We start from the raw sequence: 72,089 nt of genomic DNA, 5'->3' as shown, positions 1-72,089 counted from the left end.
CTTCCCTCACTAAGGGAACTTTCCACAGTCAGATGGTCACCCCCATCAGTCCTCTATAAAAGTACCTGCCTGTCTCCTGCTCGAGGAGATTGGTATCTCAGAGCCATGCTCTGTGCCTTTCTCCCCATGAGAAGTCTAAGGATTTTTCATGGTTTCCCTTCCCTTCCCTTTCCCTTCCTCAGCCCCGAAATAAACTACCACCTTATTCTAACTGCTTTTGTGTGCAAGAGGGTGTAATTCTTTAAAGAGGAATTCCTAAGGACCCCAAACCCCTATCCCTTCCCAAACCCCTTACCCCATCTCCCCATGACATTTTGTTAGCAGAAATTGTTCCCATCTAGTTTTCCCTTCCCTTCCCTTCCCTTCCCTTGTTTTCCTAATAACTATTCCCTTCTCTATGTTAAAGTTCCTTCTCAACCACCCCCTCTCAATATCCAATTGTTTCTTGGTTGAGTTTCATGTATTATTTCTACACCAAATTGTGTGTGTGTGTGTGTGTGTGTGTGTGTATATGTTTAACTCTCTGTTGTCAGTTTCAGATAAGGGTAAGGTTCATCTGGTGGCCACTCTCCCCATCCCTTCCTCCATGGTTGTAAACTCTCCTTACTCAACTGAATTATAAGAAAAAAAACAAGTACCTCTTCCTTTTCCCTCCTTTCTACATTGATGTATTCTTTCTCTTTCCCCTCTTCAAACCCTCAGAATAGAACCAATCCATATCCCCACAGACCTCAGTTTTTTCTCATGTAGCTCTCTCAATACCCTGTGAAGACATTAAAGTTTTGAAGGGACCCTTGTTTCTTCTCTATGTATTAGAATGTTAGCACTACATCATTATATATCTCCTTCTAATTGCTCAAATAAATTTTCCTTTTTTCTAAATTTCTTTTTTTTAAATAAAAGTATTTTATTATTTTCCAGTTACATGTAGAGATAGTTTTCAACATTTGTTTTTATAAGATTTCCAATTTCAAAAATTTTCTCCCCCCCCCTCCCCTAGACAGCAGCTAATGATATAGGTTATATATTGTGATGAAATAATGAGATTTAGCAGATACTCAAAAACCCACCTGGAGATTAATCTAGACTGATTGAATCAAGTGAGAGTGATTAACTGCTGATTAGCCTACTTCAAGTTAACTGGATTGTAATCACACCTTGAGAACACCTTCAGAACCAATGGATTTGGATGATGCCAACCAATCAGCTTGAAGCAGTGTGTAAGGACTGCCTCTGTTCCAGACCCATAAAAGCTTCCACAATCAGTTTGTTGGAGAGAGTTCCTGATTGAAGCAAGCTTGTGGCAGAGGACTTGAGGAAGAACCAGACCAGGCTGGAACTCTAGGCTAAATAGGCTTTTTTCTTAACTTTCTGAACTCCATGGGAATATCTGTATGCTTTAATAAATGTTTAATGCCCAAGGACTGGTGCTAAAGCTTCTAATTTAAGGCGACCACAATTTAGATGTTAAACATCACAGTTTGGTGACCACGAAGGGACTGCTGAACCCCTCAACCTTCTGATCTTCACATTAGGTAAGAAATTTTATGTTTGTAAGTATGTTAATGCTTCATTTTTGTGGACTTTCTGTTTTGATTTATCTTTACCTGCTTTTGCCTTTAACTAATAAGTTTATAAAGCATTGGTATTATGAAAGAGAAAATAAAGGGGTTGAAGAAAAACAAGAGAAACTTTATCATCATCATATTTCAAGAATCTACTTATATTGCCATAAACTGGGACTTATATTGCCGAAATGCAGAAGTAGACAGCAAGATATTAATATGAAATGTGGAGATTTTAGATATTGAAATAAAAAATGCTCTAAATTCACTCAGAGAAATAATGTCAGTTCAAATGTTACATAAAGGTTTCCTTTTTATGCCATTGTATCTACATTTTGAAATTAATAGTATGAGTTTGTTTTCATAGAGATTTTCATGCTTTTAAGATTGTGTTTTGTTTTTCCAACTGATTATTTGATCTAATCATATAAAGTTCAGAAATAGGATTAATGTTATTATGTGTGTGTATGTATGTATGTATGTATGTATGTATGTATATATATATATATATATATATATATATATATATATATATATATATATATATATATATATATAAAACCTATATCAGATTACCTGCTGTCTAGGGGAGGGAGGGAGAAAAATCTGAAATGGGAAAGTTTGTATAAACAAAAGTTGAGAACTATCTTTACATGTAATGGCAAAATAAATAAATAAATTAAAAAATCATATAAAGTATTTCCTTGGTAAATTGATTACTATGACAAGTGTAAATTAATTCTAGAAATACTATTTTTGCAAAAAAAGTATTATTTGGAATCATTGTACATTGTAACTTATATTCTGACTCAAAGTAAATTCACAGTTTTTGTGATCATTTCACATTTTTTGCTATCATTATTATCCTCAAATTTTTAAATACATATGAGACTTGGATTATGGGAATTTACCATTTAAGACATTAATTGCCTTTACCCATGAGAGGAATACATATAAGAGCAGGCATTGAACTCTCACAGAAGAGGAGACACTTATGAAGTCCAGGTACTGCACAGATGGCTGGAAGTTTTCATCCCACCCATCTCATTCTACACCTGGCTTCTATTCCCCTACAATATTCCTGATGCCATGGACGTCTCAATCCCATGCATCTGATTAAGCCTGACTCAGTTTCCTCCAATATGTTCGGTGGCATGGACGTATATCCCATCCACCTATTTTAATCCTGGCATACCGCATGTGCTATATATATTGCTCAATGGTAATCCCCATAATTATCTCAGATGTCATGATAAATAGGGTGTTGGATTTGGCCTTGACATCTCTTACCAATTAGATTTTAAAATGTCTCATAATGGCACGAGGATAATTAGGTAGATGATACAAAAGGTGATGAAATGAAGATTTAAAAAAATTCTTGTCTTCTCAATTCATGTTTTTAAGAACTTTCATTGTTTGATTTGATTACTGGCAAAGCTATTTTTTACTGTTTCATCAAGGAACACCCAAAGAAACAAAGGGGAGAATGTGATGAAATAATGAGATTTAGCAGATACTCAAAGACCCACCTGGTGATTAATCTAGACTGACTGAATCAAGTGAGGGTGATTAACTGTTGATTAGCCTACTTCAAGTTAACTGGATTGTAATCACACCTTGAGAACACCTTCAGAACCAATGGATTTGGATGATGCCAACCAATCAGCTTGAAGCAGTGTGTAAGGACTGCCTCTGTTCCAGACCTATAAAAAGCTTCCACAATCAGTTTGTTGGAGAGAGTTCCTGATTGAAGCAGGCTTGTGGCAGAGGACTTGAGGAAGAACCAGACCAGGCTGGAACTCTAGGCTAAATAGGCTTTTTTCTTAACTTCCTGAACTCCATGGGAATATCTGTATGCTTTAATAAATGTTTAATGCCCAAGGACTGGTGCTAAAGTTTCTAATTTAAGGTGGCCACAATTTAGATGTTAAACATCACAATATATATATATATATATATATATATATATATATATATATATATATATATATAAATAACATCAAACATATTTCTGCATTAGTTATGTTATAAGAGAAGAATCAGAGCGAAAAAGGAAAACCCTCAAAAAAGAAAACAAAAACAAAAGAAATAGTATGGTTTAATCAGCATCCATACTCCACGGTTCTTTTTTTTTTCTCTGGATTTGGAGATCCTTTTCCATCATGAGTCCTTTGGAACCTAAATTTCTTTTGACTATTGCATTTGTATTTCAGGGTTCCTACTCAGCTCTGGTCTTTGTTTTCAGGAATGCTTGAAACCATTCTATAAAAATTTGCTTTTTTCTCCCTATAGGATTATACACATCTTTGTAGGGTAAAATATTCTGGGTTATACAAGCTTCTCTCATTTGCCTTTTGGAATATTGTATCCTAAGATCTCTCCTTGTTAGTAGGAGTTGCCAGGTCTTGTGTCATCTTCACTGTATTTTCTTGCAGCTTGAGCTACTTCTTCCAGAATGTTTTTTTTTTTTTTGATACAGAAATTCTGGATTTTGGTGTTAGCATTCCTGGGACATTTTCCTTTTATGGTTCCCTCCAGGAAGCTATTAGCTGATTCCTAATATCTTTACTTTTCCCCCTGGTTCTAAGAGATCTAGGCGGTTTTCATTTATAATTTCTTGAAATATAATATCCAGTTTTTGGCAAAAAATTTAGTTTTAATGAAATCTAATGATTTTACCTTGTTCTTTACCTCCTTTTGGCCTGTCTCTTAGGTCAGTTGTTTTGGGAATTAGCAGTCTTACATTTTCTTCTATTTTTTCATTCTTTGGATTTTGTTCTAATATTTCTTGCTGTACTGGTTGGTTTTGGTTACGTTTATTTCAGTTTTCAGGGAGCCAATTTCTTGGACAAGATTTACCACTTTCAATTCTAAGTTACTTATTCTTACAATTCTTCCTCCAGAGTGGGGGTTCTTAACTCTTTTTGCGTCCAGGACTACTTTCTACCCCACACCACCCCTCCTTTTGGAAGTCAGTCTGGAGAAGCCTGTGGAAGTCTTCTCAGAATAATGTTTTTAAATGAGTATAATAAAATCCACAGGATTACAAAGGAAACCAATTGTACTTAGTTGCAGTTATCAAAATGTTTTAAAAAGCAAGCTTATGGACTTCTGGTTAAGAACCTCCAGATCTTATTTCTTGCTCAATTTCTTTACTATATGTATATTCATATAGTACTTGGGGAAAATCCATTTTTCCCACTGTGGAATCTCTCCCCTGGAGTTGTACTCCTTTTTCTTTTGGGAGATATCTAGATTTGCAATACTTTCTGATACTGACCACATAGGAAGTAAGCATCATAGGCAAGATTTGAACCCAGGTCTTTGGCCAACAGAGCCAATGCTCTTTTCATTGTGCCATGCTGCTCTAGGACGTCATCAATGTGTATTTTCCCCTTAGTGATCCAAAATAAAACCGAATCACATCTGCTGTCCATGCCTGTAGGATTCTTACTTATAACATCCCACCAATTTCCAACAGGGGTCCCCTCAACATGCTGGAAGGCTTTTTTACTTTTTCTTGACATCACAAGCATATTACTTCAGCGCTCCAGCTGTCCACCTGCCATTATCACATGACCAGTCCATCTTTTTTGATAATATGTTTCTGTAATTATCTCTTATGCTTCTGATTTTAATAGATAAGCAAATGAAACATTTCTTGAGTTCTTGCTTTGGGCACAGTACTGGGGATACAAATAGAAAAGAAAATCCCCACTCTCCAGGATCTCATCTTCTACCATTAGACAACACTTATAAAAGGTTTCAACAGCAAGTAGGGTGGAAAGGCCCCAGGATCCTTCGGATCCAGCATCAAAGCAGATGGTAATGCCTCTTTTATAATGTCATTTCCACTGATACCATGATATCAGTTTCTGATGTTGAACTATTTAATGGTGCCAAGGACTTTCTTGCATCATCAGGAGCTGTGGCTTCATCCCCCGCAGAAGCAGTTGCCAGGTTGCATCTCCACAGGGGTTGCTTCCTAGGATGATGTCTGCAAGGGCTGGGATAGAAGAAGGACTAGTGTTCTGTGTGGTGCCATCATTCTCAAGGCTCTTGGATTTACCTGTCTGTCAAGGGAAGCTGGGCAGTCATTGGCATTGGTGGTAGCCATGAAGATGGGCCCCTTCTTCACAGTGATTGCCCACTCCCTCCAGTGATGGTTGCAGGGAGTGGTGGTTGTGGGGAGTATCGCTATTCTCAAGGCTCTTTTATTTGGGGTCCTAGGTTATCTCCATCAGGGTCTGTGGAGAGTTGGTGGTTTGACTTACCTGGTACACACCACCTTCTGTCTCTCCCTCAGGGGGCACTGCCATTTCCTCATTTGCTATATGTTACAGCCTGTGTTCCTCTCTATTTTGTTCTGTTTGACATTAATTTTGAATTCTTTGGAAACTGTTGTATTCCATAACTCATGGCCAACACTAGGAAGAATATTTGTATTTAAATTATTGCCCTTTGTTTCTTTAATCATAAAATGCAGGAGAGGCATAAAAATGGGAAATGAATGCTTGCCAGACAGTCATAATTGTGATGAAGGAAATCCAGCAGAGTCCAAGATGAAGAAGTCTTTGCTGTGGATGGTGGTGTCCTCCAGATGGTCTTGTCTGTGATGACAGTGTTCTGCCTGTTCATTAAACCTTGGAACATTTTGTAGCCTCCTAGAAAAGACTTGCAACCCCTCAAAAAAGTTTGGCAAGACCATCCACATAGGAAAGATCAAGCGGATGAAAAATGTCTATTTGCCATATTATGAATATAGGTGGATGGGCAGCCTACAAAATTTATCCATTAGTATGTGTAGCTTGGCTAGACAGTACAAATGAACCACATATTAATCCCAGAATTAAACAGGGAGAGAAGAGTGGGCTATATTGCCTTAAGGAAATGGCAAATGTTCTCTAATGATCTCAATTTTATTCCAAAGGTTGAAATTTAATAGGAATAAACTTCATAAATTAGGGAGGTGAGGCTGCATAGCAATTCATCTGAAAAAAGGGGAGAGGTTAGTGAATAACTCAATATGAATCAACACTATGATGCTACTATGTGGATGACCCATGATTTCATTGGTGTGAGAAAAAAGGTGAGATTTGAACTCAGGTTTTCCTGATTCTCCAATGACTCTGGAGGAGAGAATAAGTTTGATGATTTTGCACAGCTATACCTCACTTAAATCCAATTTACTTCCAAGTCAAGACATCACCCTCCTGATGTCATTGATCCTCTTTGAGAATGAAGGATGAGCAATGACCTCAACCCATGGCACCATACTGCTTTTCTTTTTCTTTTTTTTTTTTTGCCGGGCAATGAAGGTTAAGTGACTTGCCCAGGGTCACACAGCTAGTAAGTGTCAAGTGTCTGAGGCTGGATTTGAACTCAGGTCCTTCTGAATCCAGGGCCGGTACTTTATCCACTGTGCCACCTAGCTGCCCTATACTGCTTTTCTATAACAGTGTGATATGGTAGCTGGGCAGTCTGGGACAAGGAAAGTGATAGCATCTTTGTCCTTTGACCTGGTCAGATCCTATCTGGAATATTCTGTTTGGTTCATTTTAGAAAAGGCATTGCTAAATTGGAGAATGGTGAAAAACTTTGGGATCATGCTGTACTCTGTTTTAGGCATAAACTTTCCAGAAATGATTCTATTAAGTTAACATTAATCAAAATCCAAGTCTTTCTTACTCAGGGAGAGAGATGTCCAAACTAGCAAAGCTCCCTTCTGGCTCTCAGACATATCATGATTCCAAGAAAATTCGAGGTAAAGTTTATAAGCATCCTGAGTAAGGGAAAGGTCATATGTTAAAGTAGTTTGATGTCAACATTCTTGAATGCCATTTAGTCTTCTGTTGGAATTATTTCTTCTTTGTCCACTCCCCTCAAAAACTGAAAGGGCTTCTTCCCGATGATCAATATCCTCTTCCTTTCTGGATGAAAACAAGGGTGATGCCCTTAGCTGAGTCAGCGCCAATTGATTCAGGGATGGAGAAGGCAATGGTCTTAACTAGACGAGAAATACTTTGTGTACTAAGTTTAGTCATCACCTTTAGTGTATTTTCTGAGACCTTCAATTTTTATTCTTGACCTTCTACACACTGCCCTAAAGGAAAAAAGTCTGGGAAGGATTTTGGGCTAAAGAAATATTTCTTTCTTAACATTTTCTACTGGACTAAAAAGAAGGGCCTGAAATAGGCTTTCAATGCTATATGAGAATAAGTCAAAAGAATTGAGGATGTTTATCCTGGAGAAGAGAAGACTCAAGCTGGACACAATAGCCGACTTTAAGTATTTGAAAGAGTCATGTACAATAGGGTAATTCCTTGCTCTGTTTGGCCCCAGAGAATAGAACCAGGAGCAGTGGGAGGCAAAAAGGAAAGTATAGGTTTGATGTCATGGAAAACTTCTGACAAGGTGAACTGTCCAAGAATGGGCTGGGCTGCCCTCAGGAAGTGGTGGTTAGAGAATTTGAATTTATAGCTCACTGACTCTTATACTTGCTATTGTGTGTAACCCTGTGAAAAGAATTTACCCTCCTTGAGCCTCTTCTGTTTTCTTGTCTTTAAAATGAGGGAGTCTAGCTCAGTGGCCTTTGAGGTCCATTCTTGCTCCCAATTCTAGGCTCCCATGATTCACATCACTGGAGGACTTCAAATGAGAATCAGATGACTTGGGGATGTTAGAGAGGAGATTCCTATTTAGTAAGAAGTTGGACTATATCCCCCTGAACTATTTTCCAACTCTGAGATTCTGTTAATAATAATAATGTCTATTAAAGAGATATGGGTATTTCAAAATTTATTATTAATGTCTTAAGGCAGGAGAGAAATGTGAGTTACTGGTATTATAATTGATCAGAATAAATCTGAACATGAATCCTTATTATTAACACCTTATCCTGTCTCACCATCCATAGGACTCCATTGGGGCTCTTCTTCCATGGTAGAATTCTTCCAAACATCCTTATTTCTGACAGGGGCAGTATCATCACACAAGTTAACAACCTTGGGGCCTTCCTTAACTCTTCTCTTTCCTTCATTTCCCATATCTGGTCAAATGGCTGAGGCTTATTGATCCTACTTGCACAATATCTTCTTTCCATTCACATAGTCACCTGCTATTGCAGACCCTTATCATCTCACACCTGAACTGTTTCAATAGCTGCTGGTGGGTCTGCCTACCATAAGGCTCTCCCCACTCCAGTCCATCATCCATTCAGCTGCCAAAGGGATCCCCCTAAAGGGCAGGTCTGACTATGTCAGGTCCTCCTGCTCAATAAACTCCAGTGGCTTCTTATCGTCTCTAAGATCAAACACAAACTACTCTTTTTTTGTGGGGCAGTGAGGGTTAAGTGACTTGCTCAGGGTCACATGGCTAGTAAGTGTTAAGTGTCTGAGGTCATGTTTGAACTCAGGTCCTCCTGAATCCAGGGCCAGTGCTTTATCCACTGCAGTGCCACCTAGCTGCCCCCACAAACTACTCTCTTTTCCAGTTATGGCCATTCACAGCCTACTTTTCCAAGCTTATTATACATTTCTCCCCTTTCTCTATGTTACAGTCACGCTGGCCTTATTGCTAACTTTGACACATGACAGTCCATCTCCTTCCTCCATGCCTTTGCACAAGTTATGCCTCTTGACTGGAATGCACTCCCTCCTCACCTCTTCCTCTTAAAATCTCTAGCTCCCTTTAAAACAGCTCAAATTCTACCTTTTTGGATGTCCCAACTGCTAGGGTCTCTCACTGTCTCCCAATTACCTTGTATGAACTTTGTATACATTTTGTATTGACTTACATGTGTACACAATGTCTCCCCAAACAGAACATAGACTCCTTGAGATCAGGGCCTGTCTCCCTTTTGTCTTTGTCCCACCAGTGCCTGACATCTAGGAGCAGTATGTAATAAAAGCTTATTGATTTGGTTGCTTGCCTAAGGATAACAACGGGGTGGCATATTTCATCAGCCTAGAGAGGCTGATGCTCAGCTAGTCTGTGAAGCTCCTGGGGTCCAGACCTGGGTAGGGAGGCGGTTGAGCGGAGGTGTCAGTGGCAGTGTTCCCAGAGCAGGCAAGGCCTATCCCCAGGAGGCTAGGCTGCTTGAGCTCAGGCCGAGGAATGAAACAAAAAGAGGAGCTTCTTCCTTCTGTGATTCTGGTGCCCATGCCCCACTGCCTCCAAGAGAGGCCCCTTCGCTTAGTCCCCTAGGTATATGGGAGACACTAGAAGTGATTGAGCCTTGGGCTCTGGCTTCCTGACCCACTTCATCCTCCTAGAACCTGACTTTGTTGACCTCTGCTGTTGGCCCGAGAGTTTTCCTTTGACTACTTCTTTTTTCGTTGTTGAGGCAATTGGGGTTAAGTGACTTGCCCAGGGTCACACAGCTAGTAAGTGTCAAGTGGCTGAGGCTGGATTTGAACTCAGGTCCTCCTGACTCCAGGGCTGATGCTCTATCCATTTGCAGCGCCACCTAGCTGCCCCCCTTGACTACTTCTTTAGTCATTTCTTTGTTTCTTTTATGTTTCTTTATTTTTTTGTGGTTGGTCTCCCTATCATGTTCAGGCTGGAAGTGCAATGGCCATTTGTGGTCAGATCTCATTACTGATCAGCTCTGAGCTTTTCTGGGCCCTATACATACCCCCTCAACTGATAGATGATATATTCCTCCTAGAACTAGAATTGAAATATCCTCAAGGCCATCTAGCCCAGACCCCTTATTTGACAGAAGAAGAAACTGAGGCCCAGGTAGGGGAGGGGACTTGGCCAAAGTCATTTAAATGATCCTAGATCTAGAGCTAGTAGGTACCTCAGTGGCCACTTAATCCAACTCCCTTACTTTATAGAGGCCATAATCTCTTTGATAACTATTTCCATAATCTGCATGAGAGGACACAAGCTAGGACGGTGGCTTTTAAAAAAAAATTTTTTTTTTGGTGAGGCAATTGGGCTTAAGTGACTTGCCCAGGGTTACACAGCTAGTGTCAAGTGTCTGAGACTGGCTTTGAACTCAGGTCCTCCTGAATCCAGGGCCAGTGCTTTATCCACTGCACCACCTAGCTGCCCCTTCATCGAACAATCTTGCTGTTGCTATGTACAATGTTCTCTTGGTTCTGTTCACTTCACTATACATCAGTTCATATAAGTCTTTCCAGTTCTTTCTGAAATCATCCTGCTTGTCATTTCTTATAGCACAATAATATTACATTCCAGTCATATACCACAGCTTGTTTAGCCATTCTTCAATTCATGGGCATTCCTTTGATTCCAATTCTTAGTCACTGCAAAAAGAGCTGCTAGAAATATTTTTTAAAGAAATATTTTTGTACAAATAAATTCTTTTCTTTTTTTGGGGATGTCTTTGGGATATCAACCTAGAAGTGGATCAAAGGGATGCACAGTTTTATAGCCCTTTGAGCATAGTTAATGGTGGCTTTTTGAATGGAGTGAAGGAAATGTATGTAAGAGATATGGAAACAGGAATAACAAGGGTTTGGCAACTGATTGGATGTGTGAGGTGAGTGACAATGAAGAATTAGGGATGACTCTGGGGTAGCCATCTTGGATAACTAGATGGATGGTGCTATGCTTGACAGAAATAGGGAAGTTCAGAAGAGGAGAGGACTTGAGAGCAAAAGATAATGAGTTGGGGGCAGCTAGGTGGCGCAGTGGATAGAGCACCGACCTTGGATTCAGGAGGATCTGAGTTCAAATCCGGCCTCAGACACTTAACACTTACTAGCTGTATGACCCTGGGCAAGTCACTTAACCCCAATTGTCTCACCAAAAACAAAAACAAAAACAAAAACAAAAACAAAAACAGATAATGAGTTCTGGGGGCAGCTAGGTGGCGCAGTGGATAGAGCACCAGCCCTGGATTCAGGAGGACCTGAGTTCAAATCTGGCCTCAGATACTTGACACTTACTGTATGACCCTGGGCAAGTCACTTAACCCTCATTGCCTCACCAAAAAAAAAAAAAAAAAGATAATGAGTTCTACTTTAGACAGCTTGAGTTAGAGATATCTATAGGAAATTTCGGTGGAAATGTCCAATAAGTAGTTTGTGATGAGAGACTGAGGTCTAGCAGGCAGAGTGGTGTTGAACACATGAGTCTTGGAGTCATTTTCATCTTGTTGTTTGATGAGTGTAGGGGAACTGGGTAGATCACCAAATGAGAGAGTACAAATAGGAGGCAGGACAAGGGTGATGATTCTGCAAAAGTGACTGAGAAAAAGTAGCCAGAGAGGTAGGAGGAGAACAGGAGAAGAGCAGCATCATAAAAACTCATGGAGGAGAGAGTATCCAGGAGAAGAGAGTGGTCAACAACAAAAAATGCTTCAGAGAAGTTGAGAAAAAAGAATTGAGGAAAGACAGATTATTGTCATTATTGGTTACTTTGTAAGAATAGTTTCAATTTCTTGATTAGATTGAAAGACAGATTGCAGAGTCCAGAAGTGAGAGGTAAGAAAATGGAAATGATAAGCGTAGACAAGTTTTTCTAGGATTTTGTGAAATGGAAGAGAGACACAGGTTGGCAGCTTGTGGGCATGGTAGAATTAAGTGAAGGTTTTTTTTGAAGTATGGGGAAATCTGGACATGTTTGTGAGCAGAAAGAAAGGACCAAGTGATTAAGGAAAGATCAACAATTAGGAAAAGATAGGGTACATTCGACTCTAGAAGGGGCAAGCTTCAAGAGATGCAAAGGGATCAAAAATACAAGTAGATTGGGGGAAGCTAGGTGGCACAGTGGATAGAGCACCAGCCCTGGATTCAGGAGGACCTGAGTTCAAATCCGGCCTCAGACACTTGACACTTACTGTGTGACCTTGGGCAAGTCACTTAACCCTTATTGTCCCAAACAAAAAAAATTGTGGGGCAGATAGGTGGTGTAGTGGATAGAGCACTGACCCTGGATTCAGGAGGACCTGAGTTCAAATCCAGTCTCAGACACTTGACACTTACTAGCTGTGTGACCCTGGGCAAGTCACTTAACCCTTATTGCCCCACAAAAAAAAGAATACAAATAGAGGGCTTGGGTGTGCAAGGAGAAAGGTCATCTCTTCTAAGATTGGATCAAAGGAAGAGAGAATGGGGGATGATGTCAGGGACATGCTGGCAAATGTTTAACAACTGACTCTAAAAAATGTATGCATGACACATTTTAAAGTTCAAAAGGCATTATTACTCTTATTTCCTCCACCATTTTCTTAAATCTAGATACATATAGTTTGATTTGTAGCATTTGCTGATTTCTGAGGCATAAATGCTCACACTGAAAACTTAACAATCAGCCTTTAGGAACTGCTATGAGCTCACTCCAGCCCTGGATGATGCTTATGGGATGTGTAGTATAGATGGGGAGAAGAAGGAGCGCCCAAGAGATGACCTTAATTATTTCAGTAGAGTAGATGATGGGGTCTTCTACTGAGAAAGTGGGGTTGGCTGTAGTGTGATAATAGGGTGAGTGGAGAGAGAAGAGCTCTGGAAAAGAACTGAAGGAAGAGGAGAGTCAATCAGGGAAGAGTAAAAGGTATAGCACTGGATGGAAAGGACCCAGTTGGGTTACATAACATCCATACGTTGACCTGATTAGCCAAATTGTGTGCCTTCCTCCATCTTCATTTAGCAGCATGTGCGTAGGAGCTGAGAAAGCAAATGGTGGCAATAATCTAGGGTTGGGGTTTGGAAGAATGCTTTGGTGGTGTTTTCATATCTGGGGCGATGAATCACACAGTTCCGGAGGGTTCAGATAAACAATGCCTTTAATAAAAACATTCAACGACTCCTAGGTAAAAAGTAATCCACAAGGTGGTTAAAAAACAAACAGAAAAACCCCCCACCAGTCCAGGGAAGTAAAAGACAGTAAAGCCTTCAGCAAGGAAATTAAAAGCAGTCAGCAAGGAGGTTTCCTGAGGACTCTGAAGCATCTCTACCAACTGCCTAAAACTGTTTTTGTCTATTTCTTGCCTAAAGAGTCCAAATATGGGTCCCAGATCAATTCGTCTGGAGGAGAGTAAACTTAAACTGGTCCCCCTGCCCCGTTCTTCTCCATAGTGTCTTGCCTTCCAACAGCCCTCATCGTTATTGGAGGAGTATGGGGTTAAGACATCCTCCCTAGTTCCCCTAGGGTCCTGGCCCACAACTAGAGGGATGGGCAGCAATAGGGCTGGAGAACAGTTTGGCAATAATTATATTTAAGTTCTTACACAATAAACTCCAAAGCCAACCTAAATATAAAAGGTCACATCATTAAAAATGCCAAACAAACAAACAGAAAAAACCTAGAGAACTGAAGAAGGTGCCTTTTTACCACTTGGGCTGTGGGGGGACAATTAATATAGAAACAAGAGAGATCAAAAAAGACAAACCAGACCAGTTTTATTGCACAAAATCAAAAGCTTTTACACCAACAAAATGAATCTAAATTAAGAAGTGTAACAGTTGAGTGTGAAAAAATCTTGGCCTCAAATATCTCTGATATAAGCCTGCTATCCAAGCTATTTCAAGGATTGACATAAATAAATGGAAAAGACCTCGTCCCTGATTATAGTTCGTAGAATCACAGATCAAGAGTTGAAAGGTGCTTCCAAAGTCATCCAGTCCAGTCTTCTTCATCTTTAGATGAAGAAACAGACCAAAGGAAGTTCACACAGGTGGTAAGCACTAGAGTTGTCAAAAGATACAAACAAGCAAGTTTCAGAAGAAGCAATGCCAGAGATCAAATACCATTATCATATGCCATTATTACAAATAACATGAGAAATGCACATTCATATGTCTCTGACGTTTCATGAGAGATGGAAATAGTAAAAAATGGAGAGGTTATGAAAAGAGGGAAGGCAACAAGCATTTATTCAGTGCTTACTGCATACCAGGCACTGGGTGTACTAACATATGGGAGCTGTCCAAACATTCTGAAAAGCAATTTGGATGCTTACTTAGCTTAGAATTAGTTAACTGAAAAGAATAAGTGTGAAAAATTCAGAGAGGCCCAGGAAGATTTATATGAACTAATGCATCATCTTGGCAGCTAAGGGGTACCACAGTGCACATAGAGCTGGGTCTGGAGTCAGAAAGACCTGAGTTCTAATCTTACTTCAGATAATTATTACTGTGTGACCCCAGATAAGTCAGTTCGCCTCTGTTTGCCTCAGTTTCCTCAGCTATAAAATGGGGATCACGAGAGCACCCACTTTCCAGGGTTGTTGAGGATCAAATGATATCATATTTGTGAAAAGTGCTTAGCACAGGGCCAGCTAGGTGGTGCTGCAGTGGATAAAGCACCAGCCCTGGATTCAGGAGGACCGTAGTTCAAATCCAGCCTCAAGACACTTGACACTTACTAGCTGTTTGACCCTGGGCAAGTCACTTAACCCTCATCGCCCCACAAAAACAAACAAAAGTGCTTAATAAATGCTTATTTCCTCCTTCCTCCCTTCATGAAGTTAGGAGAAAGTTAGGAGAAAAGTATACATGATGATTTTTCCCCTTCCTTATACAATACATATAACAACATATACATATACATGCATGTGTTTTATGCATTTCGGAGTTTCTAAACCTTTTCTGTGTGGTCTTCTAGCCTTCGCCTGTAGTTTGTAGCTTCAGCAAAACTTTCAGAAAATTCCCATTTCATTTCTTATGCCAAATTGCTATATATCAAAATCGGGAAAGGGAAAGTCGCGATGTGGAAGGGATGACTGTATTACCTTTTCTCATTCAAATCTCACTGGCTCTTTGACTTACAGGGACTGCCTCGTATTTCCAGCACTTAGCATAGTGCCTGACACACAATAACCACTTAAATGCACAATGACTTGTTGATTTCTTGTCCTGGAGAGTTGTTATTAAGAGGTTAAGCACATTGCTGTGAGGGTCATACAGGCGGTATGGACCAGAGCTGGGATTTGAAAGCCAGGTCTTACTGATTCCCGAGGACAACTCTCTACTCTGGCATGTCACCTCTTATGGGTCTTGGAGGAGCTAATGTATGGGGAAATTAGCAGGATCAAGAGAACAATCAACACAGTTATTCTTTTTTTTTTTTTTTTTTTGCGGGGCAATGGGGGTTAAGTGACTTGCCCAGGGTCACACAGCTAGTAAGTGTCAAGTGTCTGAGGCTGGATTTGAACTCAGATACTCCTGAATCCAGAGCCGGTGCTTTATCCACTGCACCACCTAGCTGCTCCAACACAGTTATTCTAAGAATGGAAATGAAAAAATATTAAAAGGTAGTCAGCAATGATTAATTGTATTTTTCCTGATTTTTTTCTGAAGGATTTATGATTAAGTTGTTTGTTCTTTCAATGTATTTTAAAGTAGTTTTCATTGTTCGTTATCCTGAACTTGACAAACATACAAAAGAGAACTTAAAAATAAGATTCTATATGAAAATATGAATCTTTATTAGGAATCATTTGTTCATTTATTTATTTATTTTTTTGCAGGGCTTTTTTTTTTTTTTTGCGGGGCAATGGGGGTTAAGTGACTTGCCCAGGGTCACACAGCTAGTAAGTGTCAAGTGTCTGAGGTTGGATTTGAACTCAGGTCCTCCTGAATCCAGAGCTAGTGCTTTATCTGCTGCACCACCTAGCTGCCCCCGAGGAATCACTTGTTTTAAGAAAATATATTAGAAGCAGGTGGTAGTGCAGTAGAGAGAAAATAGGACCTGGAGGAAGGAAGACTTGAATTCAAATACAGCCTAAGACACTTACTAGTAGTGTGTGTGTGTGTGTGTGTGTGTGTGTGTATCAGCATTTAACTGTACCTTTCCTTTAGTCCCTTTGTAGAATGTTGACATTGCTTTTCCTTGGAGTATCTAGTTTGGCCTTGGCTTCCAATGCAGATGCTGATGGCAACCACTGAAGTTCTGGAGACACTGCTAGGATGAGCATAGGAGGTGGCTAAGGATTGGAAATCAATTGAGGAATGACTGAAGAAGCTGCGGTACATGATTGTAGTGCAGTGGTATTGTGTTATAGGAAATGACAAACAGGATGATATCAGAAAAACCTGGAAAGACTCATATGAACCGATGTATAGTGAAGTTAGCAGAACTGGGAGGACATTGTGCATAGTGACAGCAGTATTATTAGCTGAGCAATTGTGAATGACTTAACTACTCTCATCAATACAATGATCCAAGACAATCCCAAGGGACTAATGACCAAGCATGTTATCCACCCCCATAGAAAGAACTGATAAAAAGAGCACTTGTGGATTGTACATATATCAGATTGGTTGATGTCTTGTGGAGGGGGGAGGAAAGGGAGGGAGGGAGAAAAATTTGGAACTCTAAATCTTATGAAAATGAATGTTGAAAACTACCCTTACATGTAATTGGAAAAAATAAAATAAATGTTTGTTGTTGGAAAAACTAAAAAAAAAATGTTCATGTGAAGTCCAAAGTCTTCAGACCTTTCAAAGTTCACAAGGTCACTCTCTGGTTAAGGAGGGGGGAGTAAATATAGGCTCTTTTCTTCCCTCTCCCCAATTACCCCTCAGAGCTTGGCCAGAACTACTTGAACAATTAGAATGGCTCACCAATGGAATTCTAGATTCTCACCAGGCTTGCTCTTTTATTTCAGAACCACAGGGTATGACTGACTCTTCAATCAATCCCTATCCAGTTTCTGTGCAATATCATTTCATTTTATTCAATGTCTGGAAACATTTTGCTCCTTCCAAATTGGTTTAGGATTTTGTACAACTACTTTAAAGTCTTTGATTGATTTATTGAACCAATAGATGTGCTTTCACCTAATAAAAGTATCAGGGTGTAGAATTTCTTGTTGGTGATTATAAGTCCGGTGAGGTAATTTATTGATTGATTCATTTGATACACTTATACAAGGAATGTCAAGTTAGTGAGAACTTTATAATATAGAACATAGACTGTCAGAACTGGAAAGAACTTTAGATTATACTTATGCTTACTTTTTTTTGGAAGGGCAATGAGGGTTAAGTGATTTGCCCAGGGTCACACAGCTAGTAAGTGTCAAGTGTCTGAGGCCAGATTTGAACTCAGGTCCTCCTGAATCCAGGGCTGGTGTTTTATCCACTGTACCACCTAGCTGACCACATCAGAACTTTAGATTACAAAACATAGTGCTTTAGAGTAGTATGCAATTTGAGAACCAAGAACATGTACTGTGGGAGCTGGAAAGAATCTTTGAACATGCAGCACATAATGCTTGAGCTGGAAAAGAAGCACCAAACAAGATAAATAATAAAAGATCAGGAAATGACTTTAGACCTGAGGACACAAAATGCCAGACCTGGAAATAAGTTTAGTACATAGAAAATAGGGTGTCAAAGTGAGAAGGGTCATCAGAAGAGAGAACATAGAATCTCAAAGCTGTAAGAATTATAATATCAGACTTCTTGCCAAAATGGTTGCTTGAATAGGAATCAGGTTGCCCATCTGCTCCCACCAACTCCAGAAAACCCCAGAGGTTTGTAGCAGATCAAATAATGATCAAGAAATCTTTTTTTTTGCAGGCAAATGAGGGTTAAGTGACTTGCCCAGGGTCACACAGCTAGTAAGTGTCAAGTGTCTGAGGCTGGATTTGAACTCAGGTCCTCCTAAATCTAGGGCGAGTACTTTATCCACTGCGCCACCTAGCTGCCCCACTTTTTTCTTCCTTAAAATTTTTCTTTCTTTAAAAAATTATTTTCCCCAATTACATGTAAAAACAATTTTTAACATACATTTGAAAAACTTTGAGTACCAAAACATCTCCCTTCCTCCCTCCCCCCTCCACTGAGAAGGCAAACAATTCAATAAAGGTTATATGTGTGTAGTCATGCAAAACATTTCCATATTAGTCACATTGTGAAAGACAACATAGACAAAAAAAACCCTAAAGAAAAAATAAAGAAAAATATGTCTCAATCTGTATTCAGACACCATCAGTTCTTTCTCTGGAGATGGATAACATTTTCATCATAATTTCTTCAGAGTTTTCCTGGATCATTGTATTGCTGAGAATAGCCAAGTCATTCCCAGTTGATCATCTTACAATATTGTTATTACTTTGTACACGGTACATTTTACTTTGTATCAGCTCATGTAAGTCTTTTCAAGCTTTTTTTCTGAGAGTATCCTCCTCATCATTTCTCATATCACAATAGTATTCTACCATAACCACATACCACAATTTGTTCAACCACTCCCCAATTGATGGGCATCCCCTCAATTTCTAATTCTTTGCCACCAGAAAAGAGCTGCTGTAAGTATTTTTGTACTTATCGGTCCCTTTCCTTTTCCTTTTTTTTTCTCTTTTTGGATGCAGACCTAGTAGTGATATTGCTAAGTCAAAGAGTATGCATGTGTTGTTTTGTTTTTGTTTTTGGCAGGGCAATGAGGGTTAAGTGGCTTGCCTAGGGCCACACAGCTAGTAAGTGTCAAGTGTCTGAGGCTGGATTTGAGCTAAGGTCCTCCTGAATCCAGGGCCGGTGCTTTATCCACTGCACCACCTAGCTGGCCCAAGAGTATGCATGTTTTTATAGCCCTTTGGGCATAGTTCCAAAGTGTTCTACAGAATTGTTGAATCAGTTCACAACTCCGCCAATGGTGCATTAATGTCTCCTTTTCCTCACAAGCCCTCCAATATTATCATTTTTCTCTTCTGACCTATTAGGCAATCTAATGAGATGATCAAGAAATCTAATTGGGATGACAGTGACTTCTTCCACCCCAGAATGGAATAAGCCCAGGTGTGATAGGAAAGGAGCAGCATTACCAGAGTTGGAGCATGTGTAACCTGAAGGGCTATATGTCAGGAAGCAGCAGGAGCAGAGGCCTCCCCTGAGAAAGCTCCAGCATGGGAACTTCAGAGGGCCAGGGGAATGAAGGGGCAGGTCGATGGCACAGTGGATAGAACACTGGACCTGAAGTTGGGAGGACCTGAGTTCAAATATCACCTCAGTCACTTACTAGCTATGTGACCCTGGGTAAGTCACTTAACCCCAATGTCCTTAAACATCCAGATCCATCTCCAGTCATCCTGATGTATGTCTTGCTACTGGACCCAGATGGCTCTGGAGGAGAGAGTGAGGTTGGTGACTTTGCAAAGCCCTCCCTCACTTAAATCCAAATTACTGTAAGTCATGATATCACCTCCATGTCAGGGTCCTCTTTGAGAATGATGGACAAAACAAAAACAGCATGGACCTGGCTGGCATAGTGCTACAGGACTCATACTAGTATGTAATAGGTCCTGGGGCTTGTAGATAACTAACACTCTCCACTATAATGCCAGAAAGGAAGCTGAAGTTCTAGCACTTCATACCTCAAAGATTCAGGGGGCCTAATTCCAGGAGATAGAAGTCAGTGCTGGACACCAAGGTATTCAAGGTAAGAGCAAGCAGGGCCAATTGTCCCACCCCAAAGGGCAGTCAGGGAAGGGCCTGGTCCCAGTACAAAGCCCAATTAAAAAACCAAAGAGACTGGAGAAACGAGTAAATTAGAGAAAACATTAACTAGCTTAAAAATATATTGTTGGGGCAGCTAGGTGGTGCTGAATGGATAAAGCACCCGCCCTGGATTCAGGGAGACCTGAGTTCAAATCCAGCCTCAGATACTTACTTGACACTTACTAGCTGTGTGACACTGGGCAAGTCACTTAACCCTCATTGCCCCGCAAAATATAGACATACATATACACACATATATACATATATATAGTCATTCTCATTCCATAACAATTGTAAGATGAAGTTCAAAGCAAAAATAATGAATCTTCCACAAGGACTAAAAGAAATGATTCAGGAGATTAAAAAAGGAAATAAAAGTTCTCAATGAAAGAATTGCTTAGAGGAGAAAATGGCAACTTATATCAATATAATTCCCCCAAATTATAATAGAATAAGCATAAATCAGTCTCCATGAGAGAGCAAGAAATATTAAAATAGAATCAAAAGACTGAAAAAAATAGAACAAAATGTAATAGATCTGATATCAAAAAATAACTGCCCTTGAAAACAGGTTATGGAGAGATAATTTAAGAATCATCAGAGAGGATCAAATGAGATAATAATTGTAAAGTACTTAACACAGTGCTTGGCACACAGTAAGTGCTATATAAATGTTAGCTATTATTAGGTCAAAGGATCTGAACAGGCAATTTTTGGAAGAAGAAATCAGAGCCATCAATAACCACATGAAATGCTCTAAATCACTATTGATTAGAGACATGCAAATGAAAAGAACTCTGTGCTCCCACCTCACACCTATCAGATTGACTAATATTACAAAAAAGGAAAATGACAGATGCTGGAGGAGATGGGGAAAAATAAGGCCACTAATTCACTCTTGATGGTGCTGTGAACTGATCCAGCCCTTCTGGAAAATAATTTGGAGCCATGCCCCAAAGGCTATAAAATTGCATAACCCTTGACCCAGAAATACCACGACTAGGTATGTATCTCAAAATGATCAAAGGAAAAGGAAAAGAACCTATATGTACAACAATATTGATAGCAGCTCTTTTTGTGGTGATAGACCTGGAAATTGGAGGGAGGCCTATCAGTTGGGGAATGGTTGAGAAAGTTATGGTATATGATTGTGATGGAATACTATTGTGCTATTAGAAAGGATGAGGGGGATGGTTTCAGAAAAATCCTGGGAAGACTTGCGTGAACTTACTAATGAAGTGAGCAGAGTGAAACCAGGAAAACATTGTACAACAGTAATAGCAATATCGCAACAATGACCAACTGTGAAAGACTTAGCTACTCCAAGCAATGCAATGCTTGAAGACAATTACAAAGGACCTATGATGAAAAAATGGTATCCATTTCCAGAGAGAGAACTGATGAACACAGGGCAGATTGAAACATCTAAACATTTTCTCTTTTTCTTGCTTTTTTGTTTGTTTTTGCAATGTGGCTAATATGGAAATGAGTTTTGCATGATTTCCCATGTAGAATTGCTCATGACCCATATTGCTCAATGGGTCAGGGAGGGTGAAAGGAAGAGAGAATTTGGAACTCAAAATTTTTAGGGGGCAGCTAGGTGGTGCAGTGGATAAAGCACCGGCCCTGGATTCAGGAGGACCTGAGTTCAAATCTGGACTCAGGCACTTGACACTTACTAGCTGTGTGACTCTGGGCAAGTCACTTAACCCTCATTGCCCTGCAAAACAACAACAACAAAATAAAAACAAACAAAAAAGAAATAATAAATGAAAATTGTTCAGATCTATTAATACTAGAGGGTAAAATAAAAATATAAACAATCCACTGATTACCTCCTGAAAAAAAATCCCCAAAGGACAAGTCCCAGGGATTTCATAGCCAAAATCCAAATGTGTCTGTCTCATAAAGGAAAAAGACTGTAAACATTCAGAAAGACACAATTCAAGTACCAAGGAACTATCACCAGGATCACAAAAGACCTCACAACTTCCACAAAAAAATGAGAGGAGGTCTTGAAACGCACTATTCCCAAAGGCAAAAAATAGGCTTATAATACAGCATAATTTCCTCTTAAATGTTGAGTATAATTCTCTTAGTGGAAAAGGGGATTTTAAAGCATTTTTTTTTTTGGTGAGGCAATTGGGGTTAAGGGACTTGCCCAGGGTCACACAGCTAGTAAGTGTCAAGTGTCTGAGGCCAGATTTGAACTCAGGTCCTCCTGAATCCAGGGCCGGTGCTCTATTCACTGTGCCACCTAGCTGCCCCTGAAGCATTATTGATGAAAAAGACCATAGATGCATAGGAACTTTGAAATATAAACACAACAGTTTGGAAAAAACTACAAAGATAAATTGATTTCAGTAATTGGAAGGGACTACATGGTGATGCAGCATTAACATTTTAATGCAAGGGGAGAGGAAACAAACGTCCCTTCAGAATATTAATGTCTTCAAAGTATTCTGTAAGGAAAACCAGAGGTCTTGGAGGTAGAGGAGCCGCCAGAGTCTGTTCTTAGGGTCTGAAGAAGGGAAAAAGATGAGAGGGGGAAGGGAGTAAGAATTAATTAAGCAACCACTGTGTACCAAGACCTATGCTGTGCTTTGCAAATATCATCTCAGTGGATCCTCACAATAATCCTGGGAGATAGGTAATATTATTCATTATATTTTACAATAGAAAAAAAACTGAGGCAGACGGAGGTTAAGTGACTTACTTGAGATCATGGAGCTAGTGAGTATTCGAGGCCTGATTTGAACTCAGATCTTCCTGAATCTATCCACAGTGATGCCTAGCTGCCTGCTAAAATTGAGGAAAGAGGAAGAAGCAGGGAGGGAACTTTGTATTTCTCATAACTGGGGTACATGAGAATATACAAATATTGAGGAAGAGAATTTTAGAACTTCAATGAACCTTAGAAAAAGAATGTCAGACCAAGAAAGATCCTTACATTATACAACATGGTATGTTAGAATGTGATGAGGGGCAGCTAGGTAGCACAGTGGATAGAGCACCCGGCCCTGGATTCAGGAGGACCTGAGTTCAAATCTGGACTCAGGCACTTGACACTTACTAGCTGTGTGACCCTGGGCAAGTCACTTAACCCTCATTGCCCTGCTTAAAAAAAAAGATAGTCCATAGAATGTCAAAACTTGAAAGATTCTTAGACTATAGAATACAGAATGTTAGAGTGGGGAGATGCATTAGAAAAGGGAATATAGAATACTATAGCTTAAATAGAAATCAGAACAGAGAACTTAGAACATCAGTGCTGAACAGAACCTTAGAACATACAAAATAAAACACGAAAACTGGAAAGATCCTTTGAATATATTATAAGAATGGTTGATTAGAAGGCATCTTAGAACAGAGGGTGCCAGAGTTGGAGGAACAATATATTGAATATATTGTTAGCATGGAGATTAAAGAATGTTGGAAGTGGTAAAAATGACAGAACATAAAACATGGAGTGCAAAGATACAATAGGACAGAGAGCACAGAATGTTAGAGCTGGAAGAGACTATAGGAAAGAAGGAATATAGTATATAAGTGCAAAGAAGAAGGAAGAACCTGAGATTGTACAATGTAAAATGTCAGAGTTGGAAGATACCTTAGAACAAAAAAAATTCAGAGCTTAAAGTGACCTGAAAACATGTAATATCAAAGGTAGAAGAGACTTTAAAGAGAATGCGGAAAATCCAAGAACCTTAAAAAAATAAAAATATTATTAGAGCCAGAAAGTAGAATGGCAAGTCAGGAAAGAGTATTAAAACATAGATCGTAATAATAATAGCCACCATTTATGCTTTGTTGTTGCTGTTTAGTCATTTTTAGTCATATTTGATTCTTGGTGACCCCTTTTGGGGTTTTCTTGGCAAAGATACTCAAGTGGTTTTCCATCTCCTTTTCCAGCTCATTTTATAGATGAGAAAACTGAAGTAAACAGGGTTAAGTAACTTGTTTAGGGTCACATAGCTAATAAGTGTCTGAGGTCGGATTTGAACTCAGGTGTTCCTGACTCCAGGCCCAGAACTCTATTTACTGTACCACCTAGCTACATTTATGGAGCATTTATTATATTCTTCTTCTTTGTTTTTATTTTATTTATTTATTTACTTTGTGGTTTTTTTTTTAACAAAAAAACCACTTCCATATTAGTCATGTTGTGAAAGAAAACACAGACAAAAAAAAAACTCAAGAAAAATAAAGTAAAAAAAATATGATTCAACCTGTATTCAGACACCATGAGCTCTTTTTCTGGAGATGGATGTCATTTTTCATCATAAGTCCTTTAGAGAGTTGCCTTGGATCATTGTATTGCTGAGAATAGCTAATAATCTTACAATATTGCTGTTACTTTGTACACAGTACATTTCACTTTGCATCCTCTCATGTAAGTCCTTCTAGGTTTTTCTGAGAGTATCATTTCTTAAAGCACAATAGTATTCCATCATAATCATATACCGCAATTTGTTCAGTCTCAGACACTTGACACTTACTAGCTGTGTGGCCCTGGACAAGTCATTTAACCTTCATTGCCCCACAAAAAATAATAAATTAAAAATAAAAAAAAAATCTGAGAACAGAGAGTGTAAAATGTTTGAGGATCACATGAAAGAGATGAAAAGAACACTAGATGATACAAAACAGAATAATCACCCTGGAAAGAACCCATGAAGAGTTGGACATGATGTTAGAACAGAGAAAAATATCAGTGCTTTAGAGAATCTTGGAACATAGAAGATAGACTCTCTGAGTGGAAAGGGACCTTTGAAAAGAGAACATGGAATGACAAAGCTGGAAAAAATAATATAGAACATAAAATGATAGAGTGAGCATGTGCATTGGAACAGAGAGCGTTCAGGGTTAACAGCTGGGAAGGGCCTTAGAATCCCCCAAATAAAACTTTAGAGTGGGAATGAGACATAACAGAGAACATAGAATGTTAGAAGTAAAAAGGGCTGTAGATTATACAAAGATTATACTGACAAAGAATGTTAAGGGGGAATAGGAACTTAGAACGAAGAAAGAAAATAAACTGTGAGAACTGGAGAGAAAAACCTTCAAACGTGGAATGTGACATTGGAAAATGACTATAGTATTGAGAACAAAATGTCAGATAGGAAAAGTATATTAGAACATAGAAGATAGAATATTTGAGAGGCAGAGAACTTTAAAAAATAGAACCCAGAGAATGTAAGAAATGGGAGAGAAAACCCTATTGAAAAGAGAATTTAGAATGGCAGAGTGGGGTTGAACTGTGGAACTTATAAAATGGTATTGTAACATAGGTAACTATTTTAGCAGCTATTCACACCGGCAGGTTGAGCCCCTAGAACATGGCTGCTGTAACCTCTCAGGATCTGGGAATAAACATGAGGGGTTGGGGGTGGTGTCTTCCTTTTTTTTTTTTTTTGCAGGGCAATAAGGGTTAAGTGACTTGCCCAGATCACAGTTAGTAAGTGTTTGAGGTCAGATTTGAACTCAGGTCCTCTTGAATCCAGGGCTGGTGCTCTATCCACTGTGCCACCTAGCTGCCCCCAGGGAGTGGTGTCTTCCTAATGTGATTTAGCTTCTAAGCCTGCCGTGGTTATCAATTTATCTCCATTACACCAAGTATTTACACTGAATGGAAGAAGTAGATGGGATATGAGGGGATAGAATACAGAACAGCAGGTGTGGAGCAAGGCTGTCAAACTCCAATAGAAACAGGGGTCACTAAATCCTACATAAAGATCCTTGGGAGCCATGTATTGACTCAGTTTTCAAATGTAACTTACCTATGTTTCCTTGTGTTTTCATTTATTTTGTTCAATATTTTCCAGTTTCATTTTATTTTAGTTCAGGCTACATGTGAGACCATCTGTATGTTTGACACGTGTGTGTGTGTGTGTGTGTGTGTGTGTGTGTGTGTGTGTGTAAGAACATTTGAATATAGAATGTCAGATCAGGGAGGGATCTTAGAACTTAGAATTGAAAAGAACTACATTATATATTGTTTTTATTTATTTATTTATTTATTGCAGGGCAATGAGGGTTAAGTGACTTGCCCAGGATCACACAGCTAGTAAGTGTCAAGTGTCAAGTGTCTGAGGCTGGATTTGAACTCAGGTCCTCCTGAATCCAGGGCCAGTGCTTTATCCACTGCACTACCTAGCTGCCCTATGTTACATATTGTTCCTCCAACTCTAGCACCCTCTGTTCTAAGATGCCTTCTAATCAACCATTCTTATAATATATTCAAAGGATCTCTCCATTTTTCTTTGCACTTTCCATTTGTCTTATTTTGTATGTTCTAAGGTTCTGTTCAGCACTGATGTTCTAAGTTCTCTGTTCTGAAGATAGAAATTTAGAGGCAGAAGGACCATAGAATATACACTGCTAGATCTGGGAGGAACCTTAGAATACAGAGTGTTGTACTAGAAGGAACCTTAGAACATTGAATGCCTGATCTCAAGAAATCATGAAAAAGGAAAGCTGGAGATAAGGAACTTGGAACATAGAACAATAGAGCTGAGTGGCACTCTAGAAAATAAAGAATGTCAGAGCTGGGAGAGGTTTTTGAATCGACAATGTCAGTGCTTGGAAGGACCCTAGAATTTACCATATCTGATCTTCGAGGGACCTTATTGCATGGAATTTCAGAGGTGGAAAGTACCTGAAATTTTTAGTCTTAAAGAGCTGCCTAAAGCAGATTATGTGACTTACACAGGACCACAAGGCAGTGAGTGCGTCAGTAGCAGAACTGGAACTCAGGCCTACTTGGCTTCAAGGCTGGCTCTTTCTCCATTATGCCATGTTACTTTAAAAAATATCGAATAGCATTTGAAAGCTGGGAGAAAGCTTAGCTTAGAAAATAGAATGTCACAGCTAGGGAGGACCTTAGAAAATAGTCAGAGCTGAAAGACACCTTAGGACACAAAATGGCAAGATTTGAGAGGGCTTTTAGGATCCTCTCATTTTCCAGAGCTATTAAGACCTAGAGTGAGACTGTGATTTGTTCAAGTTCTCATTCTTCCTTTGGTTGTGATCAACATCCTTTTCTGAATCTTATAAAAGAGAAAATGGGGAGTGTTAAAGTCATCTGTATTTATCTCAGCAGGATGCACTGGTCACTCTCCTTGGCCAGCACAGGAATTGGAGCTGACTGCTTCCTGAATCTCTGCAGTCTTGGGCCTCTTCTTGGGAAACTCACCGCCTGGGGTCGACCTCATTCTTGAGACCCCATATGCGACTCACCTCTGTTTCACGTTTGGGTTGCTCCTCCTTTTGCTGGGACAGAACAAGCAGTGCTTGGGGGCTGGGATATGGGGTTGGCCATTGTTCCTGGGGATTGTGACAGTGGAGATAATGACGATAATGACAACAGCAAGATGATATTGGGGTGGTGGTGATGCTGCTGCTGATCATAGAACTTAGAAGTCCCAACACCTGTAGCACTTTAAGTAACACAAAGCCCTTTCCTAACAGCAAACCAGTGAGACAGGTAGGACATTATTGTCACCTTCCAGCTCATTGATTTTCTCCCTGAAAAGTGGGGCCCAAATTTGAACACAGTATTCTAGATGTAGTCTGATTAAGTGAAAGGAGAGTAGCACTATCACTTCCCATACTGTGGGCACAAAGTCTCCATGAATACATCTTAAGATTTTATTTCCTTTTTGGGGGGATTAACATGTCACACACACTGTTGACTCATCTTGAGCTTTCAGTCTACTAAGATTCCCAGATCTTTTTTCTGTATACCCATCTAACTATGCCTAACCAGATCTCCTGAAGTTCAGTCTAGTGCTCTTTCCCAGCCAATGCTGACTTCAAACAAAGGCCATTTTGAGTGTTTTCAAAGGGAAACAGTCTCTTTTTACATAATCACTAACATTAGTAACACATTTTTGAAGATTACCATGTATATAGCACTGGACTCAAAGACTTATAGAGTTGGAAGGGACCTCAGAGGTCTTCTAGTCCAACCTATACCTAAGCAAGAATCCTCTCTACCATACACTAGTTAAGCAGCTTCTACTTTAAGACTTTCACCAATGTGAAATTCACAATCTCCCAGAATGAGAAGGTGTAGGGCAAGGCAAGAAACATTCCTACTGTAAGAGAGCAGGCACAGGACTTGATGCCGGTTTATACTGAAGGTCATTGTCCCATAAAAGGTTGGTTAGAGGTGGGAATATGGAGAGGTCAGGGTGGGAAGTTTATCGAGGGGGTGGGACATAGGCACGGAAAGGGGAAGCAGGCCAATGAAAGACACTTCAGCCAACTTTTCAAAACGTGCCTGTGTTCAAACCAGTCTTGTGTGTGCCCTTGGACAAGTTGCTTCCTCTCTCTGGGTCTCATTTTCCTACACTATAAAATGAGTAGCTTGAAATAGATGACCTAAGGTCCTTTCCGCTTCTAATCATTTAAGATTCTGTGATTCATTACATGTGTAGGCATAGGAAATGTTATGTCAGTGTGGACGAGACACCAGTTAGCTCCTGCAGTCTTTCTTCCTTAGCATCAGGGTTCCCTTAACCAAGCTCTTTGAGGTGAAGTTAGCTCCTCAGCTCTCAGGTGAGGACTAACTTGTTTTCTTTTTGTTTGTTTGTTTTGCAGAGCAATGAGGGTTAAGTGACTTGCCCAGGGTCACACAGCTAGTAAGTGTCAAGTGTCTGAGGCCAGATTTGAACTCAGGTCCTCCTGAATCCAAGGCCGGTGCTTTATCCACTACGCCACCTAGCTGCCCCTCGACTAACTAGTTTTCATTGACATATGCCCCATTCCCATTCACTGGGGACCATCTCAACCCTGGGTACCACTGGATTTGGAGTCAGGAGACCTGTGTTTGGGTCCCAGCTCCAATAATTACCATCTTAGTGAGTCATTTCCCTTCTCCATTCCTTGGTTACTCCAGGTATAAAATGGGTGATGATGGTGACCTACCTATCTCACAGATTTGGTGTTAGGAAAGTGCTACAGGTATTGGGCCTTTTATCATCATCCATTGTCATCATCATCATCATAATCCCGAGAAATATCATCCAACAAGACTCACATCCCAGCCCCCAGACACCACCAAGGAGGATGGTGACTAGGATGGTGAGAAGTTTGGAGATCATGCCATTCAATGATTAGTTGAAGGAATTAGGGATATCCAACCTGGAGAAGAGAAGATGAAGGGATATGATAGCTTGGAGTCTGGAGATGGAGAGTAGTAGTTGAGAAACAGGAAATAGGCCAGTGTTGCTGGATCCTAGAGTATGTAGAATAAGTTAGTCATAAAGAAATATAATTCCTGTCCTCAAAGAGCTTACATCCTTTTGTTCTTTTGTGGGGCAATAAGGGTTAAGTGACTTGCCCAGGGTCACACAGCTAGTAAATGTCAAGTGTCTGAGGTCAGATTTGAACTCAGGTCCTCCTGAATTCAGGGCCTGTGCTTTATCCACTGCAGCGCCACCTAGCTGCCCCAAAGAGCTAACGTTCTAATGATAGCACATTAAAGGAAGCTGAAATAGGGATGCAAGGAGGGGTGCTTCCCATGCATGAGTTCCAGTGCTTCCAGTATGAAGAGTGGAGTAAAATGTAAGACTTCTGGAAAGTCATGAAGGGTTTAGGCCACAAAGGACTTTAAACATCAAATAGAGGTTTTTGTATTTGATCTTGGAGGTATTGAGGAGCCACAGGAATTTACTGAGTAGGGAAGGGGTGGATATCATCGGGCCTGGCCTTTAGCAAGATCACTTCGGCTGGACTTGGATTTGAGTGGGGAGAGACTTGTGGCAGGCTATGCAATTGTTCAGGGGTGAGGTATTAAGACCTTCCCTGGGTGGTGGCTATGTAGTGGAGAGAAGGCCACTTAAATGAGAGATGTAAGAATAAACAAGAGAAGGTAGAATGGATTAGGCTTGGTTTACAAGATTGGATAAATGGGGGGAGTATAAAATAAAAGTTGAGGATGACATCAAGGTTTTGGGCCTTTGTGGGTGGAGGAGGATGTTGGTGCCCTTGATAGTAAAGGGGAAGCTGGGAAAATGAGAGGACTGGGGCGGGAAGATAATGAGTTCCATTTTGGATGTGATGAGATGCCTATGGATCATCCAGTTTGAGACCAATTGTGTAAGAGGAAATTGGTGGTGTGGGACTGGAACTCAGGAGAGAGACTAGGGCCTGGATATATAGATCTGGGAAAACACATCAGAGCTGATACCATTACCAAGTAGATAGTATAGGGAAGAGGCCCCAGGATGGACCCTTGGAGGGTATCCATGCTTAGTGACTGTGACCCAGAGGAAGATTCATCAAAAGAGACTGAGATAGGGGCAGCTAGGTGGTGCAGTGGATAAAGCACTGGCCTTGGATTTAGGAGGACCTGAGTTCAAATCCAGCCGCAGACACTTGACCCTAGCTGTGTGACCCTGAGCATGTCACTTAACCCTCATTGCCCTGCAAAAAAAAGAGACTGAGAAGGAGCAAGGCAGGTGGGAGAACTAGGAGGGAGAAATATGCTGGGAAAAAAGGATGGAAGGGGATCAAGGGTCAATACAGAATCTTTTTTTTTTGTTTTTTGTTTTTTTTTTTTTGTGGGGCAATGAGGGTTAAGTGACTTGCCCAGGGTCACACAGTTAGTGAGTGTCAAGTGTCTGAGGCCAGATTTGAACTCAGGTCCTCCTGAATCCAGGGCTGGTGCTTTATCCACTGTGCCACCTAGCTGCCCCGTCAATACAGAATCTTGACACAGAGTATTGGTGAGGAGAAGGGCCACTTCTTCATGTGAGCTAGGGGTGAAAGAGGAAAAAAGCATCTGAGTGCTATGAGATGAGAAGAGGGAGCTCTCACAGAATGGTTTCCATTTTTTTCAGTGAAATATGAGCTTAGGTTCTCACTGGGAGGGGAGGGGCTTGAGAAGAGATAAAAAGTGTCAGAATAGCCACTGTGGTGAGTGGGATGATAAATTGATTAGGGAGCTATAAATTCTTTTGCTGTAGTAATGGCCCAGTCAAGATTATGAAACATAAATATGTGGTGGACCCAGTCAACCCAATTTTATGCCTTTCTCCAGCTCTGCTCAGCAGAATGTGAATAAGAGTGTGGTAGATGCTGGGAATAGCAGCAAGGCACGATTGACCAGAGGATAAAGGGGCAAGGGATTGTAACTGAATTGAATTGATTCACCAAGAGAGAAGAGAGGAGAGTGTAGGCAGTGCAGGGGCAAAGGCCTGGGAACGAACTGAGGGATGGAAGGATTGGAGGTCATGGTGAGAACAAAGAATAGAGTTAGGTGTCATAAGGAATAAGGAAAGCTAGAATGATGAGGGAAGTTTGGAGTTCATGAACTTGAAAGTGGAACCCTTTGTGGGTGATGGCAAGATTAAGAGTATGACCATCTCTGTCTGAAGCTGAGATGAGGGGAAGGAGTGGGTCATGGGAATTGAATAGATTAAGGCATCTGAGGGAGTACCAATATGTATGTTGAAGTCCCCCAGTGTCAGGACTGCAGTTGTGATGGATTGATCAACTGTGAGGCAGGCACTGAACTTCCTGAAGAAGGAAGCAGTAGATCCTGGGGGTCAGTACCAGAATCAGCTACCAGAATCTTGGTTGACTGATGAATATGGATTGAATGAATCTCAACGGAGGACTAGGGGAAAGTGACCACCAGGAACAAAGTGCAATGCAATTGGAAGGGGTAGCCAGGGAGGCCATGTCATCAGGCAGGAGTCAGGTCTCAGTGAAAGAGAGTACTCCAACACTAGAGAGATTCAAGTTGTTATTTGAATTAATCTCAGCCTTGGTTTGAGTAATGCATCCTCTACTTACCCTTCCAGAAAGATGGATCCAGTCACCAGTTCCAGAACCAAGACTATTCTGGTCTTTCTATCCCTCTTCCTCTATTACTCATTGCTGGGTAACATTGCTCCTCAGAGCCTTCTGCTTCTCGATTGTGAAAGAATGTGGACTAGAGTTGGGTTTGTACCTTAACCCCCTCCTAAAAGTGAATGACATGAGGGCAGGGACCATGTATATATGCTTGGCAAATGTTGCTATAGTCCTATTTCCTGCTTTCATACTTTTTCTTATGCCCTTGTCACACGTTGCTGCCTGTTGAAATCATCCTTATCCTTCAAGTCCCATCTCAGACATCAGCTCCTCATAGGCACTTCCTTACCCCCTCTTTTCTGCCCTGCCCTCCCACCCTTCTCCCTCCCCCGGCACCCCTTAGCAGGCAGCCAGGCATTATCTTTTCCCCCTTTCTTGACAATTCTTGTGTACCCAGACTTGTCATCAGAAGACTTGGAATTCAAGTTCTGGCTTTAAAATGGATTATCTGTGTGATCACGAACAAGTGACTTCCCCTTTCTGAGTCTCAGATGTGTCTTTTCCTCATCTCTAAAGGGGGCTGATAGTAACCGCACTTCCTGCTCCAAAGGCCTGCCTCACAAAAGGGGGCAGTTAGGTGGTGCAGTGGATAGAGCACCAGCCCTGGAGTCAGTGGTACCTGAGTTCAAATCCGGCCTCAGACACTTGACACTTACTAGCTGTGTGACCCTGGGCAAGTCACTTAACCCCAATTGCCTCAAAAAAAAAAAAAGAAGAAGAAGAAGAAGAGCAGGTCAGGGCAGCTAGGTGGTGCAGTGGATAGAGCACCGGCCCTGGAGTCAGGAGGACCTGAGTTCAAATCTGGCCTCAAACACTTAACACTTACTAGCTGTGTGACTCTGGGCAAGTCACTTAACCCCAATTGCCTCACCAAAACAAACAAACAACAACAAAAAACAAAAACAAAAAAGAAAAGAAATGGATCTATTGTGAGGATCTACTGACATAATATATGCCAAGAACTTTAGAAACCTTACAGCTGCCCAGAAATATGATGTCCCCCGTGGCAGTATATAGTGCCATAGCCACAGTACTGGGCATCTGGGCTTGAACGCCAGCTAGGTGAGCCAGGGCAAAGTAGTTCAACTTCTCTGAACCTGAATTTCTTCCTCTGTAAAATGGGGTGACTAAGTGTTGCTTTATCTACCTCTTGAGGGGGTTATGAGGCAAAGCGTCATAACTGGACTGTGAGTCCCCCAGGAGTAGGGCTGTCTGCTTTTTCATCTTTGCATACCCCCCTCAGAGCCATAGTGGGTATTCAGTAAATGCCTCTTGGATGAATGAATGCTACAGATTCCACCCCGACCCCCACGTGCCCCATCCCAACAAAGGAGAGGGTGATACTTCCTTTTCTTCTTCCCAGACATTTCCTTTTTGCTTGGGGGCGGGGCAGGGGGAGGGGATGGAGAGAGATGATTGGTTCATCAGTGAATTTGAGGAGAATACTAAAACACTAGAGAGGTTGAAGTTATTATTATTTTAATTAATCTCAGCCTTGGCTTGAGTAATGCATCCTGGGTCCTCATCCCAGCTTCATTCCTTAATGGACCCTGGCCAGGTCACTGCACAGGCGAGCTCCAGTGTCTTCATCTGTAAAATGGAGAGAAGATTTGCACTCTAGCCTCCATAGGCATGGGAGAGGTGTTTGGTAGATCTTAGCAGGCTAGAGAAGTGAGTACCAGCACAGCAAAGTGGAGAGTACACTGGCCTTGGGGTGAGAGAACCCGGGTTAAAATGCTGCTGGGCACGTATGACCTGTGTGACCTTGGGGCAAGTCACTTAAGGCACGGGTCTCAGTTTCCTCAGCTGTAAAATCAGAGGGTTAGATAAGGTGGCCTTTAAGGCCCCTGCTGGCTCAAAAATAATATAAGCTCCCCAAACGGCAGCAGTTGGATGTGCTTGGGATCCCAAGAATGTACTGAAAAGATTGGGGGGCAGCTGTGGAATAAAGGGGGGGGGAAGCCAACAATTCTGCAAAAAAAAAAGAAGCTGAGAAGAGGAGCAAACAAATAAACGAGGCGGGGTGGGGGTGGGGGGAGAGCCATGTGAGTTCGAAACCAGCAGACCGTGACTCGGACTCATTCACCAACTCTGGAGAAGAGGCCCCCTGGGAGCATCTTGGGAAAAACAAGTCCAGATCAAACCAGAGGGAACATTGCCATTGATTGAAGGGAGGGGAGGTCATGTCCTGGATGCCTGAAACAAATGAAGGGGAAGGAGAGGAAGCAGTACAAAAGGCCCCCGGAGCCAATCCATGAAGTGGAGGGAGAAAGAAGGCAGAGAGGCCGAGCGAGCAGGAGGGGGAGGGGGAGGGCGAACAGAGCTGGCCAGTGGGACTCTGGTCATGGAGATGAGAGAGGAATGCCAGGGGCCCGCATGGCCTCTGCTGACCTGCATGGCTTCCTGCGGGCTGCATATCGATTAGACGCTTTTCGAGTTAGAAGAAACCATACATGATGTAGTCTAGTCCAACCCATTTTTACAGGTAGGGAAATCGAGCGGTTAGTGACTTGTTCAATGTCACACAGCTAGTACACAGCAAAACCAAGACTCGAACCCAGGATGTCTGACTTCAAACCCAATGCTCTTGTCACTGTACCCTGCTTCCTCTAGGAAAGGAGTTGGGGCTCTGCTCGAAGAGAGGGGGCCCCTTTTGGCCCCAGGCCAGAAAGCCTCCACCCAACTGTCTGGGGACATTTTCATGAGGCCTGGGCACTTGGGTGGGTGCGTGGGGGACAGGGCCTTAATGGAGGGGGGCTGCCGCCGCTGTCCACCCTTCAATCAACCAATCAGTCAATCAACAAACATTTATTAAGCACCTACCACGTGCCAGGCACTGGAAACACAAATACAAAAGTGAGATAACCCCTGCTCTCAGGGAGCTTACATTCTACTTGCTGAAGAACAGTGGGGGATGCCCCTCCCCCCCAGGACCCCTCCCAGTCAGTAATACTTGCCTTGTCTCTGCTCCAATACTGGGGGAAAGGGTGGATTGGGGTGGGTCTCCTAAAGCCAATTGATGTTCCCTAGAGCCGGGATGGGGCAGTTGGGATGTAATGAAGAGAGCACTTTACTTGGACTTAAAAGACCTGGTTTTAAGTCTTAGCTCAGCTACTAACTTGGGCAAGCTGCTTCTCAGCCTCAGTTTCCACTTCCATCAAATGAGAAGAAGAATGTTTGTAGGACCCACCTCACAGGGGTCTTGTGAGGACTGGGATTTCTCATTGATCAGAAAGGAAAGCTGTTACCCCTCCAAGTCCTCTGGTCCCTGCCCTGTCTTACCCAGCTAAGGGCTCTGGTACTTGGCCCATGGGCATTCAACTGTCTGGGCTGGGCTCTCTCCTTCTGGGTCCTTGATTCACACCCCTCCCAAATGAACACAAACACACATGCAAAGGCACACCACAACACAACCACAAACCCACAAGGCCGGTAACACAAAAGAGAACCAGAAATAGCCAGGGATCTCCTAGCTGGGCCTCCCCCCACCCCCATGCCAGGACTTTTTCAGATGCTGTTGGCTGGGGCAGGGGCAGTAGCGGACCTGCTCTTGGAGGAGAGGGCCTGCTTCAGGCGCCGCTTCAGGTCCTGCATGTTGGGGGACTTGGGGCGGGCCAGGTGGAGGCCCCTGCGCTTTTCCACGCAGACATTGCTGCAGGCGCTGGCGTTGACGTTGGCGTTGGCACTGGCGCTAGGGCCAACGCTGGGGCCGCTGCCACCACCCCCGACGCGACCCACCAGCTGGCACAACTGCTGGAAAGCATCGTTCACGCTGTCGAAATTCTCCCGGGCAGACACCTCAGAGTAGCTGCCACCTAGCTCCCCGGCCAGCTGCTCCCCCTCATCCGAGGACACTTGGCGGGCCCTAAGCAGATCACCCTTGTTGCCCAAGAGCAGCAGGGGGATGTTGGCATTGGGGTGAATCTTGCGGATGTGCTGGTACAGGGGCCGGATGATGCGGTAGCTAGCCTGGTCGGTGATGGAGTAGACACACACGAAACCATCCGCCCAATAGATGGAGCGATTCACCTGCTCCTGGCAAACGATGACCCCGCTGTTTTCCTGTGTGGACAGTGAAGGCAGAAAGGGGAATAGAGGGGACAGAACCCTAATTAAAAGCATAGCAGGGCAGAATGCACTAAAGACAGGGTAAAATACAAGGCTAGAGCTACCTCAGACCCCAAATCAATGGTCATAATAACCAGTCTCTCGGCCATCTACTCCAACCCACAGACATCTCTCAAAGCCCTCCTCTTGTGCTGGGGATACAAATCAGAAATGAAACAGTTTCTTCTCTAAAGAGTTTGTGTTTGGTTGGGGTGCAGCATATAGACCACACCTCAGTTTGAGTCTACACACACAGAGAAGTAAATAAAGGTGGGCTAATTTGAGGAGAGAGAACAGTAACAACTGAGTGGGGGATCAGAACAGGTTCTGAGCCCTGAAGAAAGCCGAGGCTTCTAAGAGGCAGAGGTGGGCATTCCAGGCATGTAACAGTCAGTGCACAGAATGCTGAGTTTGGAGCCAGCTTTAGGAGGCTAGTTTGGAGGGGGTGAGGTATCTGAGTGTGTGAAGGGGAGTACTAGGAAATCCACTGGGGAAGGCAAATCAGAAGCAGTCTGTGAGGAGTTTCTTTGGAAGCAACAAGGAATCAATAAAGATTTGTAAATGACATGGTCAGAGCTGTGCCACAGGAAGATTATTTGGGGCTTTTGCATGGAGGCTGGATAGCAAAAGAAGAGACTGGAAACAGGAAGACCATTCAGTGAGACCAGCAGGGAGGTGATGAGGCCTCAACTATAATGGTGATTGTGTAAGTAGAGAGAAAAGGACGGATGTAAGTGACATAAGAGGTAGAAATGACAAGACTTGGCTAGTAATGGGATATTCAGAGGGGCAGGGGGTGAGGGAGAAGAAAAAGTGAAGAAGAGCTTTGAGCTTGTGAACCCGAGTGACTAAATGGATAGAGGGGGGATCTAACCATTTCCAGTCTTTCCTCTTTCCAACTCATCCTTCACACAGAGGACAAATGGAGCTTCTTAAGGTACAAGACTGACCACATTCCTCCTCTCCCCAAACATCTTTCATGGTTCATTTAGGCCTCTATAAGGTCAAATCTAACATCCTCAGCCTGGCTTTGAAGACCATTCCCAACTTGGCTGCCACCTCCTCTTGCAAGGCTTCCTTTCAACTTAGCAAGGATTTGTGTACAGCTCTTATGTTCCTTATTAGACTGTAAGCTCAGTGAGGTCAGGGACTATACAGTGCTACAGGCTTTGAACCCTCCATGCCTAGCACAGGGCGATGTCAAATACTTATCTGATGAATTCACTTATATTAGGCACCCAGAAGAATGCTCTTGCTGCAAGGGTTGGTAAACCCTGGAGACTCTTTTCAGAAGAGAGAGAGCCCAGAGTCAAGGTCACTGGGCACCAACGTGGGAAGGCCTCACCTGTCACTGACTGGGCTGAGCCCACTGATGGCTAAGGAGAGTTTCATCTGAGAGCAGCCTCCCCCATCTTCCCATCTTCCACATCTCAATTCCTTTGGCTCAGTGGGATGAAAAGGAAGTTCCTGCTCTGAATGGGCCCTGAAAACTTTCCTCCCTGGAAGTCCCTTGTGGTTCGATAGATTAATGGGATTTTTCACTAGAGCCAGCTGGGTATCAGATGGGATGGTCGCTGGCCACATTCCAGGTGGGATTGTCGTCTATTCAGAAAATGCAAAGACCCATCAAACTCATTTTCTCTTGTTTTGCTTCCTGGAAGAAATCCCTTGGCAAGGGGTAATTCTGGAGTTCACCAGTCACTGCCCAAGTCCTGGGACAGCAGCCCACACATGCCCCCCTCTGCCCCCCTTCCCTGGGCTCAGTAAGTGGCTTTCCTGAGCCGTCAGATTTGAACATTACGGTAGGCTGAAGTTCTCCTTTCCTCTTTCCACCCATTCATGCCCATTGCCATCACTCAAGCCCCATCCTTTCCTCCTCTTCTTCTTCCTCTGTCTTATCCCTCTCTCTCCTCATTTTTCTACCCATCTATCTTCTCTGATTCCTTCCTCACTTCCCCTACTCACTCAAGATCCTCTCCCTCTGCTCCTCACTCCATCTCATCTGCAGTCACTCTCAACCCCTCATCTCCCTTCCCATTCTCCCCACTACTTACTAACTCCTCATTTCTTGGTACTTCCCTTCCCCTTACTGCCAATACCTAGTCCCCTGCCTCCTTTCCTCTTCTCCCCTCACTTCCCATCCCTCTCCCACTCCCTCCCATATCACTACCCCAAATCTTCATCCCTCTATGGGGCCTTGACTTCTGGAAAGGAATCAAACCAGAGGGAGAACTAAACGTATTCTAGGCCTGGGCTCCTCCCCTCTCCTTCATTTGGCTAAAGCCGTTGGCTGCCCTGGAGGCTGTGGCACTGGTGGGGGTGGGGGTGGGGCTCTTTTCCCAACCCCAGGGAAGGTCACTTGGGTGGAAAATTGTGACTTTCCTGCATCCTTCTTACTGTAGCCCAGTGATGGGCTGGAAAGACAGAGGCCAAGGGCAGTAGAGAAAACATTCTGGGCCTTGCCTTTTTTTTTTTTTAAAGAATGAGATAAGTCCATGAATAGGACATAGGACTTAAGGGATGGATTCCTTGCGCTTTCAAAGAGATGGCACTTTTGGCCAACTCTGTGGGCCCTATGTGCCAGAGTTTCCAATGGGGGCAGTCACCTTGGTCCCTGAATTTCAAAGCTCTGATGATAAGGTACTGATTGCAGGTGGCTCTCAGATTCTTTTGGTCAATCAGTATGGGCCTCTCAGGCACCTTGTCATGGCTCCCAGAGGCCAGCCTCCCCGGGCAGAGGGTCCAAGAATGAGGTTACAAGGCAAGGCCGCCTCTACCAACTTCATCCCTGGGCACTTGCTGTGCCCCCTGAGGGGATTTCCTGCCTCGTCTGTTTATGTTTTGGATGTTGTCAAGCCAGCTAGGAGACCAGCAGATAGTCAGAGAGTTCCCAGAAGGAAGCTCTTACCTCCAGGGCCACATAGGGGGTGTCCTGAACCTGGAGAGAGATTTCTTCCCCATCAAGGGTGAACTGGCGAGAGTACAAGGAACCTGATGGAGGAGAGATCACAAAAGAATAGGAAGATCGCTAGAGCAAGAGAAGTCAGGAGGCTGGGGATTGGGCATCTGCTACCGACTGGTTGTGTGACTTTGGGCAAGTCACTGGCTCTCTTTGGCCAGCTTCCATTGGGTCTCCTGTAAAATGAGGCAGGCTGGGCTAGAGAAGGGACCTCTAGGGTCTCTTTGGCCCTAACGTGCTAGCTTCAGGGAGATGATTCAGAAGGTCCCTCCCAGCTCACACACACCATGACTCGGGCTCAAAACTCAGATGGCATCTCTGTTAAAAGGGAGAACAAATAGCCTGAGTGGGAAGAAGACCTTGTGACTGGCTGCTCAGGGACCCCCCTCGTCAGGCTGAGTCAAAGCTGCCATTTACCTAGGGGGTAGGCGGCAATATCTAGAAGGAAGCACTTGACAGATGCTAAATCACTGGGACTGGGGTGGGGGAGTGGGGGGTGTGAAGCAGGAGGCTCACTGAGCCAGGCTGGGGTCTGGGGAGAAAGCAGAGCCTCAGCAAGAGGGGTGGAGGCGGGGGAGGCCCAGAGCCGCCCTCCTGCCGTCACAGCACCCTGTTGGGCTCCTGGCCACCTGTCCCAGGAGCCTTATACCAGCACACAAAGGTGCTTATCCGCAGAAACCAGAGGATGCTCATTTGGGACACCCTCCCATCTCTTCCTGGAGAAATGGTTGGGATAGGTCTTCCTGGGAGCAAGACGTATGAAATCAGGTTTAAAGACTGCCTTCTCCCAAGGGAGTCCAGGACAGTGGCCCATTCCAAGGGCATCAGGAGACCTGACTTAGAATCCTGATTCACATCCTTACTAGCTGTAGGACCTGCTGAGAGCCTCGATTTCATCATCTATAAAATGGGAAGACTAATATTTAACTACCGACTTTAGAGAGTAGCTTTGAGGAATGCGCTTTGCAAACCTTAAAGGGCTGGAGAAACCGGAGTTATTGTCACCTCTCCTGTACACACAATCGCTAAAAACATTAGGCAACCCCTGCAGAAATAAGATAGTCAAGCCTGGGAGTCAGGAAGGTCCCAGATCCAGTCCTGACTCTGATATATACAGTCTGTGTAGCCCTGTAGTCTTCCAGTGGCCTGGCAGGCACTTCTCTGTGACCATGTACTGGGGGACTTGCTAATCTACATTGGTGGAGGGGGTTTCTCAGCACCAATAAAATAATAGGTCTGAGACTCCCCTTCATAGCATACATCTTACCTTCTTAGAAGCAGTGAGGTGACACAGTGCATAGAGCACCCAGGCTGGAGTCAGGAAGACCTGAGTTCAGATCTGGATAACTGTGTAACCCTGGGCAAGTCACTTCACTTCTGTCTGCCTCAGTTTCCTCAACTGCAAAATGGTAATGATAACAGCGCCTACTTCCCAGAGTTGTTGTGAAGATCAAATGAGATATTTGGGTTTTTTTTTTTTTTTGTGAGGCGATTGGGGTTAAGTGACTTGCCCAGGGTCACACAGCTAGTAAGTGTTAAGTGTCTGAGGCCGGATTTGAACTCAAGTACTCCTGACTCCAGGGCCAGTGCTCTATCCACTGCGCCACCTAGCTGCCTCCAAATGAGATATTTGTAAAGAGCGCCTGGTACATAGTAGGCACTTAATAAATGCTTATTTCCTTTCTATGCCAACATGCCAGCATCCCACTAGCTACACACTTGGCCATATTTCTTATATATACCTAAGCAATGTCTCTCCTTGATGGTCCTTTTTGCACAGCTTGAGAGCACGTGCTTTGTTGCATTGGGAAGAGCCTGGCCCTCAGGCCTTTGGGTGAGCAGGGGAAGCACACTGCATGCCCAGACTGAAATACCGAGGAATGCACCTGGCTTTGGGGGCCTTCCCCGATCACACAATGTCCTGGCTGCACCATGGTTGCTACGGCTGCGAGCTGTTGCTACGGCCAGCTGATTCCCTGCATGGATTGTCTTGGATTGTTTGCCTTTTCGAGGGCTAGAGTCACATTATTCTCATGCCTTTGACAGTGACTGCTCCCCTCCTCTTCCCTCACTGTGGCCCAATGGCTGGCCCAGGAGAAGGGTGGCCCACTGGAGCCTAGGGAGTCTCACCTCCTTGGAGTCTTTGGCCACCCTTGTCAAGAGGGCCAAGGGCAGGGAAGGAGATGTGTGGGCAACAAAGAGGCAAAAACTAGCAGGAAGCCCAAAGTGGGTCTGAGAACTAAACCTTCTCCCAGAGCAGGGAGGAGGCAGAGTGGCCAAAAGAGGCCAACAGGCAGAATGAACACGAATGAGGGTCCCAGTGATCCTAATGTAACAATATATTAAGGACAAGGACAGTGGCAATAGTAATAATAACTCAAAGGGCTTTCCTCACAAACAACCCTGTGGAGGAGGTAGAACATGTGTCATTAGCCCCACTTTCCAGATCAGAAGACTGAGGCTCAGAAATAGCACAGGTCAGTAATGAGTGCTGGGATGGTGGCTGTCATCTGCATTATCCTTTAACTACAGTGACAGAACCTCTGGAATCTGTAGTCTACTCTGGGACAATTTTCCAGGCAGATCATTTTGGCCAATAGTACTTACCTTCATGGATTACTGGAGCCCCCCTCCTCCCAAGCACCTTCCCCATGGTCAGTAATTTCAATGGTCTTCAGACAATTTGAGGCAGGTAGATGTGAGTGGGCAGAGTCCGTGGAATTTACAGCTGAAGATGTCCTGGGAGATCATCTAACCTAACCCAACCCCCCTCAGTTTGCAGAGCAGGAAACAGGCCCAGGGAGGGGCAGTGACTTACCCAGGGTCACACAGTCACCAAATAGGCTTGGGAACCAGGTATTCTGAGTTGAAAGCTATCTTGCTTACCACTATGCCACATGAGCTCCCTTGTAAATTCTCCTTATTCTACATATGTGGACACTGGAGTGACTTGCCCATGGGAGAGAATGCCCTGCTGGTTCCCGGCTCATTACTCTAGCTGGGTTTCTATGGAAGGGAAAACCCAGAGCATCTGGGAGTGGGCAGACAGCCACTTGGCCAAGAGCTGAATGGGTGCGTGTCCTTGCCCTGCTGGACCTGATGTCTTCACTGCTCATGCCAGCTCTAAAGCTGTGATCTCAGAGTCTCTGATCTTGACCTCTATCTCCTCCCCCAGCTGCAAGGGGCCTCCAAACCTGCTGAGCCCGGGGTCTGGGGCTCACCACCTCGGAACCTTGGCTTGGCTTGTCAATAAGCATGGGCCCTCATCCTCCAGTGGGGGAAGAAGACACACAGTGACCTACCCGAGGGCTTCTGGGACTTCTGGCTTTTTTCTTCTCTTGGGAGGTCAGGCCAGCAGCATCTCTCTGGGTCCTCACCCACCCCAGCCCCTCCCCCCTTTCCTTAGCAGGATGGGAAGGGGGGGGAGGGGAAGGAGATGGCTTGCTAGCCTCACTGGAATGGGGGTGGGGTGAGAGTTTTTCCACTATGAATCAAAGGCTGCCCCTGGGGAGCTGGGGGAAGGGCCTGGGCAGAAGGGAGGCTCTGGCCCCTTCAGGGCCCAGGAGCTGGGCAGACTCACCGGTGTTGGCCTCATAGTCGCCAATAAATCTCTTGGTGAGGAAGCGGACCACCAGGGCTGCAAAATAAGGCAATAATAACGCTTTCGTCCCTAGGGAGAGGGGCTGCCCAGTTCCCTGAAGTCAGGGATTTCAGTGCCCTGGGCTGGGCCAGCCTCTGCTATCCTCAGGCCTGAGCTCCCAAAGGAGGAGAAGGAGAGGGAGAGAGGAAGGGAGGGCTCTGTGGCTGGGAAGTGTCCTCTTGACTCAGCTAAAAGCAGAGCCCCTACTTTTGCTGACTTCTCCCAAGCTCAGGGCAAGTCACATATCCCTTTGCCCCCAATTTTCCAGCTGTGGGCCAGCTATGACAAATGGCCTGGGGCCTTAGCCCCCTCTCCCACCCCAGGTCCTTCAATACTCCTCAGCCCTGGGATCCTGGACCCTTGAGGCTGTGGCCTTTGCAAAGGCAGCCAGTGGGGGAGAGGGAAATCGCCTGAGTTGGCTGGGGTGGGGTGTCAGCTCTGAACCCCGGGCGGGGGTATCAGCGGTGAGCCTGGGTAGGGAGTCAGTTCGAGGGGGCGGTAGTGTGCCAGAGCTGAGCTGAGGGGAGGTCAGCTCGGATTGAAGAAGAGGGGGTATCAGGGCTGAGCCTTGGGGGGCTGTGTCAACGGTGAACGGTGATCTGGTGATCCTAGGGTGGAGTAGTTGTGGAGCCTGAGGGAGTGTGTGTGTGTGTGTGTGTGTGTGTGTGTGTGTTGTGCGCAGGAAAGGACAGAGGTACAGGGGGAGTCAGAGCTAAGTTTAGGGGGTAATATGAGAGCTGAGCTAGGGGAAAGGTGTCAGTTCAGAGTTGAGGGAGGGGAGGGTCTCAGCACTGAGCCTGGGGTGGGATGTCTGAGCTGAGCTCAGGGGTGACCAGGAGAGCAGGATCAACGCTAAGTGGGGGAGGGCATTGTCAAGGATTCCGCTGAGGAGGGAGTCAAAGCTATGGTTGGGGGGTTATGAGCTGAATTGGGAGAAAGGGGTGTCAACCCGCAGTTTAAGAAGGGGAATATGAGAGGGGGCCTTGGGGGACACTGAGCACAGGGGGGAAAGTGTGTTAGAGCTGAGCCTAGGGGTGTGTCAGGGCTGGGGGGGGATCAGAGCTAAGTTTAGGGGGTAATATGAGAGGGGAACTGGGGGAAAGGTGTCAGCTCAGAGTTGAAGAAAGGGGGTGTGTCAATGCCGAGCCTGGGGGTGTCAGCGCTGGGATTGGGGGGGAGGTCAGTCTTGGGGTGGGGGTGGGGTGTGAGTGTGGATTCTTGAAGGCTATGTGTCAACACTGAACCAGTAGAGGGGTAATCAGCGTTGACCATGGAGGGATATGAGCGCTGAGAAAGGAGGCATCAGCGACGGTCCTGGGGGGGTGGGGGGGTGGGATAAGCATAGATTCTGGGGGGTGTGTCAGCAACTGCCTAGGGGGTGTGTCCGAACTGGGCGCGGCGGGGGGGGGGATGTCAGCGACGAGTGAGGGCATCAGCGCTGAGCCTGGGGGGGGGCGGAGTGTCATCTTTGAGGTGGGGGGCATATGTCAGGGCTGGGTGGGGGGGAGTCAAAGCTAAGTTGAAGGGGAGTAATGTGAGAGCTGAGCTGGGGAAAGGGTTTTCAGTTCAGAGTTGAGAAAGGGCTTAGAGCTGAGGGGGAGGGGGTGGGGTGTTAGAGCTAAGGAGGGGGCCATAGCAGGTCTGAGTCCTCCAGCCTGTGTCAGCTGGGGGGGTGGGGGTGGAATGGTATCAGGCTGGAGCCCGGGGCTAGGGTGTTAGCGCTGAGCACCCAGCTCTCTCCCCTCTAGATCATCCAGTCACCTGGCCACCTGTTAGGCGTTCAGGAGCTCTGTTGCTGTTCCCAACCGCCCCACCCCTGTTCAACCGCTGTGCCAGGGTTCTGGGACTGACAGGTCCCGGGGCACCACCGCCCCCCCCCAACCCCCCCAACCCCCCCAGCCCCTCCCCTCCCCCACCCGCCGCAGTCCTAGCTGCCCCGGCCCCCTCAGGCCCTCCCCACCCCCAGCCCAGGTCCAGCGGCCGTCCCGCTCCCCGGTCCCTGGTCCTGTTCATTCCTCCCCGCGCCCCGGCCCCCCCGCCCCGGTCCCCGACCCCAGCCCGCTCCGCCCTGCTCCCCGGCCCCTCGGTCCCCGGCCCCTCGGTCCCCGGCCCCTCGGTCCCCGGCCTCGGCCGTACCAGTCTTGCCGACACCGCTGGCCCCCAGCACCACGATCTTGATGGCCTTGCCCGGGGGTGGGCAGACGGGCCCGGGGCACTCGGGGATGGGCACCAGCAGAAAGTTGGTGGAGTAGGGCGCTATGGCCGAGGTGGAGAAGTGCCACATGGTCGCGGGTGGCGGGAGGCGGCGGTAGCGGCGGCGCAGGCAGCAGCGGCAGCGGCAGCGGCCTGCCTCGCTGGGGCCGGCGGCGGGCCCACGGGCCGGTGGCGGTGGCGGCGGCGGCGGCGGCGGCGGCAGGGACGGCCCGACGGCCGGACGGCCCGCGGCTGCGGCTGCGGCTGCACAGGAGTCTCTCCCGGCCTGGCCCAGCGTGCCGACTGGTCCAGCTGCGCTGGCACCTACCTCTCGGAGCTGCTCGGGGCCCCTGCCCTGCCCTGCCCTGCCCTGCCCTCCCCTCCCGGGGCGAGCGTGCCCTCCTCGGCCCCCCCGGCCCCCGCTGTCACCGCCGCGCGCGGGGCCCGGGCGTCCGCTGCCCAGGCGGCCTCCCCCGCGCCCGCCCGCCGCCCGCCCGCCCACGGCCAAGTTCACCAGCGAGCGCGGCCGCGGCCACCGGGAAAAGTTTGGGAGCCGCTCGCTGCGCTCGCTCGCTCACTCGCCGCTGCTGCTCCGCGGGAAAGCGCGCTCGGCACCAGGGAGAAGGAGCCCTGGCCAATCAGCGGGCGCGCGGGGCCGGGCTTGGCGCGCCGCCCAGCCCCCACTTGTGCGGGCAGCCAATGGCAGCGCCCCGACAGCCGGGCAATGGCAGCGCGAGCAGCAGCCTTACTTAGGTAATTGAGCCCAAAATATGAGGGTGGGAATGTGCCAGGGGCCAAGAGAATGGCACCAAGAGGAGAGGCCTCACTTAGGTAACTGATCCCAGAATATGAGGGGGGCATGTGCCAGAGGCCAAGAGAGTGGCGGCAAGAGGACCGGCCTCACTTAGGTAACTGGTCCCAAAATATGAGGGGCACGGGGTGGGGGAATGATGGACCACACAACTGGCAAGTGAGTGCTCGCATTGGGACCAGCCTGGGAAGACTGAGAGAGCACAAGAGAGCACCTCCAAACATAGAGCGTGCTAGAGTGGGGAGGGCTCCCAGAACGCAGGCTGGCGGCGAGGCAGGCAATCTTCGAGCCTAAAACGCTCGAGGAGGAAGGTGGCTCTCGAACACAAAACCAAAGTAACAGAATAGCACCGTTACTGAAAGGGGAGAGGGCCGAAAGGAAGCCCTGGCAATACTAGCCCGTGCCCGGTGCGGGCTGAGTACCGGCCTGCATCGGTGGACTCACTGTGGATGGATGGAGGCTTCAAAGAGCCATTCCTGGGCCTCCCTTTTGGTTCAGCTCATCCTTAGGAAGAAGGCAGCTCAGCAAGTCAGTGCATCTCCAGGCAGCTATTTCAGATGAGGAGGTTCCACTGCCCAACAGGGGTTCAAGCCGTGTTTACTGAGCAGGTGCCAATAGTGTTGCGGCTGGAATCAGACACTGGTTAGTTACCACTCTAGCAGAAACTGACGGAGGGTCCCCCTTTTCAATCCATATAAAGAGATTCCCTCTTTCTCACGGAAGGGAACAGAGTAGAACTGAGAACACAACATAATTACAGGTGGCAAGAACCTTAAAACACAGAAATCTAGCGTGGGAATTGACCTAAGCACATGTAACAGAAACTCAAAGATACCTTAGAACAGAGATGAAGAAAATCAGAGCTGCAAAACTCTGGAACCTTCAACTACGGGACACTGAGTGTTAGAGTTGCAAAGAACCTTAAAAGAGACAATATAAAATGTCCAGCTGGGGAAGAACTTTATGATGTAGAATTTCAGAGCTGGAAAGACCCCTTTGAAAAGAAAACATGGTATACAAGGCTCTTTAGAACAGAGGACAGAGAATGCCAGAATGAATAGGGACCTTAGAATTTGTATCACGGAATGTCTGGGTTGGAAGTGAGCAAAGAACATTGAATATTAGAGCCAAGAAGGAACTTAGAACAAAGAACATGAGATATCTGTGATGGAAAGAACCTCAGAACACAGAATCTTCCAGTTGGAAGACCCTTCAACCACAGAATATGGAATGTTAGAGTGGGATGGGACCTTACTAGAAAGATCATAGAACATCAGAACTGGAAATCAACTAATCAACCAAACACCATTTATTAATCCCCTACCAAATGAGGTAAGCCCTGAGGCTATGAAGACAAAAACACAGTACTCCCTATTCTCAAAGACCTTACATTATATCCACATGTGAATGTATACAAATAAGAACTATGCAATAAATACAAAGTTGCCAGTGAGGCAACTGGCATTGGTAGTTGGGAAGATCAGGAAAGGCACCATGCAGAAGGTCGTGCTTGGGCTTTATCTGGAAAGAAATGAGAGATTCTATGAAACAGAGTTGAGGAGGGAGTGCATTCCTGGCATGGGGGTCAGCCAGGGCTAACACAGGAGATGGACTCTTGGCTGTTGTGTGTGAAGAATAGAGAGAAAGGCAGTGTGGCTGGCGGTGTGTGACAGTGTTGGGGTGCAGAAAGGGTAGTGTTACAAAATGAGAACAGAAAGAGTTCGAAGCCAGTCTGTGAAGGACTTTAAAAGGCAAACAGATGAGTTCATATTTGATTCTAGAGGTAACAGGGAGCCATTGGAGTTCATTAGGAGGGGTCAGATCTGTGCCAAGGCAAATGATTGCACCAACAATGTGGAGGGTTTATTACAGTGAGGAGGGAGACCCAGCTTGGGGCTGTTGCAATACTCCAGACAAGAGGTGATGGGTACCTGAGCTCTATGAGTAGAAAGATGTGGTAGAAATCGAAACAAGAAGATTTGGCAATGTACTGGATATGCGTGGTGAGGGAGACTCAAGGATAACGTTAAGAATAGTACTGGTGATACTGAGAGAATAGAGAAAGTGGGGAATTTGATAGATGGGAGTTTGAGGTGTCTCTGGGACATCCTCTTTGAAATGTCCAATGTGGAGCTGTGCTCAGGAGAGAGATTTGGCCTGGAAATATAGGTCTGAGAGCCATTTGTATAGAGACTAGAGTTAAAGTCATGGGAACTGATGATGTTACTGAGGGAGAGTGTAGAGGGAGAAGAGAAGAGAGACTAGAACAAAACTTTGGGGGGCAGCTAGGTGGCACAGTGGATAAAGCACTGGCCCTGGATTCAGGAGGACCTGAGTTCAAATCCGGTCTCAGACACTTGACACTAGCTGTCTGACCCTGGGCAAGTCACTTAACCCTCATTGCCCCGCAAAACAAACAAACAAAAAACAAACAAACAAACTTTTGAGGAACAGCTACTTAGGGAGCATTATATGGACCATGAATCAGTAAAGGAGACTGATGGTCAGGCAGGTAGGAAGAGAACCAGGAATGGTTCATGAATTTCAGGAAAACCCAGGAAGGAGAGAGTATCCAGGAGAAGAGGATGATTAACTATGCCAAAGGAAGCAGAGGGGTTAAGAAGTATGAGCAATGAGAAAATCCCATAGACCGTCAGAGTAAGGAGGGACCTTAGAACAGAGGAAACAGAACAGGAACCTTTCAACAGAGCCTGGAAAGAATCTTAGAATAAAAAATATAGATGATTAGGGATAAAAACCCCGTAAAAACAGAACATAGAATGTTAGTATTGGGATGGACTTTACATGGAATATAAAGAAGGGGGTGGTTTGGCTTTATCTTGAAAGAAATGAGATATTCTATGAGAGTTGAGGAGGGAGTGCATTGGAGGCATGTGGACTCTTGGCTGTTGTGTCACCGGAACTTCCTTTTTGAATCATTCAGTAAAAGGTTTGGACAAGACTTAGACAGCTCCACTGATCCAATCAGTGATCACTCCACCCCCAACCCCACTTAGGGTGAGAACATTTAACCAAGGGAGAACATTTCTATCAAATGAACCAATCAATCAATGGCATTAGACTAGGTTTGAGAAGTCCTTGAATACCATTGGATGAAATGGAGTGTGGCTGAATATGAGGTGCAGTTGGTATTGGCTGAGGATACTTGTTCCTACCTTATGGGTCTGCTATAAGGGAACAAGCCAGTCCTGAACAAAACCATTTCAACTGCAAGCAAGGAGAGTTAGATACAGCCAAACCATTGAGAAAAAAAAAATCATTTGGGAGTGGGTGAAAAGAATGTGTATATATCTTCCCCTTACCTGACCAGAAGATGATCTTGTGAACTTCGGAGGGTCAAAGGATTTGTACTTATCAGAATCCTAGCTATGTCCTGGAGAGAGCAATGGCTGGCAATGGTGTTTGCACTTGGAGTTGAGAATAACCCAGCAGCTGAAGAAAGCCAGTTTCAAGTTCTATTAGGAGTTCAGAAGAAAACTACATCTTGTATAAAAGCACCTCGGAACTATTTACATTCATATATGGGAGGATGACAAATGGACATTCTAAGAACTTTATCATTTTAGAACATTTAGTAGGCATCTGCATAGACAAAAAGTACAGGTGTGAGTTGATGAAACTTTTTTTTTGTTGTTGTTGTTTTGTTTTGTTTTGTTTTTGTGGGGCAATGGGAGTTAAGTGACTTGCCCAGGGTCACACAGCTAGTAAGTGTCAAGTGTCTGAGGCTGGATTTGAACTCAGGTACTCCTGAATCCAGGGCCAGCGCTTTAACCACTGCGCCATCTAGCTGCCCCCGAGTTGATGAAACTTTATGAATTCTCTACAAAGGGGAGAGATGAACTTTTAGCAACCAAGAGCTATTAGCTACTGCTTTCCCACATGAGCTGTCTAAATTTGATCCCACTGGACTCTGCACTCTATATCCTGGTGGAATAGTATGTCACAGTTCAGATTTGGGAGCATGTTTTATACCAAGGATTCTTATTGTACCACCTTAGCAAAATACTCAGCTAGGTGTCACAGTGGTTAGAGCATGGGCCCTGGAGTCAGGAAGACCAAGTTCAAATTCCACACCAGACACTTATTAACTATTGTGGCAGAGTTGTAAAGAACCTTCCAATACAGAACACAGAATTTTTAGAATAGGAATGGCCCTTAGAATTGAGAATGTAGAAGGGTAAGATAGGAAACAGCCTTAATATAGACACAGTAGAGTATGAAGGGATCTTAGAACAAAGAACGTGGAATGTCAGAGCCTGGGCAAGTTTCATAACTTCTGTTATATCAGTTGCCTCATCTGTAAAATGGAGATTAGAATAGCCTGTACCTCTCAGGACTGTTGTGAGGATCAAATAAGATAAAAATCATTGTAAAGCACTTAGCACAGTGCCTGGAACATGGTAAGTACTATATACATGTTAGATTATTACTATTATTATCATTACCATTATTATTATTATTATTATTCCCCTTCCTAAAAGTCACATATAAGTGACTAAATTATATCAAATAATAAGCATTAGGGAAACACACTGGTGGGGGCTCATGATCGATGACATTAGAAGACCACTCATCTTCTCCAGCCCCTCAACATCCTGTAGAACCCTCAGGGGGGCAACATAGTAGGTCTCTTCTGGAGACTTGATCTGCCATTATGAATTGATATTTAGAGAATAATTTCAGAATAGGAAGGAACCAAAAAATACAGGATGTTAAAGGGACAAGGGATTTTTGAATGGGAGATCATAGAATGTCAGAGTGGGAATAGGCTTCTGAACAAAATGTCAGAGCAGCAAGTGACAATAGAAAATGAGAGTTAGAAGGCAAAACATACAATGTTCGATCCAGAAAGAACTTTGGAACACAGAACAAAGAAAGTCAGAGATGGAAAAGACCTGAGAACATATAGCACATGTTGTTAAAATTAATTGTAAAGAACCTTAGAATATAGAACATAGAATTTTTAGAATGGGAATGGAGAATGGAGAATGGAGAATGGTTATAGCGTGAAAGAGACAGACAGTAGAATGTCAGACCATGAAGGGATTTTAGATGAGAGAACGTAGAATGTCAGCGCTGAGAAGGGACATTTTGTTTTTGTTTGTTTGTTTTGATGAGGCAATTGGGGTTAAGTGAGTTGCCCAGGGTAACACAGCTAGTAAGTGTAAAGTGTCTAAGACCGGATTGGAACTCAGGTCCTCCTGAATCCAGGACCAGTGCTTTATCCACTGCAGTACTACCCAGCTGCCCCTTAGAAGAGACATTTGAAAAGAGACTATGTGAGCAGGAAAGACATTTAGTAGCCATAGCTAGAAATAAACAGAATATAAAACATAGAATGCCGATGTGGGGAGGGTCCTTAGAACAGAGAAAAGAGAATTTCAGAACTGAGAAGGACTTTAGAACATACAACATCAACCATGAGAACCACAAAACAAGAAACAAATGAATGGAGAAAATAGAATGTCATACCTGGAAATAACTTTAGTATGGTAGACATAAAATGTTGAATTTGGAAAGATTCTTAGATGATAGAACTTAGACTATTAGAGCTGAAAAGTCTTAGAACATGGAAGATGGATGTTATAGGTGGAAAGAACCTTAGAACACACAACATAGAATGTGAGAGCTAGAAAGTAGATAAGAATATGGTAGATAAGAATTTAGAACAGAGAGAGGAGAATGTCAGAAGTGGAAGGAACTTTAGAATGGAACCACATAGAAGATTAGGGCTGGAAAGACAGAGCACAATAGAGCACAGTGCTCTGAAGCATCTTGTGTAAGCTGGGGCTCAAGCCTGGCATATTTGTATGAGACTTCCCTTCTTCATTGGTGGGAAGAATGCTTACTTAGTGTTGTGTGCATGTTCAAAAGCTGGAGTTGGCAGAGAACTTGGAGAAGATGGACTTTCTTCTTGCTTCCTTCTTTGAGAAAGGACATATGTGACTCCAGACCCTCTACATGCAGAAACTCAGAAAACAAGAGAAGAGATATTGGAAATCAGGGATATGGTCGGAGGTGGAGGGGGGCAGGGAGTTTCTCCTACATGTTTGCTTTTCAAAGTATTTTTTCCTCTCTATGTGGATTTCTGCCTCCCCCCCCCCAAGAGAGTCTGGAACCACATGTGTCCTTTCTCAAACTGAGGAGTAAGAAGTAAGTCCCTTTTCTCCCAAGCCTTCCCAATAACTGTGTCCCTCCCTCTTCAGGCGCATGATGTTGAATAATCCTTCCCTCTGTGAATGACTAGAGTCTTATACAAATGCACCAGACTTGAACCTCAGGTTCCATTTACAATAGACAACACAGAATCCTAGAGTGGAAACAGACTTTGGAAGAGAGAAGGTAGAATGTAAGAACTGGCAAGAACTTTAGAATATTCATTACAGAATATTAGAGCTGGAAAGAACCTTATAAAAGAAAATAGAATTTTTGAGCTGAAAAGAATCTTAGAGCAGAGCATTAGAACACAAAACAAAGAATGTTCTAGCTTAGACAACAGAATATAGTATGAGAATTAGGAAAAAACCACATAACATAACACTGAATGGCAGAGCTAGAAAAAAACCGTAGAAAATACAACATAGAAAGTCAGAGCTGGAAAGGATCTCAAAATATATAATGTGAGAGCTATTGTTGTCCATCCTTCATTCTCTTTTCTTTTGGGGGGGGGCAGGACAATGAGGGTTAAGTCACTTGCCCAGGGTCACATAGCTAGTAAGTGTCAAGTGTCTGAGACCAGATTTGAACTCAGGTCCTCTTGAATCCAGAGCCGGTGCCTTATCCACTGCACCACCTGGCTGCCCCTCATCCTTCATTCTCAAAGAGGACCAATGACATCACCAGGGTAGATTTAAGTGAGACAGAGCTGCACAAAGCCACCAGTCTCACTCTGTCCTCCAGAGTTATCTGAATCCAGTGGAAAGACAGAAGTCAAGACGACTGGTGGTAACACAACAATATGAGAGCCAGAAGTTACCATAGAATATAGAATAGACCTTAGAACAGAAATCAGAGAATGTCAAAGGTGTGAAGTACTATAGATCATACAAAATAGAATATTAGATTGGGAAGCAACTTCAGAACAGAGAACTTAGAATGTTAGAGCTGAAAGGAATCTTAGAACCTAGAACACTGGTTTGAATGAAGTTCAAAAAATAAATTAGGGACAGCTAGGTGGTGCAGTGGATAGAACACTGGCTCAGGTTGAGAGGACCTGAGTTCAAAATCTAACTTCAGACACTTACTAGCTGTGTGACCCTGGGCAAGTCACTTAACTCCAATTGCCTCAAATATCTGGGGCCATCTCTCCAGTCATCTTGATCTGTCATCTATCTATCTATCTATCTATCTATCTATCTATCTATCTATCTATCTATCTATCTATCTATCTATCTATCTATCTATCTACCTATCTATCTATCATCTATCTATCTTGCCACTGGACCCAGATGGCTCTGGATGAGAGAGTGAGGTTGGTAACCTTGCACAGCCCTCCCTCACTTAAATCCAATTCAGTGCAAGTCATGATATCATCCTGATGTCATGGTCCTCTTCGAGAATGAAGGACAAACAAAAACAACAACAACATATAAGAATTCGGAATTCAAAATTTAAAAAAAGAATGTAAAAATCATTTTTATGTGTAATTGGGGGAAAACAAAATATCAAATAAATATATTTTTTACATTATAGGATGTTAGAGTTGGAAACAATCCCTGCTTTCAAGAAGTTCCCAATATAATGTGCAAACAATTACGTACAAGCAAGATAGGAGATACATTAGATATAATCACAGAGGGGAGGCACTAGCATTAAGGGGGATTGAGAAGTAAGAGCTCCTTGTATAAGGCAAGATTTTAGCTGGTACTTGAAGGGGATCAGGTAAGCTAGGAGGCAGAGAATTCCAGGCAGGGGAGCCAGCCAGTGAAAATCTGTGGAGTCAGAAGATCTAGTGTCTTGGTTGAGGAACAATAAGGAGGCCAATGTCATTGGGTCACAGAATATGAGGAAGAAGTAAGGTGTAAGAAGCTTGGAGAGGTAGGAAGTTGCCAGGTTACCAAGGGCTTTGCCAACCCTAACATTGTACATTACATCTTCTAATAGACAATGCAATAGACAGACATTTATAATACAGAACATAGAATGTCAGAATTTTAAATAATGGAACTGCAAAGAATCTTAAAATATAAAATGGCAGAGATGGAAAAGTATTGGAACAGAGAAAAGAGGCCAGAGATGAGAAGAACCTTAAAATATAGGCTCTAAGAGTGAGAAGGGCTCTGAGAACCCAGAACATTGAATTTTAGAACTGGAAAGAAACTTACACTATAAAATGGAATGTCAGAGGGAGAAGGGGGCTAAGTACATGGAATTTCAGCACTGGAGAGAGGCTCAGCACAACATAGCATGTTGGACCTGGAAAAAACAACCTTTCAACAGAAATTATAGGATGGAAAAACTTGGAATGGAAATTACAGGATGACAGCTGAGGAGATTCACAAAACAGAAAATATAAAATGTAATCTTGGGAAAAAACACCTCAGAACTCAGAACAGAACCTATGAGGACCAGGAGGTATATTAGAATTAAGAACCTAGAACATCCGGAAAGGATGCTAGAAAAAAACCCCCCTTCATCATATAGAACATAGAAATTTAGGGCTGGAAATGCCTTAGAATATAGAACTCTCAGGGCTAGAAAGAACCTTAGATTAGGAAAGAATGTCAGGGCTGCAAAGAACCTTAAAAACTAGAACCTGGAATGTTAGAGGTAGAAACAAACTCAGAACTTAGAAGTTAGAATGTTAGGGTAGGAAGCAAGCAAAGAATAAAGGACATAGAATAGCAGAGCTGGAAAGAATAATAACAGATAATGTATACAGACTTGAATCTGAAAAAAAAACACACATTAGTACATAATACATACTACATAGAGTATTAGAATTAGAAACATTAAGTGCTAGGGCTAGAAAGCAACTAAAGCAGAGAACTTGCTGGCTTACAAGACAGAATACATTTGTAATAACAAATGGATACAACCTTAAAAATTAGAAGATAGAGTACTGGAGTGGGATACAGAATATGGGGAGGATGATCCTTAGATTAGATTAGATCAAATATTAAATACAGTTATCCCTTCCACATTACAAGGCTGAAGGGCGCAGCATCCAGAAAATCTGTGTAAAATTTTTTGGCCCTCTCTTCATACCAGAGAAGCCTGAATTATTATGGTGTTAAAAGATAAAATGTTGATATCATACAACATCATGCATATATTTTATGCATTTCTGAGTTTCTACACCTTTTCCGGGTCACCTGCTGGCCTTCACATGTTGTCTGCGGCTTCCCACAAAACTCCCCCCAAATTCCTATTTAATTTCTTATGCCAATCTATGATATATTGAAACCTCAATGAGGAAAGTTGCGATGTGGAAGGGATAACTACTTACTACAGGCCAGGCAATCATTAATAAACTTTTATTAAGCGCCTACTAGATGCCAGGCACTGTGCTAAGCACTGGAAATACTAATGTAAGCAAAAAGATAGTCCCTGCCCTCAAGGAGTTTACCTTTTATCGGAGAAGACAACACATCAAAGGGAGTTCAAAAGCAGGGGTTCATGGCAGGAGAAGGTGTAAAAGTAAAGGAGCAAAGCTGGCTTAGAGATGATCGTGGTTGTGGATAGAGCACCAGCCCTGGAGTCAGGAGGACCTGAGTTCAAATCTGTCCTCAGACACTTGACACTTACTAGCTATGTGACCCTGGGCAAGTCACTTAACCCCCATTGCCTCCCCCCCCCAAGAAAGAAAGAAATGATGGTGGTTGACTTGGACACTTTCTCCAATGGAAGTTCTGGTAGGAACTCATTAATCAAAGGAGGAGACTGAAGCCTCTGACCATAGACCTTAGAATATAGAACTCTCAGGGCTAGAAAGTAGACCACAGAACAGATTGAAAGAGCTGCAAAAATCCTTAGAACACAGTACCTAGACTTTTAGGGGTGGAAAGAACTTTAGACCAAAGAATATAAAATGAAGGGCTCAAAAGATCCTTAAAATAAAAAAAAAAATCTGAGCTGGAAAGAGCTTTAATGCACAGATGGTAAAATCGGAGACACCTCAAGAGAACATAAAATTTCAGAACTGGAAAGAATCTTGCAACACAGAAAATATAATATTAGAGTGGGAAGGGAACTGAAACACAGAATACACAATGTTAGTTTCAGAAATAACTTTAGAATATAAAAAATAGAATGTGTAATGGAGGCTTTGGCCAATGAGGACCCAGTCTTTAGAAGTGTGCTTGAATTTGCCCTTTCTGGTAGGATATACAGAGCTCACACAAGGATGAACCTACTTCTAGCCATGAGTGACTGAGAGGCTGGTACTGTGTAGTGGTGGACTATCTTCTGGTTAGTTGAAAATCTCAAAGGCCTGATTACTCAAAAGTGACTGAGTTGGAACTATGTGTGCCCACAAAAGGAGCCCTGTCTGTTGGCCGCTTTCTTATTCTTTCCCACAAGTGGGTGAGATGAGAACTATAGTAAGCTGGGAAATGGGGAGGGCAGCTAACCTATCTTCCATCTGGCCACCACGTGTCTGTGAACACATTACACCTCTGTTCCTTTTGTGTTCTTTTCACTGATCTTAGGCTACTGCATATTCAGAGATGGAATTGAGCAAGCCATAACCTTGTGAGGCTCAAAAGGTCAGAAGAACCATGGGAGGTTTCCTCAGCAATCAGAGTTACTAACATTGTGAAGGTGGTAGCAGTGGCCAACAACCCAAGATGTGCCAGCCGATAGATGTAGAAAAACAGTCACCCAAGCATGGCAATTGCTTCATGATAGAAGTACAAGCTATGGAGCCTAGAAAGGCACCTATCTTGGAAACCCAGCAGAGAAATATCCCTAAGAGGAGCTTCATGAGGACTCTCTGAAGAGAGAAAATGACCCCTAGGGCTCAGAGTCTTGAACATTCACCTTTGCCCCATCAGGCAGGAAGGAGGGAGAAGAAAGGACTGGCTGGCCAACTCTATGCTCTACAGTGACACCCACTGGTGTTAAAAATGTAAGAGGTGAATACCAACTTAGAACTGAGAAGAGAAAATTTAGAGTGGGAAGGGATCAAAGAAGACACAACAGTGTCAGAGGTAGAAAGAAACTTGTAACAGAGAGGAGACAATTCTAGAGTGGGAGAGGACTTTAAAGGACATAATATAGATAGAATGGTCACTTTGGAAGAAACTTCATACTGTACAACATAGGAAATTAGAGCTGGAAAGAATATGGAACACAGAATGTTAGAGTAGGAAAGAACCATAGAACAAAGAATATAGAATGTCACGGCTGGAAAGAAGTAGAGGACAGAGAACATGAAAGTTTAGTGCTTGAAAGGGGAATTAGAACACAAAATATAGAATATCAGAGGGGGGAACAACCACAGAACTTAGAAGATACAATGTTAAAGTGCGGATGGACTGAAGAATACAGAGCATAAAACATCAGAGCAAGGAAAAGCCTTAGAACATAAAATGCCAGGATTGTAAAGAACCTTAGAACATAGAACACACTCAGAAGCTCACTCACCAAAGGTACATACTCCCAGTACTGAATCCTCTCTGTTCAGTCTCCTGTTGCAATAGAGTGAGAGGAGTGTAAATAACCTTAGACCTCAGAACATAGAGTCTCCAAGCTGAAAAGAACCTTGGCCCATTGAACCTAAAACATTAGGGCTCGATAAAACTGAAGAATATAAGAAGCCAGAGCCATAAAGAACCTTGATACATAGAATGCTGAATGACAAGCACCTTAGAATGGAGAAAATAGAATGTCATCACGGTAAAGAACATTGTAACATTGAACATAGGATACCAGAGTGGGAAGGGACAGTAAAATACAAAATATAGAATGTTAATTTGGGAAAGAAGTTTAGAAAATACAACATAGAATGTTAGACCTAGGTTGAACTATAGATATTATAGATAACATAGAATGTTAGTGTTGGAAACAACCTTAGAGTTGGAAACAACCTTTGGAAAAAGAACATAGAATATCAGATCTGGATAGAATATTATGGTATAATATAGAATCTAGTAGTAGAGAAACAGAGAACAGAAAATGACAGAGTTTTCTAGAGCCACAGAAAATAGAACATAGAATGTTTGAGCTGGAAAGAACATCAGAATATTCAATATAATATGTCAGAGCCAGAAAGTACCTGTTACTTTATAATAGTTGATCAGGAATTGGCCTTAGGACATAGAATGTCAGAGTTGGAAATGACTTTTTAGAAGAGAGAAAAATAATATTTGAGCTAGAAAGAGCCTTAAAATGTAGAACAGAGAATATTAGGTCCCCAAAGAACCTTACAGCATAGAACATAGAAAGTTTAGAATTAGAAAATGCAACCAATTATTCTAGAGCTGGAAAGAATCTGGACATATAGAACACAGAAAAAGGGAGTCATGTCAAAATGTCTCTGTTTTGACCATCAAACTCATCATCAATCAATGCCATCCACCTTTGGTGTCTACCTTTCTTTCTTTCTTTCTTTCTTTCTTTCTTTCTTTCTTTCTTTCTTTCTTTCTTTCTTTCTTTCTTTCTTCCTTCCTTCCTTCCTTCCTTCCTTCCTTCCTTCCTTCCTTCCTTCCTTCCTTCCTTCCTTCCTTCCTTCCTTCCTTCCTTCCTTTCTTTCTTTCTTTCTTTCTTTCTTTCTTTCTTTCTTTCTTTCTTTCTTTCTTTCTTTCTTTCTTTCTTTTTGCTGTCTACCTTTCACCCAGCTCTCACCTATGGCTCCAAAAATCTGTAACATGTGCAGCAGTCACACTCTGGGAAACCTTCTTGGCAGATGAGTTAAATCAGGTTGAGGGTACTAACAGGCCTCAACCCCACTACTGAGTTAGGGGGATGTCTACCCCAAGTAAGTGAAGACTTCCACTAGCAGAATGGGCAGATGAAAACAATTTGTTCCAATGGCCATGAAGGCACCTGAATCAGGAGCTGTGGAGCACCTAGAACTTAGTCATACATCAAGGATGCCATTGTCATCCACTGCATCCCTGGCCATTGGCAGCCATCTTGACTTTTGTCTTGCCACTGAACTTTGATGACTATGGAAGAGACAGTGAGGCTGATGACTTTGTTTCCATAAAAGTATTTTATTATTTTCCAGTTACACGTAGAGATACTTTTCAACATTTTTTTTTAAGTGAGGCAATTGGGGTTAAGTGACTTGCCCAGGGTCACACAGCTAGTAAGTGTTAAGTGTCTGAGGCCGGATTTGAACTCAGGTCCTCCTGACTCCAGGGCCGGTGCTCTATCCACTGCGCCACCTAGCTGCCCCTCAACATTTGTTTTTATAAGATTTCTAGTTTCAAAATTTTCTCCCTCCCTCCCCCTCCCCAAGACAGCAAGAAATCTGATATAGGTTAAATATGTACAATCACATTAAAGATATTTCTGCATTAGCCATGCTGTGAAAGAAGAATCAGAGCAAAAAGAAAAAACCTTAAAAAAGGAAAACAAAAAAGATAGAAATAGTATGGTTCAATCTGCATCTAGATTCCATAGTTCTTTTTTTCTGGATGTGGAGAACATTTTCCATTGTGAGTCCTTTGGAACTATCTTGGACCATTGTATTGCTGAGAAGAATCAAGTCTATCACAGTTGATCAACACACAATGTTGTTGATACTGTGTACAATGTTCTCCTGGTTCTGCTCATCTCATTCAACATCAGTTCATGTAAGTCCTTCCAGGTTTCTCTGAAATCCACCTGATCATTTCTTATGAGGCTGATACTTTGTGCAATTCTGCCTCACTTCAATCTGATTCATGCCCAAGTCAATAATCCGCCATGATATCATCAGTCCTCTTTGAAAACCAAGGACAAACAACAACAACAACAACAATAGCAACAGCAACTTAGTAAGTACCAAGTGCTGGGGATGTGGTTGAGACAACAGCTACATAAATTAAGAGATACAAGATATGTACAAAGGAGAGTAGGAAGGGACCTTAGAAAAGACAACATAGAATATTAATGTGGGAAAGAATCTTAGAATATAAAGCATAGAGTGGTTGAGCTGGAAAGAATCTTTCTTTCTTTCTTTTTTTTGGTGAGGCAATTGGGGTTAAGTGACTTGCCCAGGGTCACACAGCTAGTAAGTTGGCAAGTGTCTGAGGCTGGATTTGAACTCAGGTCCTCCTGAATCCAGGGCTAGTGCTCTATCCACTGTGCCACCTAACTGTCCCTGAAGAGAATCGTTCAACAGGAATTATATAGTATGACAGACCTGGAAAGAGCTTTAGAGTTGGAAAGAGTTTTAAAAGAGAATAGAGGATACTGATGCTGGAAACTGGAATTCATAAAGTACTTTAGAATATGAAATAGAGAATGTAAGAGTTGAAAAAACCTTATGCCAAACAGCCTAGAATCTTAAAAATTAGCAGGAACTTTTAAATAAAGGACACGGAAAATCAGATTGGCAATGAACCTTACAATGGGTAACAGAAGGGTTCTTGGAATAGGCAACATAAAATGTTAGGGCCAGAAAGAACCTTAGAAGAGATAAAAATTGTCAGAGCTGGAAGCTGTCTTGTAATAGAGAATTGCCTAGAAGGAAGTTATCTCTGTACATAAAATGTCAAAGCAATTAAGAACCTTAGAGCAGAGAACATAGACTATCTGGAAAGGAAAGAATCTTAGAACACAGAAAATAAAAGGTTAGAACCAGAAAGGCCTTAGATCATACAATATGATATGAAAACTTTAAGAACCTTAGACCAGTGGTGCCAAACCCCAATAGAAAGAGAGTCTTGGAGTCACATATTGACTTAGAAAACTACAAACTGAATTATCTATGTTATATTGTGTCTTTCTTTATTTTATTAAATATTGCCCAATGATATTTTTATCTAGTTTAGACAGCACTCAGAGGAATTTTGTCAGCTGCTTGTGGCCTGCAGGTTGTGGATTTGACTCTTCTGCCTTAGACCATAGAATATGAAATGTAAGAAATTAAAATATTATAATATATAGTATATATTATATATAGTACATTATATATAATACATAATATATAGAAGGTCACTAAACATGATGTTAGAGTGGAAAGGAACATGAGAACATAAAACGCAAAATAAATGATTAGAGAACAACTTCAGAACTTAAGAGAAAGAATGTTATCATGGGAAAGAATCTAAGAAAACATGGCACAATGAGAAAGAGCCTTAGAATATAAAACATAGATTGTCAGAGCCAAACAAATTGAATAGAATGTTAGAGCCAAAATGTCCTTGAGAAGAGAGAGAACACAACGTGTAAAGAAACAGGGTATGAGATCTAGAATCTTCAATTTTGCTATAAACTTAGAACTTGGGATCAAGAATGTGAGAATGGAAAGGAACCTAAGAGCACATAGCAAATATCAGAGCTGGGAAGAATGTTAGTGCTAGAAAAAAGATGTCAGAAATCTAAAGAATCGGGGGCAGCTTGGTGGCACTGCAGTGGATAAAGCACTGGCCCTGGATTCAGGAGGACCTGAGTGCAAATCTGGCTCCAGACACTTGGTACTTACTAGCTGTGTGACCTTGGGCAAGTCACTTAACCTTCATTGCCCCACAAAAACCCAAACAAACAAATAAAAAATAACAAACAAGAAAAGCAATCTAAAGAATCTTTGAATGTTCAACATGGCATGTCATATCCTACAAGATGCATGTCAATGTAGAACTGCAGAGCAGGATGGAACATTAGCACAGAGAATGTAGAGTATTTGAATTGAAAAGTACCTTGGAATATAGAACATGGGATGTGTAGGGTTGGGCAGAAACTTAAAAGATAGAACATAGTATGTCTGAGCTGGAAAGAACATTACAATATAGAACGTAGAATGTTAGGGTTGGAAAGAAGTTTAAAACATAGAATATGTCAAAATTGAAATGAACCTTGCAAGTGATAACATAGAATGTTAGTGTGTGTGTGTGTGTGTGTGTGTGTGTGTGTGTGAACTTGAAAATAGAGAACGTGGAACACCATAGCCAGAAGGAACCATAAATCATTGAGTGTAGACTATTTGAGCTGGAAGGAATATTAGACTCTTCAGTACAATATGTCAGAACTAGAGGGTACTTTTTCATGTAGAATGGCAGACTAAAGAAGTTACCTTAGAACACAGATCTGGGAATATTCAAGGTAGAAAGACCCTACATACTGGGGTAAGACTCACTATTTGACAAAAACCTTGGGAGAATTGGTAAATTGTCTGGCAGAAACTAGGCATAGAGCAACACCTCACACATATACCAAGATAAACTCCAACTATATATGTGACTTATATATCATAAGGAAATTAGCAGAACAAGGAAGAAATTATCTTTCAGATATATGGACAGAAGAAGAGTTCATAACCAAAGAAAGAATAGAGAAAATCACACAAACTAAAATGGAAAATTCTGATGGTATAAAATCTAGAAGTTTTGCACAAACAAAAATAATGTACTTAAAATTCAAAGAGAATTAGGTAACTGAGGGAAAAAAAATCTTTACAGTAAGTTTCTTTGAGAAAGCCAAAATATATAAGGAACAGTTTCAAATTTATAAGAACAAGAGCTTTCCAATATTGTTCCCCAATAAATAAATGGTCAAAGGATAGTAAAAAGGTAATTAAAGGTAATTTAAAGGAAGAAATCCAATCACCATATAGAAATGCTGCAAAACAGTAATAAATACAAATTAAGGCAACTTTGAGATTATACCTCACATACATTAGATTGGCAATAAGGACAGAAGAAGGAAATAAATGCTACAGGGGCTGGAGGAAAATAGGTACATTCATGCATATGTATATATATATATATATATATATATATATATATATATATATATATATATATATATATGGGTATATCTGAACTATAATGGTCACTGGGTGAATTAAGAGAAGGCAATATATGAGAGATATTATGAAGGTGGAAACTACAATTTTTTGCAACAGATTGGATATGTGAGGTGAGCGAGAGTAAGGAGTCGATGAGGTTAGAAGCCTGGATGGGCAGGAGGATGACAACCTTGATAGAAATAAGGAGAATGTGTGTGCGTGTGTGTGTGTGTGTGTGTGTGTGTGTGTGTGTGCGTGTGGTTATGGCAACAGGGGAGATAGAGTTCTATTTTGTACATGTTGAGTTTGAGATGCCTATGGAACATTAAAATGGCAATGTCCAGCAGGGAGTTGGAAACATGGGACTATGGCTCTGATAAGGACTGGCAAAGTCTATCCAGCAGTCTTTTAAATAGAGAAGAAACTACATCTTGGGAGCTGAAGAGGCAGAGTATATTGAACCCCCAACTATGCTCATACCTGAGGGGCAGGACATAGATGATAATCCCGCAAAAGAGACAAGGTGTTCCCTACCTCCCTTGGTGGCTTTGAAGATCAGGTGAGATGCATGTGGATGACTGTGAGAATCTAGAGAGGTGTCCATTAAGTGTTTTATAAATGTGAGCCAATAGTTTCTGCATTCATAAAGAAGCACATTTACATTTAGCCCAGTGATTTCCCTCAGGAAAAGGGCCAGTCGCAGGGTCTGATTGTCAGTAGAATTTCTGAACACTTAACTTCTATATCTCACCATGATGTAGTGGGAAAAGCGGACTTAGAGTCAGAAGATGTGAATCTGAGTGCTGACGCTGCCACTTAATTAGCTTCGTGACCGTGGGCAACACAATTTCCTCATCTATAAAATGGGAAGTTGGACTAGATAACTTTAAAGCCCTTTCAGTTCGAACATTCTTTGATAAAAAGATTGACAAGCATTAGTGATGGCCCACATGAGGTTACAGAGCATGAATTTATAATGGAAAAAAAAACCCAATGTGGTTTCTGTAAAATTGGGCTGCACAGAAACTGAATGGAGAAACCTTTCAGTCATTCATTGATTCAGTCATTTAGCAAAATCAGCTGGTGGGTGAATGGTAGAGTTGCCTAGGGTTGGGGTAAATTTTAGGATATGTTGGCTGCTGAGGTGAAGCCAGCTCCAGGATGGGGGAGGGGCAGAACAAGAACTCTTGGAGGGACAGATCCTGATTGAGATGAAGAACAACTTCAGAATCATAGAACCAGTGACTGGAAGGGCTCTCAGAGGGTATCAGGACTAATTCTCTACCTGAAGGCTTTTCCCAGTCTCTCAGATGCTACGGTCTTCTCCTTAAAGATTACCTTCCGGGACAGCTAGGTGGCGCAGTGGATAAAGCACCGGCCCTGGAGTCAGGAGGACCTGAGTTCAAATCCGACCTCAGATACATAACACTTACTAGCTGTGTGACCCTGGGCTTAACCCACTTAACCCCAATTGCCTCAACCAAATAAACAAACAAACAAACAAACAAATAAATAAAAGATTACCTTCCATCTACTATATACATGTACACAAACAAACATATAATCTGTCCCATTAGGATGTAAACTCTTTGAGAGAAGTAGGGACCATTTTTCTTATTTCCCTAGTTCTTTGTTCAGTTTACCTGGCACATAGGAAGAGATGAGGATGCTCTAGAAGGGAAGTGACATCTTAGAGCTTGGCCTTCAGAGGCAGGGGAAACTGAGGCCTAGAGAGGTTAAGTATCTTGTCTACTGTATAGGTTTTGTAAGTAGCCAAACTGGGATTCAAACTCAGTGCTTCTGGCTCCCCATTCAGCTCTCTCCCCACAATACTATGCTTCCTCCCTCATCAAAACTGATGTCACCAAATGACTAGGCTGAATGGAGAAATCACATTTTTCCCTTCAGAAAGCTTTTCTGGAGATGAGGCACAGTGTGGTCTATTAACCCACTTCCCTGGTGAAGAGGGAGCCACTCTTATAGCACTGACATCAGTTTCTCTCATTACACTGAGCCTTAGCTAAGAATATCCTTACCCGGCTCCCTTCTCCTTTCCAAGCGCCAACCCAATTTGTGTCCGATCCAGGAGGGAGGGGGAAGACAGAAAGAAAAGCCTATCCCTAGCTCCATTTTTAGCACTGGTGGAGCCAGTGTTGGACAGTAGACAAAATTGGCCTTTGGGGTCCAAAGCTTCCCCCTCCTGAGCTCTCTGGCCTCCTTGGTATCATCATTAGAAATGAGCTTTGGAAATATAGCCTCTGTGTAAGGTGGGCCATATTTATTTTGTTTAAAAAATTTAACCCCCCTTATTTTTTTATGGAAATCTTTCTTTTCTCTTTACTCCATCTTCATTTCTTTTTTAAAAAGTTTTGTGGGGCAATGAGGGTTAAGTGACTTGCCCAAGGTCACACAGCTAATAAGTATCAACTGTCTGAGGTCAGATTTGAACTCAGGTCCTCCTGAATCTGGGACCAGTGCTTTATCCACTGCACTACCTAGCTGCCTCTCCATCTTCATTTCTACTACATTTCTTCTCCTTCCTGACCCAGAACCCCCTCTTGTCACAATGGAAAAAGTAAAAATGTCAGCAAAATGTCAACACTTCAACTGTGGATGAACAAACAAATTTTTATTAAGCATTTACTATGTGCCATGCACTGTGCTAAGCACTAGGGAAATGAATATTAAAAAAATGAACATAAAAATAGGTAATTCCTGACCTCAAGGGGCTTACATTCTAATAAGGGAAGACAACATATATTGGTGAACAGGAAAAGGAGTTTTGTTCTTAGGAAGTGGCAAAGGGGGAGAAAGGGTGAAATGGGAAACACAGGCAGGATGACTCGATTGTGCGGCTGAATGGGATTTGAAGCTGGAATGTGGTTTGGTGTCAGGGGCCAACAAAGTGGGCTAGGTGGGCAAGTTTGCACATACATGGTTACTAGTCAACTGGATTGGACCCCGGTTAGTGCTAGTGTTCTACATATGAAAAGAATATTTTCCCTAGAGACGGGAATGGGGATTCTGGAAGATCCAGGTGTGGAGAATGACATCTCAGCTTCAGGTGGGGAAAGGAGGTTGGTGGTGGAAGTCAGATGGTGAGATGGCCTGGGTGGATGGCTGAGTGCCTTGTTTGGCAGCATATTTAATATTCTACCTCCATGAAGATTTGAATCTTAATTCTGCCTATGAGCACAGCATTCAATTTGTTTTTTCTTGTTCTTTCCATTGACACGACTGTATTCATTGTGCATATCATTTTCCTGGTTCTGCTGACTTCACTCCTCATCAAATTATTCTATATGTCTTCCTATGCCTCTCTGAAGTTTTTGTCTTTGTCATTTCTTTTAGACAGTAGCATTCCATTGCGTTTATGGACCACAATTTGTTTTAACAATTCTCCAATAAATTGGTGACTACTTTGTTTCTGGTTCTTTGCGAACATAAAAAGCTCATGCACCCATTTTAATAGAATTCAGAAAACAAGTAGTTATTAAGTGCCAAGCACTATGCTAAGCACTGGGGATACAAATAAAGGCAAAAGACAGACTAATGGGGGGGATACTACATGCAAACAATTATGTACAAACAAGGTAGACATAGGGTAAATTGGAGATTATCAACAGAGGGAAGGAACTGCTATTGAGGAGCCTGGTAAGGTTTCTTGTAGGAGGCGGGGTTTTAGCTGAAACTTGAAGGAAGCTGGGAATGCCAGAGGGAGGTATAAGGAGAGAGAGAAGTCTAGGAATGTGGAGGAGGAGGGAGCATAGCGAAATTCTTGGGGTTTGGAAATGAGGTCTCAGGATGGCAAGTTTAACTGGGTTGTAAAGTACATGGAAGGCAGTAAGGTGTTTTGTTTGTTGTTCATCCTTCCTTCTCAAAGAGGACCAATGGCATCAGGAGGGTGATGTTTGGACTTGTAAGTGAATTGAAGTGAGGCTAAGCTGCGCAAAGTCATTCGCCTCACTCTCTCCTCCAGAGTCATCAGAGACATAGGTCAGGACAACTGGAGATGGCCCTGGATGTAGGGGGAGACCTTGGTGTTTTTAAGTTTTTTAACCTCAGACAGAATGAGACCTGGGAAATGAAGTAAGGTATAAGAAGACTAGAAATGGGCCAGGTTAATGATAGAAGAAAAAGTTATAAACTAAAGGAATCATTTTTGAATTGTGGTAGTTTAAAGATCTGTGAGCTGGTTGGGGAGATATTTGGGAGGAGGGTCAGGGGCTTTCCCCCCTATTCTTGAACTCATGACATACAAGTGGATACTTACTCTGCTTCTCTGCAAGGCCTACTCTTTGATGAGGCACCAGTCCTCTGCTCTTCTAGTTTGGGTAGGAAGAGGAAATGTCCTGTACTTACCCAGCCTATCCCCATCCCCCACTGATCATGCTCATTTTTTAAAACAATGTGATGGACTTTGTCAGGAAGGCTTGTCATCCATGTGATCTGTTCCCTAGTCCTATGGCCCTGAGATTGTGACTGACCTCCAACATTTTCATCTTCCCACGGACGTGGCTAAAGAGGAAAACTTGTACTTCAGGCCACTGGGAAGAGAAACCCTCAGACCCTCACACTGATTTGCTCCCAGAGTCAGCCTTCCAGAGTACAAAGGCATCTACCAAGGTGGAGTGGACAGAACACTGGATTTGGAGATAGTAGCCCTGGGTTGGAGTCCCATCTTGATCATTGATGAATTGTGTGACTTTGAGCAAATCACTTCCCCTATTGGCATCTTCTTTTCTTCATCACTGTAGGGAGACCATGAGATTGTTGTTTTCCTCTTGCTCTTTTTTTGCTGGCCAAAGCAAGAGGGATCCCTGAGGGCCCTCGCAGGGCTGTTGTTTGCCTCAGATAACACAGTGTACAAAAACACTTTGTAGACCTTGGAGTGCTATACAAATGGAGAAATTGCTCTGATCTCTTCTCTATTTGCTTTGGATGTTAGCAAGCCTGTATTTTGAAAGGGCCACTTACCCAGTATGGTAGGAATCTAGCTTTTCCGAAATGCCTCCGAAACCTCATGATTGGCTCTTTCCGAACCAACCTTCTTCTACTTGTCTCCCTGTCTCTGTCTCTGTCTTTTTCTGTTCCTGTCTGTCTGTCTCCCTGATTGTTTCAATACTTATATGTCTGCAAGTTCACAGACTCCTTGGGCTGGAAAATCTTTGAGAGATTACCTTTTCTCCCTACTACACCAAAACCATCCCAGCTGGAGAATTTCTCCTGATCTTAAGAGGCCCTGGGATGGCAAGCCTGTGACTTCTCCCAGTTATCCATTTCAAGGTCTAACACTCTTCATTGCCAGAAATTCCTTAAAAAACAACAAAAAATGAAGTTCTAGCATGTTGGGCATAATGTCTATGTTACGCTTATGGAAAGATGAGGACAAGAATCCCCCAGATAGGAAGGTGTAGAGTACTGATGTCAAACATGCAACAGGCCTGTAATTGGGAAATATTTAACAAAATAAATATAATTCAATAAAATATAGATAATGTTAATACGTGATTTTTGGGTCAATCTGCAGCCAGCAGAGCAGGGCTCTTTATGTGTTGTTTAGTTCCTTCTGTTTCCATTTGAGTTTGCCCCTGGTGGTGTAGAGGATTGGGTGCATGCCCAAGTGAAGGGAATGAACTTCATGGAAGGCCATCCTTTCAGCTACAACAGAAGTCCATCGTCCCCTAGATCATCCAGGGGCTGAGCTTTTGCCCTAGTCAGCTTCAGGGAAATTCATGGATTTTGAATCCCAGCTCTGGGCAAGGAGGGGATGTGTTGGGGGCAGAGTTGACCAGGACTGAGGTCATTTGGCTAAATATAGCCCTTTGCTATGCTCAGTCCCCTTGCTGACGGTTCAGAACCTAACCCAAGCAGCCAAGTATATTTGAGCCGAGGGCTGGCCCTCCAGCTCGGCGGCCATGGAGAGGGTCCTCGACTGTGTTTACCTTTGGCCCAAGGCAGACTGTTCTATTTTTAAGAACAGAAAAGGATGACATAGAGGGCTTATTTTAAAAAAAAGGCAGCAGAAGCAGCATTTGGGGCAGCAGAAAGCTCTTTCTAAATATTTTGATGAGTTAAGTATAAATGAATCAGAAACACATGGTTTGAATTTCCCTTAAATCACACAGAGTTTAAAAAATGAAGGCAAAAGAACTGCTTGGGGCAGAATGTTGTAACAAACACCAAATGTTTCTGAACCAGTCTGAGATTTGACTATACTCAAACCCAGCCAAGTACATCCCACATAGAAGGGAGGAGGAGGAGAGGGAGTAGGAGGGGGAGGAGAAGGGGGAGGAGAGGGAGGAGGAGGAGAAGGAGGAGGAAGAGGAGGTGGGGGAGTGGAATAGTAGGGAAAGAGTTGGTGTTGAGTACATGAAATCAAATTCTTAACAGGTTGGAGAATCATACAGCCTGGAGTGGGAGATCTCCAGTTCATGTTTGGCTTGCCAAAAATTGTCTGCAGATGAGAGACACAATGCAACGATTAATCACTTCCATGGGGGGGGGGTAGAGGAGGGGGAGGGCAATAATGGCAGCTTTGGCTGTAGATTCAATTCAGGCTATTAAGGTCCAGGAAGAAGGACTGGTTCCAGCTTTGAAGGTTTGATGCTGAGTCCTCAGGTCTTCCTTTTTGTCACCTTTCTTTCATTTGTGGTTTTCCCCTCTTCCCACATCACTTGGTATCCTCAGTCTTTCTTTCCAGAATCAGAGTACTAAAGTCAGAGTTGGGAGGGACCTTAGAAGGTTGAACATACAGAGGATTCTGGGAAGATGGTGGAGTAGGTCAGAAAACTTTTTGCTATCCAAATCTTCCACAAATAAATAAATAAACACGGGTAAGACAATTTGAGAAGACCCCAGGAACGAGGGGACATCCAGGCACAGAGATTCTGCCTTAGTGAAGTGCAAACACCTCCAGGCTGACTCTACAGAATCAACAAACAACAGGACCTGGAGGCAGCTGTGTTGAGAGGCAGCTTCAGTCTTAAGAACTTTCATTTCATAGACAGTGTGGGGGCCTGATGGTTGAGTAGGAGAAGGTTGAAAGACCTTCCACTGTCGAGGGATGCCAAGCACATCTTAGGAATGAAGAGGAGAGCCCAACATTGGGCTCTGAAATAGACCTAAGAAAATAACTGCTAAAAATTCCCACCCCCCTCCCCAAAATGAGCAAGCAAAGTATAAAGAACACAACCATTGATAGTTACTATGGGGATAGAGAAGATCTGGGTTCATATTCAGAGGAAGATAATGGAGCTAAAAAAGTCACTTCTTTTTCACTGAGAAATGTCAAATGGTTCCAAGCACAAAAAGAATTCTCGGAAGAACTTAAAAAGGACTTAAAAGACCAAATAAGAGAGATTGAGGAAAAAGTAGAAAAAAATAACTGCAATCCAAGAAAATGATGAAAAGAAAGTCAAACAACTTGAAAAAGAGAACCAACAACTTAAGGAAGAAAATAATTCCTTGAAAACTAGAATTCAGCAAGGGAGAGATAATGACATTCTAAAACAACAGGAAACCAAAAAACAAAACTATAAGAATGAAAAAATAGAAGATAAAGTCAAACATCTTACCAGAAAAACAATTGATCTGGAGAACAGAACTAGGAAAAATAATATAGAAGTCCCATTTTTTTCCTCTCTGAAAGATTATACTCAGTTTTGCTGGGTAAGTGATTCTTGGTTGTAATCCCAGTTCCTTTGCCCTCCAGAATATCATATTCCATGCCCTCCGATCCTTTAATGTAGAAACTTCTAGATCTTGTGTTATCCTGACTGTAGTTCTACAGTACTTGAATTGTTTCTTTCTAGCTGCTTGCAATGAGAAATAATATCAGAATAATTAGACTACCTGAATATCATGATTAAAAAATAATCTTGATACAATATTTCAAGAAATTATCAAGGAAAATTGCCCTGAAGTTCTAGAACAAGAAGGAAAAGCAGAAATAGAAAAACCCCACTTATCATCTGGAAGAGATCCCAGGAGAAAAACCTAAAGGAATATCATAGCCAAGTTTTAAAGCTCCCAGGTTAAGGAGAAAATATAGGAAGCAACAAGAAAAAAAATTAAATATCACAGAGCTATAATAAGGATTACATAAGACCTAGCAGCTACTACATTAAAGGACCATAGGTCTTGGAATACTATATTCTGTAGAGCAAAAGAGCAGGTTTTACTGCCAACGGTAACTTACCCAGCAAAATTAAGTATAATCCAGAATGAAAAAATGGACATTTAACAAGTTGAAAGACTTTCAGGTTTTTGTGATGAAAAACCCAGAACTTAAGGGAAAATTCAACATATAACATCCAGGAGAAATATAAAGTAAAAATTAAAGACCAATTATAAGATACTCAATAAAAACAAAACGTTTACTTCCTATATGTGAAAATATTAGTGGTACTTTTATGACTGTCATTATTATTTGGGTGGTTTGATAAAAAGGATTTGGTTGACCTGGGTAATGATGAGATGATCCTAAAAAAATAAAACTCTGTAGGGAGAGATGAAAAGGAGTAATTACCTCATACAAATGAGGCACAAAAGGAAAAACTGATATAGAAGAAGCTAGTAGCAGAAAGGGTGGGTAGTGCTGGGACCTAACTCTCATCAGGAATGGGATAAAAGGGGACAGGGAGGAGGGCGAGAATCAAGGAGGGACTCTGAGAGGGCTGGATAGGGTAAGGAATAGGAGGGCAAGGTAGTGGAGAGAAGTAAAGCAGAGTGAGGAAGGATAGGGCAAATGGGATGAGAAGGATAATGAGGAAAAATAGGAAGGAGGAAAATACACAACAAGTAATTGTAGTTTAGAATGTGAATGAGATGAATTTAACCATAAAACAAAAATGGATAGCAGAATAAAAATTTGAATTCAACAATATGTTGCTTTCAGGAACCATTATAAAAATGAGAGATACATACAAAGACAAAATAAAGGGCAGGAATAGAATTTATTATTTAAAAAAAGCAGAGATAGTAATCATGATCTTGGACAAATTTAAGTTAAAATAGATTTAATCAAAAGAGAAAAAATAGAGAAACTATAATTAAGTGTACAAAATAGTATTCAATATTGTTTTAGGCTATTTAAAATAACTAGATACTATAAAATACCTGAGGATATACCTGCCAAAACAGACACAGTAACTATTCGAAGATAAATAGAAAACATTTTTTATACAAATAAACTCAGATTCAATAATTGAAATAATATTTATTGTTCATGGGTAGGTAAAGTCAATATAATTTTTAAAATGACAATTTTACATAACTAATCTATAGACTCAATGTCATCCCAATTAAATTACTAAAATTATTTTACTGAGTTAGAAAAAATAATAACAAAGTTAATTTGGAAGAACAGAAGGTCAGGAACTTCAAAGAAACCAGGAAAAAAGATGTAAAGGAAATAGTTTTAGCAGCATCAGACCTTAAACTATATTATAAGGTGGGAGCATTATTGAAGTATAAAATGGATAACTTTTATTATTTTAAATTAATTTTTTATTGTATAAATAAAACCTATATAGCCAAGAATAGAAGGAATGTAGAAAATTGGAGAAAACTTTCATAGACAATCTCTCAGATAGGATGTGATTGAGTTGGAATATTGCCATGAACTGGTTGACT

General features: G+C 42.9%; 1 protein-coding gene across 2 annotated transcripts; it reads right to left on the bottom strand.

Moving 5' to 3' along the window:
• Positions 1-33,305: 33,305 nt before the first annotated feature.
• Positions 33,306-45,120, bottom strand: LOC122734195 (ras-like protein family member 11A-like). Of its 2 annotated transcripts, XM_043974937.1 has the most exons (5): positions 44,686-45,119; positions 42,490-42,546; positions 38,859-38,941; positions 35,388-35,905; positions 33,306-33,433 (listed from the first exon to the last, which is right to left on the bottom strand). In XM_043974937.1, the coding sequence occupies exons 1-5, from the start codon at positions 44,831-44,833 to the stop codon at positions 33,430-33,432; spliced, it is 810 nt and encodes a 269-aa protein (XP_043830872.1). In that variant the 5' UTR covers positions 44,834-45,119; the 3' UTR covers positions 33,306-33,429. The 2 variants fall into 2 exon arrangements, with proteins under 2 accessions (XP_043830872.1, XP_043830871.1); XM_043974936.1 differs by lacking the exon at positions 33,306-33,433 and having other exon boundaries at positions 34,597-35,905; positions 44,686-45,120.
• Between the last annotated feature and the right edge of the window lie 26,969 nt (positions 45,121-72,089).

Source organism: Dromiciops gliroides, chromosome X (genome assembly GCF_019393635.1).
Source record: "Dromiciops gliroides isolate mDroGli1 chromosome X, mDroGli1.pri, whole genome shotgun sequence".
Lineage (NCBI taxonomy): Eukaryota > Metazoa > Chordata > Mammalia > Microbiotheria > Microbiotheriidae > Dromiciops > Dromiciops gliroides.
The sequence above is the reverse complement of the archived record's forward strand: the minus strand, read 5'-3'. Positions and strand labels throughout refer to the sequence as shown.

What these genes read in the sequence shown, in the direction of transcription:
- LOC122734195 (XM_043974936.1), bottom strand. Translation starts at nt 44,833, where the DNA reads ATGTGGCACTTCTCCACCTCGGCCATAGCGCCCTACTCCACCAACTTT. An exon ending in CAGCGGTGTCGGCAAGACTG is followed by an intron (nt 42,547 to 44,685) that starts GTACGGCCGAGG and finishes CTTATTTTGCAG; the next exon opens with CCCTGGTGGTCCGCTTCCTC. An exon ending in CCCCCTATGTGGCCCTGGAG is followed by an intron (nt 35,906 to 38,858) that starts GTAAGAGCTTCC and finishes CTGTCCACACAG; the next exon opens with GAAAACAGCGGGGTCATCGT.